The sequence below is a fragment of the Glycine max genome, chromosome 14 (genome assembly GCF_000004515.6).
Source record: "Glycine max cultivar Williams 82 chromosome 14, Glycine_max_v4.0, whole genome shotgun sequence".
Classification (NCBI taxonomy): Eukaryota; Viridiplantae; Streptophyta; class Magnoliopsida; order Fabales; family Fabaceae; genus Glycine; species Glycine max.
The window spans coordinates 48,207,283-48,275,568 of NC_038250.2; the positions used below are offsets into that span (position 1 = coordinate 48,207,283).

The 68,286-nt window shown below is 33.9% G+C and overlaps 9 protein-coding genes across 12 annotated transcripts; 4 read left to right on the forward strand and 5 right to left on the reverse strand.

Moving 5' to 3' along the window:
- The first annotated feature begins 9,765 nt into the window (after nucleotides 1-9,765).
- Nucleotides 9,766-12,867, forward strand: LOC100781584 (2-hydroxyacyl-CoA lyase). The gene is made up of 3 exons (XM_003544901.5): nucleotides 9,766-10,732; nucleotides 10,846-11,443; nucleotides 12,401-12,867. Exons 1-3 carry the CDS (start codon nucleotides 9,945-9,947, stop codon nucleotides 12,713-12,715), a joined length of 1,701 nt encoding a protein of 566 aa, XP_003544949.1. The 5' UTR covers nucleotides 9,766-9,944; the 3' UTR covers nucleotides 12,716-12,867.
- Nucleotides 12,868-14,568: 1,701 nt separating this feature from the next.
- Nucleotides 14,569-15,709, forward strand: LOC100782126 (deoxyuridine 5'-triphosphate nucleotidohydrolase). The gene is made up of 3 exons (XM_003544902.5): nucleotides 14,569-14,959; nucleotides 15,039-15,130; nucleotides 15,246-15,709. Exons 1-3 carry the CDS (start codon nucleotides 14,640-14,642, stop codon nucleotides 15,491-15,493), a joined length of 660 nt encoding a protein of 219 aa, XP_003544950.2. The 5' UTR covers nucleotides 14,569-14,639; the 3' UTR covers nucleotides 15,494-15,709.
- A 1,724-nt stretch (nucleotides 15,710-17,433) lies between these two features.
- LOC100805280 (dentin sialophosphoprotein) lies at nucleotides 17,434-21,173 on the forward strand. 2 transcript variants are annotated; one of them, XM_006596425.4, is made up of 3 exons: nucleotides 17,434-19,170; nucleotides 19,560-20,430; nucleotides 21,027-21,173. In XM_006596425.4, the coding sequence occupies exons 1-3, from the start codon at nucleotides 17,920-17,922 to the stop codon at nucleotides 21,032-21,034; spliced, it is 2,130 nt and encodes a 709-aa protein (XP_006596488.1). In that variant the 5' UTR covers nucleotides 17,434-17,919; the 3' UTR covers nucleotides 21,035-21,173. The 2 variants fall into 2 exon arrangements, with proteins under 2 accessions (XP_006596488.1, XP_025981281.1); XM_026125496.2 differs by lacking the exon at nucleotides 21,027-21,173 and adding an exon at nucleotides 20,536-20,961.
- Nucleotides 21,174-23,012: 1,839 nt separating this feature from the next.
- Nucleotides 23,013-24,039, forward strand: LOC100782663 (NDR1/HIN1-like protein 6). Its single transcript, XM_003544903.5, has one exon. It carries the CDS (start codon nucleotides 23,117-23,119, stop codon nucleotides 23,897-23,899), a length of 783 nt encoding a protein of 260 aa, XP_003544951.1. The 5' UTR covers nucleotides 23,013-23,116; the 3' UTR covers nucleotides 23,900-24,039.
- Nucleotides 24,040-25,533: 1,494 nt separating this feature from the next.
- Nucleotides 25,534-32,589, reverse strand: LOC100783205 (nijmegen breakage syndrome 1 protein). Of its 3 annotated transcripts, none has more exons than XM_006596427.4 (14): nucleotides 32,439-32,589; nucleotides 32,227-32,280; nucleotides 31,407-31,671; nucleotides 31,143-31,225; nucleotides 30,420-30,550; nucleotides 29,663-29,709; nucleotides 29,427-29,535; nucleotides 29,167-29,253; nucleotides 28,086-28,257; nucleotides 26,933-27,384; nucleotides 26,641-26,702; nucleotides 26,437-26,536; nucleotides 26,249-26,319; nucleotides 25,534-25,807 (listed from the first exon to the last, which is right to left on the reverse strand). In XM_006596427.4, the coding sequence occupies exons 1-13, from the start codon at nucleotides 32,473-32,475 to the stop codon at nucleotides 26,251-26,253; spliced, it is 1,668 nt and encodes a 555-aa protein (XP_006596490.1). In that variant the 5' UTR covers nucleotides 32,476-32,589; the 3' UTR covers nucleotides 25,534-25,807; nucleotides 26,249-26,250. The 3 variants fall into 3 exon arrangements, with proteins under 3 accessions (XP_006596490.1, XP_003544952.1, XP_006596489.1); XM_003544904.5 differs by having other exon boundaries at nucleotides 25,534-25,810; XM_006596426.4 differs by having other exon boundaries at nucleotides 25,534-25,832.
- A 3,326-nt stretch (nucleotides 32,590-35,915) lies between these two features.
- LOC100805819 (probable acyl-activating enzyme 6) lies at nucleotides 35,916-37,958 on the reverse strand. The gene has a single exon (XM_003544299.5). It carries the CDS (start codon nucleotides 37,751-37,753, stop codon nucleotides 36,098-36,100), a length of 1,656 nt encoding a protein of 551 aa, XP_003544347.1. The 5' UTR covers nucleotides 37,754-37,958; the 3' UTR covers nucleotides 35,916-36,097.
- A 3,455-nt stretch (nucleotides 37,959-41,413) lies between these two features.
- LOC100783736 (probable acyl-activating enzyme 6) lies at nucleotides 41,414-43,666 on the reverse strand. The gene has a single exon (XM_003544905.5). The coding sequence runs from the start codon at nucleotides 43,308-43,310 to the stop codon at nucleotides 41,646-41,648; it is 1,665 nt and encodes a 554-aa protein (XP_003544953.1). The 5' UTR covers nucleotides 43,311-43,666; the 3' UTR covers nucleotides 41,414-41,645.
- Nucleotides 43,667-48,031: 4,365 nt separating this feature from the next.
- Nucleotides 48,032-51,090, reverse strand: LOC100784269 (protein LEAD-SENSITIVE 1). The gene is made up of 2 exons (XM_003544906.5): nucleotides 50,788-51,090; nucleotides 48,032-48,874 (listed from the first exon to the last, which is right to left on the reverse strand). The coding sequence occupies exons 1-2, from the start codon at nucleotides 50,879-50,881 to the stop codon at nucleotides 48,204-48,206; spliced, it is 765 nt and encodes a 254-aa protein (XP_003544954.1). The 5' UTR covers nucleotides 50,882-51,090; the 3' UTR covers nucleotides 48,032-48,203.
- Nucleotides 51,091-56,740: 5,650 nt separating this feature from the next.
- Nucleotides 56,741-64,964, reverse strand: ARF8B (auxin response factor 8b). The gene is made up of 14 exons (XM_006596428.4): nucleotides 64,201-64,964; nucleotides 63,795-63,910; nucleotides 63,507-63,605; nucleotides 63,350-63,406; nucleotides 63,098-63,253; nucleotides 62,928-63,012; nucleotides 61,228-61,318; nucleotides 60,974-61,138; nucleotides 60,761-60,883; nucleotides 60,121-60,196; nucleotides 59,271-59,418; nucleotides 57,585-58,588; nucleotides 57,311-57,501; nucleotides 56,741-57,155 (listed from the first exon to the last, which is right to left on the reverse strand). The coding sequence occupies exons 1-14, from the start codon at nucleotides 64,241-64,243 to the stop codon at nucleotides 56,978-56,980; spliced, it is 2,532 nt and encodes an 843-aa protein (XP_006596491.1). The 5' UTR covers nucleotides 64,244-64,964; the 3' UTR covers nucleotides 56,741-56,977.
- Nucleotides 64,965-68,286: the final 3,322 nt, after the last annotated feature.

Consider the following 68,286-nt stretch of genomic DNA (forward strand, 5'->3'; position numbering starts at 1 on the left):
ACCCGAAAGGGCGGCTTAGGCAAAAATGAGCGTCTCGGTGGGTCGAAAACCCGAAAGGGCGACCCAGGCAAAAGTTAGAGACATCAAACAGAAAAATAATTAGCCTGATAGGTCGAAAACCCGAAAGGGCGATCTATGCAAAATTTAAGGACCAAAAGACAAAGTAACTGCATCGAGATGGTCTTTGTTCATTTGAGGCACAATGGAATGTCAAGGAGACCCTGAATCTGAAGCATCCAAACAGTGGGATTCAAGGTTGTCAGAGGGAACAACGGTTATTGTGTTCAATGAACCTTCGATTTATATTTACCATTTTCCAAACTTTGTAAGATCAGTGGAGCCATGCCATTGGCAGGTCACCACTCTTTCAAATAAATTTGAGCCTGTTGCCTTTCATTTGGAATTCTCATTTATTCAGCTTATAAAACCTTTCCTTTTTTTTTTTATGGTAGCATTTGAAACAAAATATTTCTCAAAATCATAAATTTTCTTTCATATCTTTTTTTTGAGAAGCACAAACAACAAAACACTTTTTCTTTGAACTCGTGAATAGATGAAGGGTGTGTCAACAGCTATCCTGAGAATGGATAAACCTTGCAGGTTGCACGTGGTCAATTGCTTTTTTTTAAAAAAAAAAAAAAATAAAAAAAATAAAATAATAATAATAATAATAATAATAAGCATGACCACAGAAGCACTAGCTTCTACCATTTTTTTGGATTGGCACGTTCTCCCAAGAAATGTTTATTCCCCATCGGTTGCTGCATACGCCGGGCTTTACTCCGTCACTATTTTGATACACCCTGGTGGCATCATCCCCATTGAAGATTGCCGAGTGTTTGTGATGCGACGTCGGGTCACTTTCCATCTTACCTGTCCAATCTTGTTCCATCAAATTTATCATTCACATAATCATACAAGTTAATCCTCCATACAGTCATACAAGTCGGGTCGTTATTCAGGCATTCATACGTTCATGCGTATACACATTCATGCATGTACAATAAAGACAATATCATGCGTACATGGCTGCATTAACCATCATGAGTCTTGCTTCAATCATCTTTTCATTTCAATCAATCAAATTTGTAATCTTCTATTTCCCCAAGTGTCATCCCCAATGGGTCTGATCCAAGGTGTCACCCTCTCTCCGCCAAGTGGCAATTTCTTTAATGAACAGCTTGTGCATCATTTGCCTCTGTTTCATGTCATCAGTTGATTAGTTCAACAATAACCTGAACAGTTGACATTTATCTTTGCTTCTTGTCAGTTGATTAGTTCAGCAATAACCTGAACAGTTGATATTTATCTTTGTTTTGTCAATTGACTAGTTCGGCAATAACCTGAACAGTTGACATTTATCTTTGCTTCTTGTCAGTTGATTAGTTCAGCAATAACCTGAACAGTTGACATTTATCTTTGTTTTCTTGTCAGTTGATTAGTTCAGCAATAACCTGAACAGTTGACATTTATCTTTGTTTTTTGTCAGTTGACTAGTTCGGCAATAACCTGAACAGTTGACATTTATCTTTGCTTCTTGTCAGTTGATTAGTTCAGCAATAACCTGAACAGTTGATATTTATCTTTGTTTTTGGTCAGATTGACTAGTTCGGCAATAACCTGAACAGTTGACATTTATCTTTGCTTCTTGTCAGTTGATTAGTTCAGCAATAACCTGAACAGTTGACATTTATCTTTGTTTCTTGTCAGTTGATTAGTTCAGCAATAACCTGAACAGTTGACATTTATCTTTGTTTTTTGTCAGTTGACTAGTTCGGCAATAACCTGAACAGTTGACATTTATCTTTGCTTCTTGTCAGTTGATTAGTTCAGCAATAACCTGAACAGTTGACATTTATCTTTGTTTTTTGTCAGTTGACTAGTTCGGCAATAACTTGAACAGTTGATATTTATCTTTGTTTTCGGTCAGATTGACTAGTTCGGCAATAACCCGAACAGTTGACATTTATCTTCAATTCTGGACAGTTGGCTAGTTCGGCAATAACCCGATCATCTGGCATTTATCTTTGTTCCTTTGTCGTCAGTGGCAGTTCGTCGTCAACCCGAACAGCTGACATTTACCCCAGTAAAACCGTGTGAACCCCAGTCGGACCCCTTTTCTTTAACAAAATTGGGTACCATTTGGTTTTGTTATTCCCAGTCGAGCCATTTACCTCGTCTTGCATTCATACTTGCATCGCAAGCATTCGCAACATTACGTGCATAACAGTGCATTCATAGCATTTTGTAGTTGAAATTGGTCAAAAATGGTGTACTCTGTATTTAAATCTCTTCGACCCGTCGCTTTAAAAGTTTCACTTTTAAATCTCCGTAACGAAGAGACTTAAATAGGGGCATCTGTCATACCCCATTTTTGACCCGTTTTTTATTTCTTTTTTCTCGTCTTTTAAGCCGGAAATTTCTATCATTTCAGATGAAATTTCGGCAGGAGGTATTTTAAAATACCTCATTTTTGTTTTGAAGACGCCCCTTTTTTATTATTATTATTTATTTATTTACCTCTTTTTATTGTTTTTTTATTTTTAGTTATTATTTTCTTCTTTTCTTTCCTTTTATTAAGTGTTTTTTTTTATTTCCGTTTTTTTTATTATTAATATCTTTATTAGTATCTTCTTTTCGTTTTTTTTTTTTTTTTTATTATTTTATTTTTTATTTTATTTTATTTTATTTTATATTTTGCTGTTTTATATTTTGCTTTTTTCTTTCTTTTTCTTTCTTTTTCCTTTTCCTTTCCTTTTTTCTTTTTCTTTTCGGTTTTCTCGGTCCAGGCCCAGAGGGGCTCTTCGTTTTTTTTACCCTAATTATGACCTTTAAATGCGGCATTAATTACTGTGCATGTCAGAGAGAGAGGGCAGAGGTGAATACGAACAGTCGGAATACCAACAGCCAAGCCACCACTAACCATCGCCTAGCCACCGCTCAACACCACCCTCCCCCTCCGTGAACCACTAGCCACCACCAGCCACCACTCAGCAACACCCTCCTCCTCCGTGAACCACCAACAAAAACAAAAAAAACCAAAATCATCTTGCTCATAAAATCAAAACATTAGAACAGAAATCCCTGCAAACACAGTAACCCACTCACTCATGCGGCCTAAAGCCTACACCAACCACCACTAGCGGCCAAGCCCACACCAAACACCACCAACCACAAGCACCGCGTCAAACACCCACACCCACACAACCACAAGCACCGCGTCAAACACCCACACCCACACAACCACAAGCACTGCGTCAAACACCCACACCCACAACCCAAGCTGTAACCGTTTTCACTCTGAAGCTTAAACGATAACATAAGGACAAAGGTAGTTCACCTTTTTTTTCTAAGATTCAAGGCTAGATCTAGGCTTTATCAGTGTTGGTTTTCAAAAAATAACGGTGGATTTGAGAACTAGGAGAAAAAAAGGAATTCAAAACATGTAGTTTTTTTTAAAAAAGGAGGAGACTCTGTTTCCGACGCGGCGGCGCCGCCACCCATGGCCGGCCAGCCACTGCGCCGGTAAACAACTTCCGGCGGTGTGTGCTAGAGAGAGAAGAGAGAAAAAGGGAAGAGAGAAAAGAGAAGAGAGAGAAAAGCTTTTTAAAAATGGGAAAAAAACCGGCCCCGAGCCCTTATATAGAGGCCGGACCGGTTCGGTTTTTTTTTTTTCCTTGGACCAAACCGGTCCGGTTCTCCTTTTTTGGCCCGCTGGACTCACCTCTGGCCCATTTTTTTTCTTTTCTCTTTTTCTTCTTTTCCGATTCCTACTCTCACCCCCCTTTTTTCCTTACTGCACCCTTTTCTTTTTCTTTTTTTACGCACCATATTTATTTTATGTCTTGCATTTTTATTTTTACGCATCATATTTAATTTTATGCCTTGCATTTTTATTTTCTTTATTTATTTTCCAGCATCATGTTTAATTGTTTGTCTTGCATTTTATTTTCCAGCCACATATTTATTTTTGTCTTGCACTTATATTTTCTTTATTTTATGTACCCTATTTATTTTTGCCTTGCATTTTATTTTTATGTCTCGCATTCTTTTTAGCATCATATTTATTTTCTGTATTGCATTTTTATTTTCGTTTTATTTTATTTTCAGCATCATACTTATTTTATGTCTTGTTTTTTTTTATTATTTATTTTGTTTATTTTTTATTCTATGCATCATATTTACTTTATGTCTTGCATTTTTTTTATTTTTTTAGCATCATGTTTATTTTATGTCTTGCATTTTTATTTTCTTTTTTTTTATCTATTTCCAGCATTATATTTATTTTTATGTCTTGCATTTCATTTTCTTTATTTATTTTATGCACCATATGTATTTATTGTTTTGTATTTCATGCATTTTATTATTTCTTCCAGCATATTTATTTTAATGCATTTGCAATTTTTATTTATTATTGCCAATTAGAATGTATCTAGGTCCAATGTAAAAAAAAAAAAAATAAAAAAAAAAAATGAGAATCTGCACCGACACTCACATTTATTTTTATGTTTTCCGCCGAGGACGATCATGTGATTTGAACCGTATCCGAGGAAAGGGACCCTCACTTGATCCAACGTCATTTTAAGGGATCCGGCGCGTTTAGACTTATCTCCGCATAATTAAAAAAAAAAAAAAAAAAACTTTCCATAATCAAAATTTCAAAAAAAAGGGTCAATCTTTTCTTTCTTTCTTAATCAAATCTTTAATCAATCAAAACATTTTTTCTAATTTAAAATCAATCGAACTCACTTCTTTATTTCTTCTATGCCTTTTCGGCCTCTTACCTTGCCTAAACTCTTCTTTTTTCGAACTTTAAAATCAATCAAAACCAATCACTTGACTTTCTACTCCAAACTACATGATTTTGATCCCATTCGGGTATGTAGGCAAAAGACTTTGTCTTCCCAAATCAAATAAAAATAAACAAAAACTTTTTTCTTCTCCTTTCTTTTGAACCCACCTCTTTAATCTTTCCACACTTGAGCATTTATTTCCAAACAAATAATTAATTTAGCATAAAGATAAAATAAGCAAGAGGTTCCTATAGAGTACTATAGACGTTTAGGGTGCTAGTACCTTCCCTTTGCGTAACCAACCCCCGGACCTTTGATCTCTCAAAAATAGGGTTTTTCGAGCTTTCTCCCTTTTCTTCGGAAAAATAAAAGATCGGTGGTGATCTTAAAAATGCGAGTCAATGCTAATCAATAGCTTGATATCCAAAAATCACCGCGACAAATAGTAAAAGAAATACTAACTTATAAAAATGTAAAATAAAAAATATGCAATAATACATCAAAGTAAAGGTAAAAGACGCTAAAAATTCTAATTTAAAGGCAAAAAAGCTATTAATGTATACTATTAATTATGTGTTTATCAATGTGCACAACAAAGTGTGTATATATATCACACAAATTTTCTTATCCATTGCCGATTAAGGGTTTCAAACCCTAATAATCCAAAAATATAATGTGTAAAACCTATGCGGAAAAAAAATCCAATTTCAGTGTATAAATAAAATAAAAAGGCGCAGTTATTGTTTTTCAAATAAACTTCTCTATATTTTTTAAGAAAAAACATTTTATCAAAATTTTCATTATCTGTAATAGTTATTTGCGAAGTCTGCTGGTTGTGATTGGGATCATCTGGGCACCTAAACCTGTGAACCTTTTGTCTTTTAGTGGGGAAGGGTAGTCGCCATTGGGTCAGCAAAACGACACTGGCTTCGTTTTCCATATCTCACGGGGATGTTATTCGTCTTCTTTTGCCAATGATTTGAATCACAGGTCGAATCAAAGTTTCAGCAGTTTAACTTCATATAAATTAAAAAATATAAAAAATAACATAATTTAATCATTTAACATTTTAAATTTAAAATAATTATTATTATAAATACCTAATATCTCAAATAATAACCAATATTAATATTAATACAAGTCTTTATTAAGTTCCACATACAAACAAATGCTCAATGTCTTACAAATAATCATGAATTTACAAACTATGAAAATATTTCTCTCTCTTCTTCATTTGTAATCCACATTTTCAAGTTCTATTTGGATCAATCAGGATTTAAATGAGCTAAATTTGCAAGTTGATAAGTGAATAAAGTGGGATTGAAGTATGTAATTCTTCATTTCTGATTAATTTTCTTAGTTATGTGATCTTATTTCAATTTTTTGTTTAGATGCATTTTTAAAAGTGATCGACCTAACTTTTAGGGATTAAATTTTGTAAAACAAGTTCATATCCTCTATCTGAATTGAAATTGTGTAAGAACTTGGTTTTAGAAATGAAATCACATTTTTGCATTGTAGAGATTCATTTTCAAGTTATGAGTTCTAGGTTAAATTACCTAAGGAATTAGGAATTTGATTTAGGAGTCAAGGGTTAATAACCTAAGGAATTAGTATTAATCACTTAAGTTGAATCTTGGTTGCATTGAACTTAGAATTTGTTTAGGATTCGAGTTACATATGTAAAATACTATGGATTTCATCTGGACAATGTTTTCCATCTTTGAATTTATCTTTCGCTCCAAAAATCCTTTCAAAAATCATAAACAACACTTATTGTTTCTTTACTACTATACTAGGTACATTTGTCTAGATTATGAGTCAAAAAGACCCATTCACCCTCAGTGTGTCATCATGCACAACAACTGACAACACCCAATCCAATTCTAGATCAAGAAAAAACTAGATTTGGTGTTGAAACAATTAGATCTGGTGTTGGAACAACTAGTTGTGATGTTATAACAACCAAATTCAAAGCCAAAGCAACTAGATATGGTGGTCAAAGACGAGGGCGTGGTGATTTAGGAAAAGGGTGTCGGGTGCAGGATTATTGAAAGGAAGATTAGAGAGAGTCGCAAGTTGAAGAGAGAGAAGATATAGTTTGAACACGTGTCGAAGTCTAATTGACTAATAGATCAACTTCTGTGCACAACATTAGACACATAGATTTAGAGTCATTCAACTAAATCCGAGCCAAAATATAACAATATAAATTTATAGGGATTAAAAATAGATTTTTTTTGTAGGGACGAAAAATGAACTTTGATATATTTATAAAGACGAAAAATATATTTTAGTTAAATAAAATTTATCAAGTCTCAACAAGCTTATATTTTTAGCTTTGCAAGCTAGTACTCTCACCTTTGTAGCTTTGTATGTTCTAAATTTAGTATTTTCAATTTGTAGAGGTGAGAATGTTGACATGCAAAAGTGATTAGGTTGTAGGGACTTGACAATTTTTTTATTGAGTCTTTGAATTATTTGTCGATGTTAAATAAGTCACTAAACTATTTTTTTTTCAATTAGATCCTTGAACTTATTTTAACTAAGTCTCCATAGAGACTTGATTAAAAAATAAATACAAGTTCTAAATACTCAATGGAAAAAAAATAATTTAGGGACCTAATAAAAAAATTACCAAATAGTTTAAATATCTTCAAATTAATTTGACCGAAATAAAGATAATATTTATCTAATATTTTTAAGACATTAATTAACTTATATGTCTCCTAAAAAGTTAAGTGTTTATTCTTATTTTTTATTGTAAAATCATTTTCAAGATTTTATGAACTTTTTTATGAACAAATAATAAAGTAATACAATATTAGATTAAATGACTCATTTTTTAAAATATAAATTTAAATCAAACTCAATTTTAAAAGTTAATTAGTTAGTACAATGAGGATTTTCTTCACTTATAGGTGAGATTTTAATTTTTTTTTTCAATACACTCATTTATGCCCAACATTATTTGACTTGGTACATAGTAGAAAATCTAATAATGAATTTAAAATAGACTTTTATATCATGTTGAACTTAAATGTGGTTGAAACCAATAGTATTTTAGTATTAGAAGTACCATATTGTCTAAAAACTCTAGACTTGCATACTACTCCCAACTCATATACACTTTTCTTTGTTTTTTCCCATGTGTGTGGATCTTGTTTATTCTCCAACACTTTACTAATTGATGGAAGAGCTTACAAGGGAATGTGCAAGTTCCTACATGTTGATTGTAAAATAACACACTAGATCTGACTTTTCCAAGCTTGGAAACATTTAAATTTAATTAAGAGATATAAGATGATAACTTGAGATCAAGTTCTTCAATAACTCCATCGCAATAGTGATGCTCATGCCCAAGTGCATAATGAGAGTGATCATTTGGAAGTACTGGACGCTCAAGTAAGCTTAATTTAAGCTTAGTAGAGTGGTAAAATTGTTTAGAGGATCAAGCATAAGGTTGGATATCACTTACTGATAAATAGTGATTAGATGAGTGGAGCAAATATAATTGAGTATTGATTTTCTATTCGTCAATCGAAAGACATACTCAATATGTTTATTTGGAGATATGTATAGAAACAATGTAAAGAGTGTGCTAAAAATTAAGGAAGTATGACAAATTTAATTAAATAAAATGTATGAGTTGTTATAAATTCTTTCATACTAATTCCATTTTTGATTCCTATAGATTAAAAAATAGAATGTGTAAGAATTTAGCCGACTTTAAGATTAATCCAAAACACTTACAATATAGTTGACTAGAAGCTAAAATACTTACTTTAATCTTGTAACAAAATAGGTAACTTAAAGTTAAACATATAATTTTTTTTAAAAAAAAATCATCGATCATATGTGTAATAAAAATTTAAAAAGAAGTGTTGTTTGACTATTAGCATTTGATATTCACAGAAGGGAAAATGGTTGACAAAGATGAGTTTTTCTTCTTAAATTACATATATATATATTCTTTATGGAAGTGGAAGAATTTGAGATCTCTAATTATTAAACTAAAGCAATCTTAAATCAATTGATTTATTCAGCTGCTTGATTGGTGACTGACAAAGATGAATTTATCTATTAGTTTAGTTCCCCTAATAATTTTTTTTTTGTGAAAAAGAACAGAAAAAAGAAACACCTTTTAATGTCGTACATAATTTATGAGGCAAAAAGTAAGTAGTTCTACTTCTATCTAGGCCCAGTGGTGGCTGAGGATGACAAGGGTGTAACTGGTGGAGGGCTGGACGCAATATTTTTCTTAAGGCTAAAGAACAACTTTGCTTCTTTTTTAAAGTGTTAATGTGTCATTCAATAAATACAGCATATATTATTAAAATATTAAGTTAATTTTCGAAATGGTAATCTTTTTTCTCACCAAGAAATATACTAGCCGATTTTATTCTTTAAAGTTATAGAAATATTTTAATTCCTAAAACGTTAATTATTCAGATTTTTTTTTTCATAGTTTTGATAAGTAGACCAATTTAATCAAAGATGATAATTTCTTAATATTTCAAATTCTAATATAAATTTAGACTCACAAGCAAATCAAGTTACAATAAGTTGCGTCAATTTTCGCAATCATGCCAAATGATTGTACGCCTTGAATTGTCAAAGAACAATTTTGCTTTTTTTAAGGGCTAGTTTGTCATTCACTCTAAATACAAGGAATGAAATGAAATTATGTTTAATACTTTTTTTTATTATTATTTTAACCTCCCTCAATTTATACAGTACAATTGTACAGACAATTAGGGAGAAACTACGATCTCGTTAGGATATCAATTAAAAACATAATATAGATTTCTTTATTTATATTAAAATAGTAATCAAATTATATTGCAATAAAAAAAACTCCATATTTAATTTTTTTTTTTCTTTCTTACTTACGGACTATCACATCTCATCATACACGTGTGTAAATATTTTGTTTTAAGATTTCAAACTATGCACTTTTCTTCGTCATCAATTTCTAAATTCTGAATCACTTATCCGAGAGTCAAGTCCAGGTTCGCTTCCTCCTACTAAGTCCACTTCCAAACTCATATAAATACAGATCCCAACTCAAAAAACCAAATCACAATTCCACACGATAACACGTCCTATCACTTTCCACGTAAGTCTCCAAAAACAGAACCACTCATTCCAATGGAAATTGACGGCAACGTTCTCGCGGCGAAGTCGCTGGTTCACTTCGGCGTGCAGCACATGTTCGGCGTCGTGGGGATTCCGGTGACCTCGCTGGCCAACCGCGCCGTCTCGCTCGGCGTGAGATTCATCGCCTTCCACAACGAGCAGTCCGCCGGCTATGCCGCCTCCGCCTACGGCTACCTCACGGGGCGCCCCGGCGTCTTCCTCACCGTCTCCGGCCCTGGCTGCGTCCACGGCCTCGCCGGCCTCTCCAACGCCTCCGTCAACACCTGGCCCACCGTCATGATCTCCGGCTCCTGCGACCAAAACGACGTCGGCCGCGGCGATTTTCAAGAACTCAACCAGATCGAAGCCACCAAACCTTTCACCAAACTCTCCGTCAAAGCGTCTCACATAACTGAAATCCCGGCCCGCGTGGCCCAGGTTCTCGATTGGGCCCAATCGGCCCGGCCCGGCGGCTGCTACTTAGATCTCCCCACCGACGTCTTACATCAAAAAATCTCCGAGTCCGAAGCAGAGAAACTCTTAACTGAAGCAGATAAAAACCGTTCCATATCCGAACCTAAAATCGAACGTCCTCTTTCCAATTCAAAGATTGAGGAAGCGGTTTCGCTTCTCAGACACGCGGAGAGGCCGTTGATCGTGTTCGGAAAAGGAGCTGCGTATGCACGTGCAGAGCACGTGCTCACAAAGCTGGTGAATTCCACTGGGATTCCTTTTCTCCCAACTCCGATGGGGAAAGGAATTTTACCTGACACCCACGCACTTGCGGCTACTGCAGCAAGGTTACCTGCGATTTTCTTTTATTTTTAGTGGTTTAGTTTGTTAGTTTTTGTTAGCAGTGAATCGAATCTCCTTTACTTCTTTCTTAACCCCCAGAGCAATCTTATATCTCCAGGTCACTAGCGATTGGGAAGTGTGATGTGGCGCTTGTGGTGGGAGCGAGACTCAACTGGCTTCTACACTTCGGTGAACCACCGAAATGGTCTAAGGACGTGAAATTCATCTTGGTGGATGTGAGCGAAGAGGAGATTGAGCTGAGGAAGCCTCACTTAGGGTTAATTGGTGATGCCAAACACGTGATTGAGGTTTTGAACAAGGAGATTAAGGACGATCCGTTTTGCTTGGGGAGCACGCATCCTTGGGTGGAGGCGATTTCGAACAAGGCAAAGGAGAATGTGGCGAGGATGGAGGTTCAGCTGAAGAAGGACGTTGTGCCGTTTAATTTCTTGACGCCTATGAGGATTATAAGGGATGCCATTGCGGGTTTGGGGAGCCCTGCTCCTGTTGTGGTTTCGGAAGGGGCGAACACCATGGATGTGGGGAGGTCTGTGTTGGTTCAGACCGAGCCCCGAACGAGGTTGGATGCCGGCACCTGGGGGACCATGGGGGTTGGTCTTGGTTATTGTATTGCTGCCGCGGTTGCTTCGCCCGAGCGGCTTGTGGTTGCGGTTGAAGGGGATTCTGGATTTGGGTTTAGTGCTATGGAAGTTGAGGTACATTCTTGCTTGACTCGTGTCTTGTGCATTGTGCATAATAACTACTTAGCTGTTCTTGTGCAATGTGTGTGTGTGACATTTTTTGTTTATATTCCTGTTGCTGTCCTATGCAAACTGAATCTAGTGCAATGTGTGTGTGTGACATTTGCCTTCTGTAGGAATAGATTTTAGGATGATGTTCATGAAGGTGTAAATAGATTTGTTGATCGTGATGAATTTATTTGCCTTCCTGTCCTTGACATTTTAAAAAGTAGTTCAGACTGTCCTATGCAAACTGAATCTAGTCCTGGAATTGACATCACATGTTTGCCTTCTGTTGGAATAGATTTTAGGATGATGTTCATGAAGGTGTAAATAGATTTGTTAATTGTGATGAGTTTATTTGCCTTCCTGTCCTTGACATTTTAAAAAGTAGTTCAGCATGCATTAGACTAAACTATAGAATCCCAGTGCCCATTATCTATGTGGATGAGAGAGTATCTCAATTCTCATCATGCGTTGGGCTTGCTTGACAGTAGAATCTCAGTAGCATGAGATATGTTCATTTTTGGATTCTTATGAGAACTTCTAAACAAGTTTTTACTGTACTTGTCTGTTGTGATTCTGAAGTTTTGCTGTTTTCGGTCTTATCTTTTCCCAAAGACTTGAAATTTTTTTATATCTCTTGTTCTAGCCTGAACTGGGAAAATAAGTTTCTTTGAGTTTGAAATGGCAGTGCTTGTGGATTTTAGTTGATCTAAATGGATTTCTTGTTTAAATAACTTTGAGAAATTCAATTTTGTTAGAACCATTTTTTTTAGTTTATAAAATACTTTTATTACTATATGTGTATGTAAATTCTCTCTCCATTAATATGACCATATGGTTCCATATGTTTTTGCTTTCATTTGTTGCTACTGCTGCAATTAATTTTCTGGTTTCAAGCATGTTTGTGACACTTCATCTTTTATCCAGACGTTGGTTCGGTACCAGCTGCCTGTGGTCGTGATTGTTTTCAACAATGGTGGTGTATATGGTGGTGACCGTAGACGCCCAGAGGAGATAGATGGACCTCACAAAGATGATCCTGCCCCCACAGATTTTGTCCCAAATGCAGGGTACCATGCTTTGATAGAAGCTTTTGGTGGAAAGGGCTATCTTGTTGGGACGCCTGATGAACTCAAGTCTGCCCTTTCAGAATCCTTCTCTGCTAGGAAACCAGCTGTAGTAAATGTTGTGATCGATCCCTATGCTGGTTCAGAGAGTGGGAGGATGCAACATAAGAATTGATTTCCCTTAGTTGCCTAATGCTCTATAGCATCCCTTCACATCATTTTCTTTTTGGTTTAAAATATCACAAAGTGTACTCCTATGACTTTTTTTTTTGCTTGAATTATCCGGTGCAGCATAGCTATCATCAAATATATATTTTTTAACTTCAATATAGTAAATTCTCTTTACCCTAAGGGTTTCAATATCCTTCTTATGTGGATCAATAGTAATTTGACATTTGTACCTTAGCCACCTCATTATTTGGCATGGCTTTTTGTGGTTTTGCTTAAGTTGTTTTTTTAAAGGTTAAGACATTATTAAACAGCCCATGGCTTAATTTCATACTATTCAACAGATTGAGTCTGTAAAATCTTGGAAGAAAGTTGGATTCCAATTGAAACTACAGATTGAACTCTAAAGCTTTGATCGAAACCACACTTTGAGCCCTAAATTTTTTTATTGAAATTACTGATTGAAAACTAAACCCTAAACCACATTCCACTTTTGTTAGCTAGTGGCCGTAAGATGAACCATTACTTATGTATCTTCCCAGACAAATACAGGGACACAGATTAAGGTGCAGATATGATCATAGAGCAAATCATGCCAAAGTGATGTGACGCTGATAACTTGAATTTTTTTTGTCCAAACTTGGCAGGCAAGGAATAGCAAGCAGATATTCTCTCAAATGCTTGTGATGGCCAACGGAATCCACAGTATCTGCCAGCAGGTGAGGGGGGTCTATAAATGTTTGTGGTATCTTTCATAAACTGCCCTGTCTTATGCAAACTACCAGCAGTATACAAATTGCATCAGATGTAGACCCACTTTCTTACTAAATAATAGGGTACATGAAGGACATTGTTTTTGCACTCTAGTCCTATCACATGAGTTTTCCATTCTTGCCCATCTTAAAACAACATTAACTGTTCCCTCCTTTTTGCTTTTAAGGTATGATTTCTATATACAATAGGTACCATTATTGGATTATCTAATTCTGTTTGTCTACCATGAAAATCTTGTTCATGAATTCAAATGATGTCAATCACTTTTCAATCTTGAGTTTTAGTGAGTTATAAAACAGAAAATGAGTAAAGTAAATTAGACATCAACATACAATTCCCTGCTTGAATCGAAGTCCTCTGTCAGTTTGTCATCTTCCTTAAATCGAGTTTTAATGATTTATAGAAGCAGAAAATGAATGAAGTACCTCATATGAATCTACGATTCACTCTCAACTCTCAAGTCAAAGTTCTTTGGCAGCTTGTCATCATCTATTTGAGTAATAATATTATTTGGAGACTGTGAGTAACATTTAACCATGCATTCTTTTTATAAGAGCAAATTAAAGCAACAATCCTTATGCTTTCATGTAATTAAACAAACATTCCATTTTTTTATTCATTATTTTTTCTCTTTGTTATGAGAAGTGTTAGTGTAAGATTTTACCAGATGTGAGTGTAATATTTTAAAACAAGAGAATAGCATTGTAATATTTTCATACTTAAAAAAGAATTAACATAAGAAAATAAAAAGGATGAAGTTATATATAATTACACCAAACCTCATAGATGTTGTTATAATTTGCTAAAAAAGATATATTTTTTACTTTTTTTTTCACTTTCTTTCTTAAATCAAAATGTACCCTTAGTTTATCCACACGGGTCATCTACATCTGTATAACATACATAACCACATAGTCGGCATCTATCTATAAAGAAAATAATTTCATTTAAAAAAAGAAGAAATAAAATTGATGAAAGGATTTAAGCATTAAATAAATGGCAGATAAAATATAAATAAAAATGACCACGCAAAAAAGTACAATTTAGTAGTTATATAAAATGCAAAGGCAATTTAATTGGAGGGATGAACTCTGACACTGTTGTATGGATGGTACATTCTCGTTTTTGATTGACAATTCAAACCCTACGGAAATAAAATGGCGGGAAAATTCAGTGCCATGAGAACATTTCGCGCCATTTCTCTTCCTCTTCCTCTATATAAACCCTACCCTCACCTTCAATTTCCATTTCTCTCGTCAAATTTATCCATTCACCACAGAGTTTCTTCAATGGCCCAGCCTCAACCAGAGTCCCACGCCACCAATGGCTCACACGAGCCATTGCTCAAAATCCCAAAGCTCCACCAAAACGGCGACGTTTCCGCAACCGCTCCCTTTCTCCGCGTCAAGAAGCTCTCCGACAAGGCCGTTTTGCCCTCTAGGGCTTCCCCTCTCTCCGCCGGTTACGATCTCTCTAGGTATAAACCCTTTCTCTCACTCACTACATTTATTTATTAAAAAAAATTTAATAATTAATTTATTAAATTTTCTTTGTAGCGCGGTGGAGACGAAGGTCCCGGCGAGAGGGAAGGCTCTGGTGGCCACTGACATCAGCATCGCGATTCCAGAGGGCACATATGCTCGCGTTGGTAAAAAAATTTTCTCTTCGATTTAGGGTTTTCTGTTTTAAATTGCGGTCGCAACATGAAGGTATTTTTAGTTATTTTGTATTTTTTTTTTAAATTTAGTTTTTGATTTTTGTAGCGCCGCGTTCGGGGTTGGCGTGGAAGCACTCGATCGACGTGGGTGCGGGGGTGATAGATGCGGATTACAGGGGTCCGGTTGGGGTTATACTTTTCAACCATTCGGACACGGATTTTGAGGTGAAGGTTGGGGACAGGGTTGCGCAACTTATCATTGAGAAGATTGTGACACCGAATGTTGTTACAGAGGTCGAGGATTTGGATGAGACTGTTAGAGGTGAAGGTGGGTTTGGATCCACCGGTGTTTGATTTTGTTCTGTTCTCTTGGTAATTTTGTAGAGCAGTTGGTGGGTGTAATCGAATGAAGAACCTGTCTTTATCTTTTGGCTTGTTAGTGTTCTGTGTGTGTCCAAGTTATGATGGTATTGATTTGGTCATCGGGGAATGGCAGTAGGTATTAGGTAAATGCTTTCAAAGCTAGAAAACTTTATTGAACAAGATAATTAATTTTATTATTGTCTTAAACATGTTGTTCAGTAAGATTGTGTATCTTATTATAAGAAAATTGTGTGTGAAATATGTGGTTGTAATACTAATATGCAAGAACGACGAAAACCACATCAAAATCATTAATGTGTTTGATACATTTGTCAAATACGCGTTTAAAGGGCAAAATGTGGCATTTAACGCAACACAGCAAATTGATTTTGGTTGTTGCTTCTACTATGCAAGTTCAAGTTGATGCATGTATAGAATTGTATGGTGTTCTCGGCTCCAACTTCTCAACTCCCAACAAAACTAGTAAGCAACTATTTGTACGAGGAGAAAAATAAGAAAATATAATGTATTCACAAGTTAAAATCAGTATATGATTTGGATAAACTTATCCTTACAGAAGAAAGAAATAAGATATAACAGTTTCTTATAATCAACTGACGAATTTAATTTTTATTTACATTAAATCAATGCTGCTCATAATAAATAACGATAATTTTTACTCATTAACAAAGCAAATAAATATTTAAAATGAAAAGTTAGCATATATTAATCACTAATTTGCATTTTCATTTTTAAAATGAAAGAATCAAAGTTATACATTAAATAAATAAAATATAAGGATGAAAATTAAGAAATCAAGAGTTAAAGACGATCCAAGGGACAAGTGCACCATGAAGTATAAAGTGCATCCACTTTAATACGTTGCCTGCCGTTGCCGTGAAATCTTCTTAGAATTCAATTTTTTTTGTGTCAAAATGAAATGGAAAAAAAAAAGAATTCAATTTGTGTTCAGTTTCAGAAAATATAAAATCAATGAAGTGATATATGATTTCACGACTTCTAACAAACAAATCGTAATCCCTTTCACGATTTCTCCTATTGTTTTTTTTTTTTACTTAAAAAAAAATGGAATCCTATAGCATTAAAAGCAGATACTGTAATTCCCTGTTCTGTCATTCACATGAATGTGTAGGATAAAACAAGACAAACAAAATTGTAAAATTTTTTCTTATAGAACAAAAAAATAATAATCTTTTCAAATTTGAATTTACAGATCGCTCATCAACATATCCAATTATAATACCTGTATCAAAGTTAACCTAACCTCTAAGTACGCAAAACAACTCACAGAATAATAATAAAAAAAAAATAAAGCACACAAAAACAAATACTCTAAAGGAATATTATACAGCATAACATATTTCTTACAACATCAATCTGTTTTGGAGATATCTAATTCTGTCAATATTTTCTCGCATTTTGTTAGTGGGAAACAAAGAGAGCATGCATCCAAGAGATTGAAGTGATCGAAGATAACAATTGAATGAAATAAATATTTGGGCGCAGTAAAGTGGCGTGTTCAAAGAATTAACTAATAACGTGTTTAGATAATCCACAAAAATTAATTTTATTCCAGAAAATTATAATGACACTATAAAAAAATTATTTATTACTTCTATTACCATGAAAATAAATTAATTATTTCTGATCTTGAAGCCAATTCAAATACACTCTATAAGTCCTTCAAACTAAATTGTTATTAAATGTTACATTTTGGATGGGTTAATTTTGAAAAAATGCATACAAGAGCATGCTGGTAAAATTATGTCCATGTGAGTGAGTGTGAACATTCTGGTTCATGGCCCAAACCAAATACCAAGAAGAATCCAAAAGCATATAGCTTTTGCTTATTTTTTTTTAACTGTATAATAATACAAAACACTGGCAACTTTCAAGGTTTACTGTTTGTTTATCCAAACGAATTTAGCCGTTATTTTATACAAAATTTGAATCCTGAGAGAGAAGGACAAACAGAAAATGTTACGTTGGAGATACCCATCTGGTATCTGCAGTCAAGATCCAAATTGTTTTGCACATAATTTAAAAAAGTTATGAAATTGAAGGCAGTGACTAAGTGGGGTCATCTGGGTCAGACAACAACACCACACCACACTGCATAACTCTCCAACCTTGCATATGCTTCTAGTTCTTCGTCAAAATTTGAATTTCTCTCTCTCTCTCTCTCTCTTCTCTCTCCCATTCTCCCCCTCTCATTAAATTTAATATATTTTTTTTAAAATGCTTCTTGGACAACGTTCCCTTTTGCACAAATCACAACCTTTTTCTTCTGCTCTCTCTTTATCTAATCTAATTGAAATTCAAATATCTCCTTAAACTCCTTCCATTTCTTCAACTATTTCTCTCTTTGTCATTTACCACCCATTCTCTAGCTCCTTATGGGTACTTGTTTGAGCAAGAAGAATGGGTCCTCTACCTCACCCAACAAGTCAGATTCTCAGCATAGGAATTCTGAGAACAGTGTCACTGTCACCTTGTCCAAACCCACTGAGCCAGAAGTGAGCCTCAAGAACAAGACACTGCAAGAGAAACAACAAGGCTCAGAATCAGCACCACAAGATGAAGGTGAAGTGAAGAAAGAGATACTCATCATCAAACACAGGAAGAGCCATGATGAAAGGGAAAAAACAGCAACCTCCAAGACCCCATCACCTTGCATTGCTCCACAACAAGGTGATGGGGTTTTCACCAATGAAGAAACAATGGTTGTTAATAAGATTATTGCACCATCCACACCAAGCATTGGTGTTGTGGGAGTGAGGACTTCAAGCTGCACAAAAGATGAGGTGGATGAAATTCTGATCCAGTGTGGGAGGCTCAGCAGAAGCTCTTCTCGGAGAAAGTACTCAGGCTCCAAGAGAAGTTTTGATTTTGACCACTGTGACAATGACACTACTTCTGCTGAGGATGACCAAAGAAAGTCCAAGGGCAATGGCAATGGCAGGGAGGAGAATGATGTGGCGGCGGCTGCTTCAGAGAGCGGCCGCCACCACCAATCCCCGAGGCGGTCTCAGGGAAGGAGAAGGACTCCAAGTAGGGAAAGAGACCAATCCAGTGGCAGAGAAAGGAGAGTGAGTAGATCTCCTGGTAGAAGATCATCTGACACCAACACTACAAATGCAAGCAACAACAACACAAGTTCTAGGCCTGGGAAAATGGTGTCTGTTCCAGCCACTGTTTCATCTTTGGTTATGGATAAGAGTAACAATTGTGGTGGAGAATCTGGCGCCAAGAGGATCACTGTTAAGAGGAATGTTGGTGATGCTGGTTCAAGGGGTACTGCATCACCACGTGCTCAATCTCCTGCTAGAGTTAATGGGAATGTGGGAAGGGATAAAGTGTTAAATGAGAATCAGCAGCACCAACAACAACCTTCTCTTAGTCGTAATAACTCTTCAAGGAAAGCAGAACAATCTCCTTACAGAAGAATCCCTCAGAGTGAGGTGGATCATAAATCTTCAAGGAAAGCTGAACAATCTCCTTACAGAAGAAACCCTCAGAGTGAGGTGGATCATAACTCTTCAAGGAAAGCTGAACAATCTCCTTACAGAAGAAACCCTCTCAGTGAGGTTGATACTAATAGAAAGGTGCAACAGAACAAGCCAAAGATTGAAGGAGAAGCCATTCAGGTATGCACTTAGTAGCTGGAAAGAATTTTGTTCTTGATGTGATTAAGCAATGAGCATTGATGTCATTGTGTTATTATTGAGGAATATTGATTTGTTATCATTGTTTGTTGTAATCATTAGCTGACCTATTTATTTAATGTAATTAGGAAAGCGTAAATTATTGGCATAAGGGTAATTAAGAAAGTTTAAATCATTGTTGGCATAATGATTAAATGAAATTAGCCTATTTATTTAATGCAATTATAAGGAAAGCATAAATCATTGGCCTAAGGGTAATTATGAAAGCCTAAAAATCATTGTCCTAATTACATTAACTAATATTAGATAGGGAAAAAATATCATTAGTTAATGATGTTATTAAAGATGATCTTTTCCCTTTCCCACTGCAGAAACCAAATGGCAGAGTTGCATTGGAGAAGGGAATGAGTGTGGATTGCAAGACAAAGGAGCAACATGAGGAAGAGTCTTCATTGCCTGTTGGTGCTGTTGTGAAGACAACAGTGGTGTCATCAGGGGTTGACAACCTTAAACCTCAAGGCTTAACAAGAAGCAGATCTTCTAGAAGATCTAGAGACTTAGACATCAGCAATCCTGAAGCTGTGGTGAATCCTACAAACTCCTATGCCTCCCTACTACTTGAGGACATCCAAAACTTCCATCAAAAGAACACACAACAACAGCAATCTTCTATTTCTCTCCCAGCTTGTCTCAACAAGGCATGCTCCATCCTTGAAGCTGTTGCTGATCTCAACTCCACCACCAGTTCAAATTTCACTGAGGACAAGAGAAGTCCATCCACTCAGCAATCCATTAGGGATGAGTACTATGGGAAGAAAGTGGCAAGTTCCAACAAGGACCCTTTTGTGGAATCTGAAGTAGCTGTCAGTGATGATGTGATGGAACCAAGCTTGCACAAGTATGTAACAGTGAAAAGAGGTGGTGGGGTAGTAGACATGATGGAGGACCAAGAGTCTTCAGGAAGCAACAGCTTCACTGTGAGTAGCAGTGGCCAACAGCATCATTGGGGGAACAACATTTCCTGTTCTTCATGGGAACCAAATTCTGCTGACTCCACAGATTGCTGGACTTCTTCAAGATTGAGCTTCAGAGAGGAGGAGGAGGATCAGAAAACCCCCTTAGAATTGGGATGTAGTTTGTCATCTGAAGCCAAGAAGAAGAAGGGCTTGAACAGCAAAAGGAGAGAGTGTGATCATGAGCACAGCAGTGGCATTGGACGTGGCAGGCTTGGTTCTAACAAAGGTATGTGTGTGTGTGATGATGAAAATTGAAACATGAATTTCACCATTTGTGTTGTATGTTAGATATTCAATGAGGTGTTGACATTTCTTCTGTTTGGAGTTGCAGACTTGCAACTGTTTCTTGTTTCATCAAGGCAAATTCAACTCATCTTTACCATGTTACTTGTTCTGTTTATGAACAATTTTTGTCATTCTTCCCAAACTTGTGTTGTGTGCGGTGACATTATGTTTATACTCTAATTTTTTTGGAATAGGCAATTTGGAAGATTACAAACTCAATTTGTGTATCAACTTAATTAAACCAATGTTTAAAAGATTTTTTGAACTTCGTTGAACCAATTATGATTAAACACATTATATTTAACACATAAAAGGTTGCTCCGCAAGGAAAAAGCAGTGATTGCTCAAACTCTATTAAATTAACATCCATGATACTACAGAACCTAAAGTTTTTGCTGAATGATTTCATAAGTCAAAACACTATTAAATTAAAATTATAGAATTGATAGGTGCATCCTTCTATTGTTTATAGAATTTACACATTATAGAATTATAGTTGTTTCGTTAAAACTTGTATTGATAGTTTATGGCTTTCAGGGCTTTGACGGTCTTTTGAACATACGCGTATCTAGGGCGAAACAACTATTATATGTGTAAATTACGCAAGAAACCGTCTAAACTTAACCTCTTTATGTGAAAGGAAACGTTTTACTTGTAAGCAAAAGGTGATACTTATGTTGTTGAGACTTCAGACTTTGGAGGGACAATTCAGCTTTTCGTTCAAGTCAAGGAAAAAAAAAAAGAAGAATAATGTCAAATATTTAGACTATAAACTAATTGTACGATGTTATTTTGTAAATGATTTATATGATGCTGTAACAATTATGTATTGTGATATATATATATATATATATATATATATATATATATTGGGTTTGCTAACCTACTCACCAAATTATTGGTGAGTATTACACGATGGTGACTAAATTTTTAGATAATATTTTAACAGAAGGAGAACGCAAAATATTGGTGAATGGAATTTGAGATTAATTTATCAAACATTTTATGATGTTCCGTTTCAAACTGTAAAACAATATGCATACGGCTACTTCTTTTTATTCAACAATGGCATATAAACTCCATAAAAAAGAAAAAAACAATGGCTTATAAACTAAGGAATTTTTTCATCTTCATAATAACCTATTTTTCAGACGAGTCATTGACTACTACTGCCTTCAATTTAAAGTTTAAAATCCTTCTTTTATCTGGAATAAAAAAATTATAAACCCTATTAATCAATCATCATGATAATTTTTTAATTACTAATTAAATAAAATATTATTATTTATATTTGAAAGATAATAAATATATTTATGTTTTATTCAATAGTAGAAAAGATACTTTAAGGATATGTAACAAAACGTTAAAACATAATACTGTAACATACGAAATATATAGATGCCAATGTAATAAAAAAAATAGAAGAATACATTTTGAAGAAACAAGAACTTAGTTATCAAACTTTTTATTATAATAATTTCTCATGTTTATCGTGTTTATTAATACTCAGATAATCGAGTGACTTCTCATTTCATTTAACAAATATTCTCAAATCTAGCTGAAATTTATTCAAATTTTTTTAGTACAATTCTAAATAATAAGAATATAATAACTAGCCACCTTATTTGAGTTCCAAATTTTTTTTATTATGTGCCTGATTTAACACGCTATTTGTTCTTTTAAATGGTTATTTCTTTAACATAATAACTATAAAAGAGTAATTGGTACTTCCATTATAATAAATTTTTAAATAAAATTATTTCATACATTTGTATATACCTCTCCTCGCACATTTTTCCTTTGTTAAAAAGAGAAAAATTATGTTTCCTTCTTTTTATAAAGAAAAAAGTGTAAGAAAAGGGTATTTAAATTAAATAAAAGACGTGTGAATAATCAATTACTACTTTTTTTAACAACCTAATCTCACTCAATAAATTAGCCACATTTTTTATTATTTTTAAAACAATAAAGTATATATATCATTACATTACGTACGAGATACATGACACTGCTGTGAGAGAAAACAACATCGTCCATAGATTTTGTATAATCATTATCATATTTTTACTTTTTCTCTTCTTTTATGTTTCTTCTCATCTCTCTTTTTCCTCCTACGTATCTAGTATCTACCCCAATTTTGCGTATACGGTGTGAACTTTTTCCTTAGATTTGTATATGTAACCGAGTAATTGACTATACAATAAAAAAAATGTCTAGAAAGTATAAATAACATATTTACGTCATGCACACAGAACCCTAATGGAAAACCAAGAAATTAAAAAAAGAACCTTCGGCGGCATTGTTTTAGTATTTATAAAAGACACAAACATTGAAATTCACCCTACATGCATGACATGTGAATGAGAACATCAATACTCACCCTAAAGATAGTTACACTTTTGGCCATTCAAGTCAACAATGGGAAGCTTCAAGGCTTCAACCATTATTAATTACTTCAAGACTTGCTCCAACCAAAACGTGTTCATGTCAACCTTCTATATATATATATATATATATATATATATATATTAACACCACACAAAAGGGAAAATAGAAATCAACCAAAACAAAACTTCAAACGTAACAGCTTCTTTGTGAGATTAATTGTCCTAAACCAAATTGATATTATGGCAGACCCTCAGAAAATTCACCCTGTGCACCATGATGTTGAGGCACAAAACCACCCTTCAGCACCATTGGTGCCAAGGAGCATGTCAAAATCTGATGCTGGTGATCCACAAAGAGTAGTAGTAGTACAACAACAACAACAACAGCAGCAGCAACACATTCCTGTGAAGCACACCAAGCCACCAACAAAGAAAAGAAGAAGCTGCTGCTGCAGGTTCTTCTGTTGGCTAATTAGCATATTGCTGATTCTGATTGTGGCAATTGGCATCACTATTGGAATACTATACCTTGTCTTCAGACCAAAGCTTCCAAAGTACTCAGTGGATGAACTTAAAGTCACAAACTTTGATCTTGCAGACAACAACAGTTTATCAGTGACATTCAACTTGACAATCACTGCCAGAAACCCCAACAAGAAGATTGGAATAGACTATAGGGGTGGCAGCCACATAAGTGCTTGGTACATGGACACAAAATTATGTGAAGGGTCTTTGCCAAAATTCTATCAAGGTCACCGCAACACAACGATTCTTAGTATCCCTCTTACGGGGAAAACGCAGGATGCTACCGGCTTGCAAAATACCCTTCAGAATCAGCTGCAAGAGACTGGGAATGTGCCTCTTAATTTGAGGGTGAAGCAGCCTGTGAGGATCAAGCTTGGGAAGTTGAAGCTGTTCAAAATCAAGTTCAGGGTTAGGTGCAGGATTGTGGTGGATAGCCTTAGTGCTAATAGTTCTATTAGAATTCAGAGTAGTAGTTGTAAATTCAGGTTTAGGCTGTGATTTTTTATTTTTATTTTGTATCATTATATAGCATATTCATTATAGGAGGATATGCTAATTGCTTTGTTACTATTTAATTTTTTTATTTCTTTCATTGTCTCTCATTGAGATTTCTTTTTAGATGGATATTTCTTTATTTACATCACCACTTTGAGATACTGTTCTTGTACTTTTGATTCTGGTTTTTCAGTCAGTTTTCTTACATATTATATATAGCATATATTGATATTCTGCAAGTTTAATGCTGAATATTGTTAAACTTTTATAGACTAGATCTGGAATCACATGAAATAGCTAACAATTTTTTGGATATTTTTTCGTATGTTTATGTCAAAGATAAAATGTAAATTTGTAGTGTTGATTTCACGACTTTAAATGGTTTTCGCCTCCTTGGCATGAAGAGAATTTTTTTTAACAAAGGTTTAACATTAATACGATTTTGCACTCTTTGTTTTAACTGTTCTAACTCAATGTCCAAGAAATAAGAGAAGCCGCGTACTTGTTTTCATTCTTTTATTTTGTTTTACACTTTTAAATTGATTTCTCTAATCAGAGATAATTAATTCTAACAACTGAATTTGATGTTAGGTAACTTAAAGTATACAACTAGATATATCAACAAGATACTGTAGTAGATATCACCTCGTTTCGTACACTGATTCGGACTACCCTTTATTTAATCCAAAAGCCTGACGAACACAATAAAAATATGAATAGCTTAAGGCTGCTAATCTTAGTCAAAAGTGAATTAAATTAATTAATGAAAAGACACTTGTATCACTTGTATATCTATTCTATTATTTCATCTTATTAGTATCAGATTGTGTTAATATTCGATTTATAATTTTTATCAAGGTAATTGTTGATATATTGGTTAAGATGTGTTACCTATCTTCATTACCCGGCTTAAAATCTTAGTTCAGCAAATAGAAACATTCTCTTAAAGATACGATGCAAACGTAAGAATTAGGATACTCACACAAGATCAATTTCTTCAGGAAAAAAAAGAAGCTACGCTGCCACAAAAACTAGTCCATTTTCAATTTATTGGCATGGTTAATGGATCATCAACCGGTAAACTATGACAAAACTTACGCAACGTTAATTAACAAGTTTGATTTTGATATTTTATTAATTTTTTTTACATTATCAACCAATTAAAAAATACCTTATACATGACTGATAACGACAAAAATGAATAATTTTTAATTTAAATGATAATTTAGGATTGAATAATAATGTAAAAAGCTTGCACTATAAATAATATATTTCAATTAAATCCATAAATATAATTATCCAGGCTAGGCTACAAATTCCCGTTGACTTAGCATTCACTTTTAAACTCGAGGCAAACTATTGAACGAGGTAAAAAGGTGTCCTTTTTTTATGGTAAAAAAACGTGTCCTTTGAATCTTGATGTGTTAATAATTTTTCAATAGAATTACTAGCCTCACTTTTTTTACGTTTAACTAGGGTGTAGTTCTTCTCATCACTCTTCTCTTGTAGTCTTGTACACGCGCACCAAAAGAATAGGAAAGGTGCAGTAACATGCTATCTGACATTGCAAGAGGAGAATAAATATGATTTACACATTTTTTAGGGTTACCATATAAATTAAATTGGTAAAAATGTGATTTATATCAACACATCACATTATATGGTATTTCACAGTCCAAGAGAAAGACATGGTCATCTCACTCATCTGAAATATGAGCTCTTTGTTAACTTCATATGCTAACAAGAGAAACTAGATAGATCCTTCAAAAATAACAAAGAGTGTCACCATATATGGCCAATAACCTCTCTTCATTCTCGATCAAAACAGAGACAAGTGAACGATTTAGCCTTCAATTGGAACACACATCAAATGTGCAGCATCTTCAAAGCCATATCTTTGGAGAAAGCTCTCTACTATAGCATAGAACCATGCCCACTTCAGAGGAAAAAATGCACAATAAAGCACAAAATATTATTATTATTATTTAATATTTGTCATACCCTAATTCCGTTTGTGAGTGAAAGATAATGCTAATAAAAATAAAATATATAAAAAACAATTAAAAAAAGAGCCCAAAAGGGACCTAATGGGCTCTCAGAGCCCATTCAGTCAAGCAGGAGCACTAAAATGGATAAATGGCCTTGCAAAATAGTACAACCAATCTTTCTTTTAGGTTCTAACTCGGTATTTTTAAAAAACTTAGATCCCTTTTCATTCCTCTGCGTGATGACAAATGGTTATAGTTTCCCGCATTTATCACATCAGACCATTGTCATATTACTGATTAAAACATTATTTTGATAACTTGAAAGCACAAAAAGATTTGCACTAATTTAAAGTTTCATCATTACCTTCATGAAGTAAGAATGCCACGAAGAGAACCAACAGTGCCTCGTGAACCAGCTGTGCCTCGTTTTCTTGCCTGCAGTGGGATATTTAAAACGTAAACATAGATACTCAATAAGTCAAGATTAAATATGGACCTTATCTCTCTCTCTCTGTTTTTTTGGGGGTGGTATGGGAAGAGTATTAGACTCACCTCATTATTAAACATGTCATCTGCCATAGCTTCCATTTTCTTTCGCCTTTTCTCCTCCTTCACAAGCTCAGTCACGTCCTCATTCCCACAGTCAGAATCCCTGGGGAAGAAAACAAATGAAATATAACATAACCTATCACTAGGAGAACAAGAGTGAAGCTAGATTTTTGTTCGAAATAACATTAGATTAAATATTATTCTTACTTGTATGGATATTTTCCAAATGGAACAAGATTCTCAAAGCTATTACCAGATTGAGTTTGTGCCTGCAATTCCATTTAAAAGAAAACTGGACAGGTTAGGTACATGTTTCATGAACTGTGACACTAATCATATATGTTAAAATTTAATAATTGACATTGCAGAAAGCAATAAGGTTTGTTGGAATTTAGATGCCAGGCAAAATTCAATTAGAAAACCAAAACATGTCTAGTTTCAATTTTCTATGATAATAGATAAGCTCCCTGTAAGCAAGAGATATGATACCACAACATACCTTTCTGAAGCGTTTAAAATTTGGAACACTGCTGTTTGGTGCAGTACTTATGCTAGTACGAATGTTTGTATCTCGAACAATTAAATATTGGCTATAAACTATATCTGAATTTCCACTTTCATCATCATTAACTTTGTCTTTCTTTACTTTGATATCATCATTATCATTCCTGAAGCTGGTAGAATGTGATCTGACAGAAGCACCATCCAAGGATGTTTCAGTTTTTGCACGTTTAGTGTCATGCAAAACATCATCAGAGGATGCCTCTATTCTCTCATGTTTTCTCTTATCCAAAGGGTCAGAATCAACATATAATTCTTTTGTTTTTTCATATTTTACATTATTGTCATTGCTGAATGCATCATTTGAGCGGACTGATGTGGCTGTTTCAACTTCAATATCTGAATCTGCAACAATTGTCTCATCTGTCGAGCATGATGATGAAACTAGTACTGCAATAGCACATAGAGCTTGTTAACTCACTGAAGTTCAAATTTTGCCACTGAGCATGGAGTTTAAATTTATGCTTTTCAACTGAAAAATAAGTTTGAGGAAACGTTTTTAAAAACTACATGTCGCCCCTTTCAACAATAGATTCGTAACAAACTGTTTCATTATTTGAAAAATGTATTGCATTAATCATGCCAATCTTTACATTAGCCCTTTCTATCAGCCTTCCGTCCACTACATAACAAAAGGAATATGTGCCACTGTCTACATAACATGCTGATTTATTTGAGATAATATGCTGATTTAATCCCTACAACAAGGGATTGTATTATAGAATCTCTGTATTTAGTTAGTTGATTTATTACCTGTAATTAGATATTTATTTTCTGATTGCGTCATGTTTCATTAGTAAAATGTAATTATATGCAAGTGCATTCGTTAATAAAATGTAATTATATGCATGTGTGTATTCAGCGCTGAGGTGATCAAGCAATTCAGAAATCTAGACTGATTTTAAGTTTCAAAGTGCTCATCTCATTCCTACAATGTATAAATTTTTGCTACTTGGTTTAATGAAAGGAGATCTTGATTAAGAAAGTAAACTTTTGAAATATTTACTGAATTAGGTTCTTCATTTATAGGGAATAAAACAAAAGTTTTGGACAGTGCAAATACATTATGTGAGATTAAGAAGAATACTTACCGCATGGTGATTTCAAAATAGACAGATCTAACTGTCCACTGAAAGCAGCACATATTACATCCATCTCATTCACTCTAAGCAAGGAACTTAGTTTATTGAAGAGATTAGACTTGCATGCTGGTCCTCCTGGGATGACACAAACCACATGATTATCCTCTCCATAATCAGAACCCTACAAGAAATAAATGAGAATTACCATACTGAAGTACATAACTTTCAAGTAAAGATAATCTGCCTGAGAATATGTCTAATGTCTAAAACATAGAAATCAGTGTTGTCGAGATGAAGTCAACTAGATGGGATCGAACGTCGCCATTGAACTTGGTTAAAAATCAAATTCTCAGGGATATAGATCATCATGAAATCCATTTTAATAGTTTTCTACAATGTCCTTTTTGGTTTCCTTCCACCTCTACTCACAGGGTTAAAATCATACAAACTGCTCTCTTCAGTCCTCATTAGTGCCAACAATGGCCTTTTTTGCATGTCTAACCACCTTAACCAATTTTCTATAATTACTTCCATAGGTGCCACACAAATATCAATATACAACCATTCTGTATCCTGTCTTTTCTTGTGTAGCCATACATTCATCTTACTCATTTCTATTACTCCCACTTGTTTTCTTTAATTGTCCCTCTAAAGCCCAACATTCACTACCATAGAATATAGCTTGTCATAATAATACCATAAAACTTCCCTTTGAACTTGATAGGCAATTTGCAGTCACAAATAAGCCTTGATGCATTTCTCCGTTTTAACCGCCTAGCTTATCTCCTATGTGTGACATCTAAATTTCCCCATCATTTTATGATATTAAACTGATATACTTAAACATAGAATTGTGTAATGTGACGTCTTCAATTTTTACCTCTAAGTCAATTTCCTCTTGTTCCTGACCAAAATTGCAATGCATTAGGCATATACTCTATCTTATTTGTACTCAAGCAAAAACCCTTTGATTTCAACATGTCTCTAAAGCTCAATTTTATATCCTCCCTTAATTTCTTGATCAAAACTATATCATTCACAAAGTACAGAAAGAATTCATAACTGGAAAAGAAAGAAATGAAATACAAACTTGGCTATTTGAAGAAAAATCTTCAGAGGAAACAACTTTTGCACCAGCCACTTCCAATAAAGGTTTTAGCTGATCCCCAAATTTATACTGCAAGCAGGAAAAAGAATTATTTTCAAGATGAGCTATGCTCCAAGAGTATCAGCATGTTTCCATTTTATAGTTGCTCCAAGAATGAAGTACAGAAAATGTACCAGCTAATAGTACTATAATACTTAAGTTGGGTTTTAGAGAAAGTAAAAAAGACTTTGGGTAACAAATACCAAATGCTCAGATTCCAACAAAAAAGTGTATCCTTTCAAGCAATCTTCACGCATTCTGGGGTCAGCAATTTTAATAGACTCTCCTTCTGCTGACACTGTTGGAATATATCTGCTTGACAAGGAAGAGGGGACAGAGAAGAAAAAGAAGACAAAGAAAGCTTCTTTAGTTAACTGGTGTCAAGGTCATGGAATATAAAGCTAGCAGAACCAAACTCCAAAGTCAAAGCAATACTTACGAATGACAGCTAGGAATTTCCGTGCTAATGTTCTTTTCAGCAAAAAACTATGCAGGGAAGGGAACAAACAGTCACAATTTAGACTTTGAACATGAGAAAAAGTTCTCTACCGGTTGCAGACTTCTATCAAACATAACACTTCTAGACTATAAATTAGATAATGTGTTTACGCTTGATTATTTGTTATGATAAATGACTTTTACCACTATTATCATTCGTAAGGATTCAGAATACAAATTCTGTTGTACAATTCAAGGTCTATGCAGTTAGCAAACACAAAATAACTAGCGAACATGTAAAATGTTGTAGGCTCATAGTGCATTACTCTAATCTTTAAAAGATAAGATCATAAGACTCTCATGTAAAGAACATGATCCACAAGCTAAATGAAAAATTATGATTATGGTTGTAACTTAACTCTGAATTGATTATTAGCAAATTATTCCTACAATTTGGGAAGGTAGCAGAGGTCTAAATATATTATTTCTGTGTAAACTGTAAATGAATCTTCTAGCATTGTATCCATTTACATCAACTCTCTTTTTACATAACCTATTCTATTGTAGAAAAATGTTATGTCGATCTTAAAAAGATTTTATTTCAGATGTTAAAAAATAATAAAACAATCAAGTAAAAAATACAAATATGACAAGCATGTAAGCAACTAACAAACTATGAATAAGAGTATCACTTGACAGTAACAAATTAATAGCATAATGAATTAAGAACCAATACATAAAACTAAATGCTTCTATACCTCAAGCCAATTTTTGAGAACACAAGATTTTTTGGCCACAACAGCATCAACAAGATCCTTCTTCAATGGCATGAGTTGATCCACCAAAACATGTGTGCACCCTTCACCTAAGGTATGAGTAATACTAGCACCTACATTGAAAGTATAAGTTGGTCAATATTCAGCATTCACACGAAGACAAGAATCTAATTCTTCAAGCAAAATTACTTTTCCTGTTTAAAGAGAAAAGCACAGTAAATTTGTAACTCATGTTACAACATGGCATAAGATTTTTCTGAATATATTGGGTCTATACAGCCAATGTAGCAAAATGAAGATTTTTCAGAACATCTTATAATTTCCATTTACATAATTAATTACCAAGTCACTATCAAAGATATGCAAACTCTACTTCCTTACTAATATATTTATCAGTTTCTCGCAATAATTACTAATGTTTGTTGAAAGTTGAAACAACAAAATTTAAGCATTTCATAATATTAAAACTACACAACTAGCATGGGATAAAAGGCACATTCATAATGGCCTTTCAAAACCAATGATCTATGGTCACACTATAAATACTGCTTCTGGCACAAATTTCCATCAGCTAAGTGTTGTTTTCTTTACTAATTTTAAATGTGATATCATGTGCAAGTAACTACATATATTATAGAAATTACACTACATGTATTCATGAATTATAAGAACTGAAGAAACTTCACAAGTTTTTTCCCCACTGACCAATTGATGAAATTTTCTCTTCAAGGGATTGATCCACTTTATTTGACGAACAGATGAAAAAAACGAGGGGTACATGGCAAAACCTGTCAAATTAAATTTGAAAGCATTTAAGCAGACATAAGTAGAAAACAGACAAATGTAATGAGATTGCCGTCCCTATACAAACCCAAATCTAGAAAAGTACCGCAAGAGCATTTTCTAAAAATTAAAAGTGAATGACACAAAATATGGAATAGAAGCACACTAAAGAGATATTTAACATACTTGTAGGTAGCAGTACCAGTGCCAAAAGAAACAAGGTCACCATTCTCTAATGCTGTTTCTTTGTTTGGTAGCTCATGAACTTTTTTCTTGGCCCCCCCATTCTTGTTAATAAATGTCCCATACTTGGAGCAATCTCTAATATGTATACTGCTTGACAAATGAGAGCATTTATTTGGTAAAGGATTTACCGGGTTCACTGTATTAACAACTATTTCTGCGTGAACCCGAGACACTCCTTTATCTTTAGTGATTATTACATCACAACCTGTAAGAAGTTAGTAGCAAGTTTATACAAAGCATCATCATGATATCCAAAAATCAATAAAAAGTAATTACTATAACAGGAAAAAACTTAAAAAATGAGAACAAAAAAAAAAGGAAAAAAAACAGAAAATTGTCATAACCATCCATTCCTAAAATTCTCAATAACTGATTTTTAACAAAAAGCAAGTGTATCATAAAAAATAATCCAAAAGAAACATGCAGATATCCACCCATCAAGCCTTAAGGGTTGTTGTGCGAATTAGAGGTAAAATTCATTCATGGGATTTAAGTTAAACAGATTAATCCCTTCTGCCAAATCATTCTTTGACAAAAGGACTCATACGGTCATACCCAAATTCTACATTTTCACTCTATCAAAGGTAAGGCAATGAGCAATACCAAAAAGGAGTCTCATGTGAATTCTCTTTTCACCATTAGCAATGAAAACCAAGCAAACACTTCAGCCACAGTGTCTAGATAAATGTTTAATCATCAAATAACTTACACCAAGCATTCAGTTTTGAAAAGTAATTAGAAGGAACCATAATTACAGTACCTTTTCGGCCAACTTTGTAAAGTCCAGTCTTGAAAATGTAGTACTTATCTTCACCTGTCATACAAATTTTAGAAAAAACTAAAAATAAAGTACAATTTTTTGATAAATGTTAACAGACGTAGTCACCAGACCTATAATCATACAAAAAAGAATAGAAAGTTAAGAACAGCTTCTTCTAAGAGGCTTATTCTTTCATTGATCAATATGGGCACCTGAAAGAGGATCGACGGGGAAGAGTCCCCACACCATGATTCTTCTTCTTCTCTCTGAAGTCAAAACTCAGCACTAGACGGAGAAGGGGGCAAAAGAAAGAATTGAAAAAGAGGAATTTGATGCCGCTATGCAACGACATGTCGTTTACTTGCCATCCAAAACGGCATAAGGTCTACCAAGTTTACTAGTAAAACGACATGTTTCTGTATTGTATTGTATTTTATCCATTCAACCCGGCCAAGTCAACCACTTATAGACTCGTGTTCTCTTATATTGCAGTTTTTAACTTTTATTTTTCGCAAGTAAAATACCGCAAACAATTAGACGTACCCTATTAGTGATATTAAGGTTGATGCATTGCTATAGGTGTAACATCTTATTGCATATATATATATATATATATATCAGAATAATTTATTTAACGAAAAAGTGTTTATTCAATTTATTTTTTTTGTATGGCATAACCTATTGAATAGAGTTGGGCATTTGAGTTTAGATCCATGGGCTTTCCGCGAAACTCCTAACCCGCACGGTATATAGATCTTAATACTTTGAGCATGTTTGAATTGGGGATTTTTTAGCTCAGTCCGCTTAACCCACCAGTGTTAGTGGGCTTTTATGTTTAATATAAAAAAATTAATACTAATAAATATGGGTGAAAATGAGTAAAAATAATATATATATATATATATATATATATATATATATATATATATATATAATTTAAGTATTTTTATATGATTCAATGATTGATGAATGATGATACAATATTTTAATTTAGATGGAATTATAGATTAAGTAAACATAATGTAAAAAAATATTTTTTAGGTGGCTTAAGATGCAAATTATGTTAACATTTTGGATAAATAGTTTTTTTATTGGACAATTCGTAGTTAGTTTTTAAAATGATCTAAAATGGATCAAATTTTATATTTTAAGTTTTATTTTTTTAAAATTGTATTTTGTCAAATGCGGGTCATTCCACTAAACCCGTGGGCTATGTGGGGCGGCTATGGACTTGTTAAAATTGAGCATGTGTTGGCATGCAGACTTTGCATATTGCGAGCTTAGGTCCATGCACAATTCTATTATTGAATTGAGTGTTCACTTAAACTTTGAAAAATTATAAATAATCTGAGGAAAATTTATACTTGGTATGGAAATTTGTGCTAAGGATATTTCATCCCTTATTTCTATTTTTTTTTCCAAAATCACAAGTATCTTTTATGGAGGAAATCTTATTAGAGTCGAATATGATTATTATGGAAAATAACAATTTTTTTTCCAAATATTTAACATAACTTCATATCTAGGATTTAAATTTAAAACTTCTACTTAAGTTGAAATAATTTCACACCAAGTTGATCCAGATGGTTGATGATCCTTATCATCTATTTCTTTGAAACGAGCCTTTAATAAAATATTTTTATTTATCAAATAGGTTTCTTGTAATTTTTGTTTTCTATTTGACTCTTTTAAATATTGTAGATTTTTCTCTTAATTATTCTAAATTGTTTTACATCTAGTTTTTCAAAACATCACAATTTTTTCATTTGATTCCCATTTTCAGAGATCAAATAAAATTTTGATATTTAAAAAACTAAATAAAAAATAATTAAGGGTAAAGGTTGGTTGATAACAAAAGCAAATATTTTATGAGGAACTCATTTTAAAAAAACTAATTATGTTAATTTTATTTTTATATTGTTTCTTCAAATCCTTTAATTAATATGAATATTTTCTCTACAAAGCATGAAGTTCACTCACTATAAGAAAATACATTTGGATCATATATATCTTAAGAATGGCTAGACTTTAGAGAAAAAAGAATTCTTTATTTTTATTTTTAAAATGTATTGTTTATACTTTTACTTTATTTCTTATTTCCAAATATGTATATAAGGAGGAATTAAGCTTTGGCAAAAAGAATATTCGGTTTTTCAATCTTTTGGTGGTGGGATTTTTGGTGTTTCTCATCTCACCATTGAGGAAGTTTTTGCTTTGTAAAATGGAGGAAAGCTGGGAGGTCACCAGATTGGCAGAATTTTGTGGTGGGAATTTGCTCTGTTTAGCAACTTGTTGATCGATCTCCCTTGTGGTTTTTTCTTTCATGGTCATTGGCTTGTGTCACTTTAGTATTGATGTCATTTTCTGTTTCTGACTATAGTATTAGATAGGAATTGAGATACAAATAAATTTTTCGAAAAATTTGTTGAAATGTTAAATGTAGAAAAGGTTATGTGTTTCTTCTTCCAAAGTCTTTCAAAAAGTTCAACACAATACCCTCCCCCAAAAAATCTCTTAAATGCAAAAGTTCTTATAAATAACTTTACCCTAAGAAAAAGCTAGAGCGACAATTTTACATACATATATAATAGTAGTTCTTGTCGAGAGTACTGTCCTAAACTCCTAATATGGGGACACCCTGCTTTCTATTGCAAAGACAGAACTAATGGCACATGCCCCCTTAACATGCAAGAGAGCTAGACTAACTAAATGTCAACTACTTTCAGACCAACCCTATCTAAATAATCAATTTCCCTGTCATCCGTAAATTGGTAAATACCCAATGTTTCAAAGTGAAATTTACAAAGGGTCTTGAATTGTGTTTTCTTTAGCCAATGGGAAAAGATGTATTTACATACAAGAGATCAAATTATATATATTAGTACAAATTATATCAATCCTTACATTATTAATAACTTAAAATATAATTCACTATATCATTACGTACATGAAATATAATGTATGTATTACCTTAAATCTCAAATTAAAACTGATAAAAAAAAATTGAAATATGTAACTAAAAGTGAGTGAAAATGACTAAAGGATCGGAGTTGAAACTTGAGAGAGGCCAATTAGTGCTTATATATTTTATCTTTAGAAAATTCATTCTTATATAGGTTGCACCTCTAAATATAATTAATGTAACTATTCAGATAAAGTTTTTTTTTTTAAAAAAAAAAAAAGCAAATCTCTTCTTTCCTCTAATCCTCTCCATTTTCCTTCAACCAAATAGAATATGACAATTCAATTAAAAAAAGAATGTTGATTGAGTTAATCAACTTCATTATAAAAGAAAGTGATGAAAACGTACTAAATCGTTTTAAGTCTAAAAAGTTTTTTCATTATGGTCAATAATAATTTATTTTCCCCTAAACTTCTTAGATTGCATTATTACAACTTTTTTTGAGTTAAAAGAGTTGAAGTTAGAAGCAAAAACTTTGGAGTAGGAGTATATTAATTTGGATAGGAGCCAATCAAACTATTTTATATATTATCATTTTCTACTTTCACGAAACCTTGAAATGGAGACAGTATTTTTATAGAGTGATGATAAATGTATAATTTTTCTTTTAATAGATTTTCCGGTCGTCATAGAACACACTTCTCAATGCCCCACCACATATGCACATCACTATTTATTCTTCATGATATCTTCATAATAATTGAAATTCATTCATTAAAAACACACACACGTACACAAACAAAACCAAATCTGCTGAATCATGACAAATAATTAATTCCACGTTTCCTAACACATGTAAATTTAATCAAAATCTTGACTCATCAACCTTAATTCATTCAAACAACGTACCAAACCAAAAACCCGACAATATATTGCACTCTTTTTGTACGAAGTGACAACAACTTCACTCTACATGCGACTAGGTATAGCCGGTGGTGGAGCCACCAAGGACCCCATAGCCTTCGCATTCATCCTCAGCACGTGTTTCTGAATCTTCCCCGTCGACGTCTTCGGCAACGCCTCCTTAAACACCACAGTCTTGGGCACCATGAAGTGCGGCAACCTCTCTCTGCAAAACTCCACCAACTCCTTCTCCGACGGCGGCGCCACCAGCCCCTCCTTCAACATCACAAACGCGCACGGCGTCTCTCCCCAGAACTCGTCCGGCCGCGCCACCACCGCCACCTCGTTCACCGCTGGGTGACCGTACAACACCGACTCCACCTCCACGCTACTCAAATTCTCACCACCACTTATTATCACATCCTTTGACCTATCTTTTATCTCCAAATACCCATCCCCATGCATAACTCCAACATCTCCGGTGTATAACCAATTATTTCTAATACACCTTTTTGTTCCTTCTATATCCTTCAAATAACCTAACATCACGCACGAGCCGCGAAAAACTATCTCCCCCGGTGTTACACCATCGCGCTTCACACTAATGCCGGTGGTTGGATCCACCACGTCCACCTCCGTCATCGCCACCGTCCTCACCCCTTGCCTCGCCTTAAACCTCGCCCGCTCCGTCGACGGAAACTTATCCCACTCCTTCTTCCATGCACACGACACGACCACTCCCAGCGTCTCCGTCATGCCGTACCCGTGGCTAACCCTAAACCCCAACTCCTCCGCGCGCGTGAGGATCGCCGCCGGAGGCGGCGATCCACCGGTGAGGACGTGAACCGGATTCTTCACCGGTTCGGTTCTAGTTAAGAGCATGTTGAGAACCACCGGCGCGGCGCACATGTGTGTAACATTGTGTGATTCGATCAAACGGTAGATCGTTGGCGCGTCGATTTTACGGGCGCAGATGTTGGTGCCGCCTGCGGCGGCGATCCCCCACGGGAAGGTCCACCCGTTAGAGTGGAACATTGGTAGTGTCCATAAATATACTGGTTGTTTCGGTACGCACCAATCGATGAGAGAATCTAGGGTCATTATGAAGGTTGCGCGGTGGGATTGTACTACTCCTTTGGGAGACGACGTCGTGCCGGAAGTGTAATTTAGGGTTATTGGGTCCCACTCGGAGTTGGGCTGGACCCACTTAAAGTTCGGGTTACCCTTTCTTATAAGGTCCTCGTATGTGTCTATGACGGGAGAGCGTGTTATTGCATCTGCATCGTCTGTGATAAGGACGAGGGAAGGGCGTGGTGTGGTTATAGGGAAGTTGGAGAGGGCGAGGAGGATTAGTGAGAGAGAGTGAGAATGGACGAAGACGAGTTTTGATTCGCTGTGTCGAAGGAGCACGGAGAGTGTGTGAGGATTCAGACGTAGGTTAAGGTTGTTGAGAATGGCACCACACATGGGTATAGCAAAATGGAGTTCGTACATTGAGGTAGTGTTCGGGGAGAGAACAGAGATGACGTGGCCGCGCCCTAGACCAAGGGATGTGAGGGAGGAAGCGAGTTGAAGGCATCTACGGTGAGTTTGGGACCAGGTGAAGGAAGTGCGGTCATAGAGGATGGAGTGGGAGTCGCCGTAGACGATTGCTGCTCTTTCCAAGAAGGTGAGTGGAGTGAGGGGTGGTGAGTTTGCAGGGTTTGGGGTTAGGTCTTCCATGAATCGTTGTTTGCAATGTAGTGATGGAGAAGAGAATATTGAAGGTGTAGTGGTGATGTTAGGTGATGTGGTTCTTAAATAGTAAGGGATGGTGCAGTTTTAGTACACTCAAGATTCATATATACATTGTGTGCACTGAGTGATAGATATGTGATTCAATAAATTGTGTTGGCACAGGGTATGGTCCAAGGTGAACTTAATGAAGTTCAGCATGGGTAGTTGTTGTCCATAATGTAATGTAATACTATCAACCAACCAGTGGTCTTTAGGGGCTGTTCATTTCTGGTGTTTTTACACGATCTTTCATTTTTATTGATCTTCCTATTATTTCAGCCCATGTGTTTCTCTTCTTTTGCTATTGAATAAGGAAAATGCTGATTTGGTTTCTTTTTACTTTTGATTTAATAATGGTATAAATAAAAGGTTTCTTTTTCCGGCAATATGTTATTAATATTAAGTAGAAGAAGTTTAAAAATATGGAATGTGAGGACAAATATAAATCTACGAACGTGGAGGATTTGAATTGGTTTTTTTAATTCTTTTATGAATGAGATGAAATATACAACAGGACATTTTCTATATAACACCCCCCACATATTTTAATTAGGGTAAAAGAGTTGGTATAAAATTTTTAAAAAAATATTAATATGATTTTCATAAAACTTTTTGTAATAGAAAGTAGAGTGACCTCAAGCTGACCCATTTGCCATCGTGCTTAACCTGAAGTTGATCACCACAATTCCATTATGTGCGATCAGGGTCAAGAAGCAATGATCAGAGTGTGGAAGCATCCCAAGAGTAAGGTGTATGTACATGCTTAATCATCTATTGGGGAATTAACCACTCACACACCCTCTCTATAGAAGAAGATAGATGAGAAATCACAAATGTAATTTATTATTGATTTTCCAAGTGCGCACACACAATACACAACTACATACCCACCCTTTTATATAACACACACATGATGCACTCGGTTTACATATCTAACTAACTAATTGATAAAATAACATAAAACTATCATTTGAATTGACTAATAACACTCCTCTTTAATTTGAATGACTAATAGACACAACTCCTCTTTAATAACACTCATATCTAACTAGCTAGCATATCTCTTAAATGTCTTAACCTATCTCTTTCATGGCCTTTGTAAAAATGTCTGCAACTTATAATTATGTTTTGCAGTGCTCCAAAATTAATTGTCCTTTATTCACTTGTTCTCTAAGAAAGTGAAATCTAGTTTCTATATGTTTGCTCCTTCCATATGCAACTGGGTGTTTAGTTAAGTCTATTACAGATTTGTTGTCTACAAATAACTTGACTTCTCCTGAGTTCTTCACTTTAATCTCTTGTATTAATGTATCAAGAAATGTAGCTTGACAAAAACTCATTGAAGCTATAATGTACTCAGCTTCACATGAGGATAAAGCCATCACAAATTTCTTTTTCAAGCACCAAGAAATTCGTGCTCCTTCACACATAAAAATATAGCCAATAGTACTCTTGCTATCAGATTTATCACCACTTCAATCTGAATCCAAATACCCTAGCAATCCAAATACCAAGAAATTCGTGCTCCTTTCACGTAGCCCATTATTCTCTTGGCTGCTAGCAAGTGAAGCATCAAATTACACTTTGACCCATATCCACTGTGTTGTGATTGATTCTTGTAAAATAAAACCTTCAGTTAATCATCTTCTAGTTCTCTGGATTCAAAGTACGATTGTTTCGACAATTCATTTACCGAGTAATTTAAACACGCATTTTTCAAACATACCTATGAAATCTGACCTGATCATATGAAAATCCTGAAATATCCTTCTTTAATTAACTTTCTCTTGCCACCACCTATTATTGCATTTTTGCTTGGTGGAAAATTGAAGAGCTTTAGTATGAAAATTCTTCAAAATCTGGCCTCAATTTGTATTTAGTAGGATTAAATGTTTTAGAAGTTCAGGCTTCATTCTCTTGATCTCCTCTAGCCATCTTCTGTATCAAGTCCTAAATGTTGGTCCTTTATTCAGACAAGCACCACTACAATAAATATACCAAGCAGAAAGTACCAGCAGCATTATACCTAGTGTTGAATATTCTGTTCTCCAACCAAACAGAAGTTTGTAGATTAATTATAACCACACCCCTTCATGGCATTACTACAGCCATTCCATCACCTAATGCGTCGTCAAAGTACATTTACTTGGTTAGCACTTTGATGGGTGGGACGTGCATGTGTTCTTTTGGTCCATTCATGGCTTAGTTTCGGAATGATAGTTAAGTGCTATTTGTTGTCCTTTATGATATTAATAGTTGTTAACCACTGGGGTCACCCACGTGTATGTGTAAAGTTGTGCATCTGGTACCTCTTATATTAATAAAACAATTATTTACTAACCAAAAAAAAAAATGTTGTACTTTAATGTCCAGCCATTTTACATATAATTTTAAAAACCAAATTTGATAATCGATCAAGTCAAGACTTTGAATCATTAGATTAATACTCAAATTAGTGGATGGCTAATTAAATCATGACCCACTTTCTTTTATAAAATTTGAAAATTTTATACCCTATCTAAACATAAATATATATTTTTACATAATTATATATAGCTAGTGTGCATAGTATATATATCATATATAAAATTTGTTAATGATTAGTGCATTAGATAATTGTCTTAAGCTTTAACAGATTTAGTATATGATACATTGTATTTATACTAAAGACAATTATGCTGGTTTAATGAAAAAGAGTGCTCGTAGCATTTCCAGTCTGCTATTCGAAAAATATATAGTACTCTTAGAATATATTTCAAATTTGTCATTAATTATATATGATTCTACATGTTTTCTTTCAATGTCATGTATAACTTAGCATTTTGTTCCTCTACTTACTTTGTTGTTCCATACGTAAACTCCTTCGATCTCTTCATTTCTTTCCTTTACTATTGTAATAAAAGGGTTTTCACTAGAATGATCTTCAAAATTCGTAGCACTTTTCAAGGTATCACCATCTCGTCACAAATTCATCTTTATAAACAAAAGAATAAAGTGCCAAAAAGAGGTTTACGAGACTCACACCTGGTGCCAAAGGAAGACCCTTAGATGATATATAGCCTGAAGATCGATTGTGCTAGCTTGATCCATTCGAAAGTATGTCTTGTCTTTTCTCTAGTAAAATTGAAAGTTAAAATTCAACAGAAGGGACTTTGAAAATTGCCAAACTTATTATCCAATAATCGAGCATGATAATTGATATTCAAAATTAACTCTGTCCACCCAAGACTTAATAGTTATACTTATAAATTTTATTTTAAATATACTGAAGGTATTATTTTATTAAATTTTACTTATGATATTTTTTAATTTTATATATCTAATTGAAAGATAATTATGCACGGATTCTTAGAAATGTCGAATTTAAGAGATCAGGAGAACAAATATCAACATCCAAGTGTCACTATCATTATTCACCTTTCATTGTTTGTTTTTTTTTCTAAAACAATTAAAATAAGCATCATCCATCTTAAATTTTTTATTCCACGTAAAGATAAGAGTTGAATTTCGGGTCGTGACACCCTAAATATAACTTTTTAAAATAACCACAAAAAATAATCTACAATTTTCCACTACACAACATTCATTGTATAATCAAAATACACCTTTAATGTAAACTCTTATTTTATTCAAAACAAAACTTATAGATAAACTTTACTTAGTGATAATGGTATACAATAAGGAAGTTGATGATGCAGAGCATGGCTATTCATCAACTAAATGCCAAAAACACGTTGCAGAAGGAGACAACATGAATAGGAACAACCAATTAAGAAAAGCTTGTTGATTTTGACATGCCTCATTTAATTTATAGGGACCACAACTATTTCAGAGTAACTCAGATTCGACTTTGCGTGAAGGAACCCATCTCCTTGGCGATTTGTCTCAGCACAAACTTCTGTATCTTCCCCGTAGAAGTCTTAGGAAGCTCATCTTTGAAAATCACCGTTCTGGGAACCATATAATGCGGCATGTTATCCCTGCAATACTCAATTATCTCCTTCTCAGTGGGTTTCTCTTTCTCTTTTATCTCTCTCTTCAAGCTCACGAACGCGCACGGCGTCTCTCCCCAATACTCATGCGGCCGCGCCACCACCGCCGCCTCGTTCACCGCCGGGTGTCCGTACAGAACCGACTCCACCTCGACGCTGCTCAAATTCTCGCCGCCGCTGATTATAACATCCTTTGACCTATCTTTGATCTCCAAGTACCCATCTTCGTGCATCACGCCAACATCCCCGGTGTAGAACCAACCGTTCTTGAAACAACTCGCGGTTCCTGAAGGGTCTTTCAGGTAACCTAACATCACACACCCACCTCTCATCACAACTTCTCCGATGCTAACCCCGTCGCGCTTCACGCTCTCCCCGGTGGGACCCACCACGTCCACCTCCGCCATCCCCGCCGTTCTTACCCCCTGCCGCGCCTTCAGCCTTGCCCTCTCCGTCGCCGGCAGCTTGTTCCACTCCCCCTTCCACGCGCACGACACCACCAACCCTCCGGTCTCAGTCAAGCCATATCCATGACTCACGACAAACCCCAACGCCTCTGTTCTGAAGAGCACCGCCGCAGGCGGCGGTGCTCCGGCGGTGAGGATCTGAACCGGTTTCTCCAACGGCTTATTATCAGGGGAGTTGGTTAGCATGTTGAGCACCACCGGCGCGCCGCACATGTGAGTCACGTGATGGCGTTTTATGAGAGAGTAAACAATCTCAGCGTCGAACTTGCGGACACAGATATTAGTTCCGCCCACAGCAGCGATCCCGTACGGGAAGCTCCACCCGTTAGCATGGAACATCGGAAGAGTCCAGAGATAAACCGGGTTCTTCGGAACAGCCCAATCAATAAGAGTGTCCACTGAAATAATAAACGTTCCACGGTGGCAGTGGACAACGCCTTTGGGAGACGACGTCGTTCCAGAAGTGTAGTTAAGTACCATCGGGTCCCACTCGGAGTTGGGTAGGACCCACTTGAATCCCGGATCACCCTTGCTTACAAGCCCCTCGTAGGTGTCGAGGAAATTATCAACGGCGGGTGCGGCTTTCTCTTTCTCCACGGTTTCGTCTGTGATGAGAATTAGGGTTGGGCGTTGATTTTGGTTTTCAGGGAAGAGAGATAGGGCTTCGAGGACGAGGTCGCGTGAGGCGCAGTCGACGAAGACCAGCCTGGAGTTCGCGTGGCGGAGGATGACGGAGACGGTGCGGGCGTCGAGGCGGGTGTTGATGTTGTTGAGAATTGCGCCGGCGAAAGGGACGGCGAAGTGGAGCTCGTACATGGCGGGGACGTTCGGGGCGAGGACGGAGACGACGCTGCCGCGGCGGATGCCGAGGGAGGAGAGGGAGGAGGCGAGCTGGAGGCATCGGCGGCGCGTGAGGGACCAGGTGAAGGTGGTGTGGTTGTAGACTAGGGAAGGGACGTGGGCGTAGACGGTGGCTGCTCTGTCCAAGAAGGCGAGTGGAGTGAGAGGGGATGAGTTAGGAGCGCTTGGCTTCAGCTGTTCCATTAGGAGAAAGATTCTCTGAAGCAAAACACACACCCACGCTGCTTCTGAATGAATGAACAGAACGTATATACACAGCGTCTTGCTCGTGTAGTGATGAGGGAGAAATATATGTTAAATCATTCATTTCCTCTAATATTTAAGAATGATTTAGTTAGATCTTTTCGTCCATATTTGCACGTGACTCTCTTACACTTTCTGATAATTCAGTAAATCTCATTAGATAAAGTGATGATTAAAAATTGTCTCCTTGTTCAATAAATCTCATTAGATAAAGTGATGATTAAAAATTGTCTCCTTGTTGTTGTGTTATTATTATTATTGTCTTATAAATTAAAAAAAGAGTTGAATTATTATAAAACAAAAAGCTCGAATCCCTAATCTCTTTTTTCATGTTCTTTAAACCATAAAAAATCCCATGTGGCTTTAATGAGATTTAGTGTTCCCATGCATGGGATTGACAGCATTGAAGTGTCGCATGTCCACTGTGATAATGTTTTGTGGCTCTGTAGAGTATAGATCTGAGAGTGGCCAGAAATAGAGGAGAACATGACGGTGGTTGAGATCAAATATTAGGGTTTTCAGATTGTTGCTCTTGTTCCTCTTTCCTTTTTATTTTTTTTTTAAATCTCCGTTATTACTTGCATTTGAGATTTGATTTGAGATTTTAATTTGAATTTGAGATTTTAATTTGGATTTGATTTTTTTTTATCTCGATTGTGACTTGCATTTGAGATTTGATTTGATTTGGAATTTTAATTTGGATTTGAGATTTGAGTTGGGAATTATTTTATAGAACTACTGTGTAATTTTGCTTTTAAAAATAATTAGTGGTCGTTTTGAATATTTTAATATGTGAAAACTAGTAATTAATCGTTTTTAACTTTCATAAAATATAAAAGTGATATGTATCACTAATTCATTAACACCGTTAACTTTAATTTAGACGAAATGAGCTAATTGAGTTATTTTTAAAAATTAGAAGATGAAATTAAATAATTTAATAATTAGAATAACAAATCAAATTTTAAAAATAAATGAGAGGAAAAACAGTAATTCAAGCATTTCGATTCCCTAATTTCTAAAAAATGTGTAGAGGTCTCGAATGTAACGAATCTAATCATCTAACGTGACGTACGAAAAGGAAAAAAAAAGGCTATGGTTAATGATATGAAATGATGCAGCGAATAAAGAGGTACAGAAAAGTGTATATGATATAATGTGAATATAAATTTTTTTTTTGCTGAATATGAAATAGATAGAATAAATAGAAAGTGTAAAGTGAATATAAATTTTAAGAGTAAAGAAAATAAAATTAGTAGTTTTAGAATAAAAATGTTTTTAAAAAATAAATAGTAATTAAAAGTAAAGATTAAAATTTAATTTTAGAATTTCTTAAATGTATTTAATCATTAATATTTTTATAGCCATATTTTTTATTTATTATGTATTTAGTTATTATTTTTTCATAAATAGTTTAATAACTGATTATTGGTTCGGTTGGATGCACTGTTACACAATTAACTACCGAGCATGATTTCTTTTCTTTTTTTTGGGTGGCATCATTACAGAGTACAGACATTGGGACCTTTTTAATTTTTATCATTATTTTTCACATAACTCCCAAAACAAATTAATATCGCACTCGTTTCCCTCGAGATTAATTCCACCTAATGTCACTTTTTTTGACATCGACTTCTCAATGAGTTTTTGTTATTTTTTTTATATGTTTTGTCATGTTGAGAAGTTGGGTTGGGAAATCTAATTCTCAACCTATTTGTATGTTTTTTTTTTATCATAAATGCAAGATAATAGTAAAATTTAATATAAAATATTTTTTAAGGAAATATAAAATATTTTATTTAACATAAAAATTATCTAATTTTTTTATTTAGAGTTAATTATGAACTAGAATTAATTTTAAAATGTAAAATTAAATATATAAAAATATACCTTTTTTTCTAGAAGAATGAATTTTAATTATTTGTATGTTAAACTCAACGCTAATAACAATTTATGAAATTTATTAATATATTAAATTTTTTATGATAAAAGTATTTTAAATTTTTATTTATTTTAAACCAAACATATATTTTAAAAGTCTTACGGAAAAAATGATATATATTGTATAAATTTTTTATATATAATACTATAAAATACTCTGAAATTTAAGTGATATACACAAAAAAAAAATACATAAAACGTTAAAGCAATATAAATATTAGGATAAGCGTTGTGATTTGATTCCGTTCCAACAACACAAATCACAAATCGATGAATTTAAGAAAAAAAAAATCATTCAAATAAGTCTAAAGGAAAATCGACTTGATTCATTTTTCAATTTTTATTGCTTTGAATTTGAACACTTCTAATACTAACTTCTTCCTGAATACAAGTACCCTAGCAATATTTCTTAGAAAATAACATATAAAGTTGAATGCTATAATATGTAAACCACGACACCCGCTATTCTTTGCAATAGTTATTTTATTGAGCGTCATTCTCTTTGGTCTTTCGGCTGCTGCTGGTATCAGCATGCATTTTTTTTTTGTTTATAAAAAATTGTAGTAAAAATACATTAACTGTGCCGTAATGGCTTTTTTCTAGAAGAATGATTCTTAATTGTTAGTATACTCTAGATAGCATTCTTAGGATCTGAATCTAATTGATTGTTGATTTGCTTGATTTCGTAGACTTCTAAACTCCGACTTGTAGTGACGTGACATATTGAAGTTCTACATCAAATAAAAAAAATTTTAAATATACTATATAATTAAAAAATAATCCTTATTTTATAAACTAATTTTGTAGGATTGAATCAATCTCATAAAAAATCTACTTTCTAACATTGAAGAACTGGTTACATCTATTTGAAAGTTACTTAATTATATTTTTTTTCAACCAAAAATAGAATATTATTAAAAGAAGCAAAGGGTATAAAAGACATACCCATATCAAAATTACAAGATTAAGGCCTACCATCCAGAAAGATGTAATATATGTCATATAGCCGAAGTGTGTTCCCTTCATAACTAACAGTAACCCTTCCCGGCTTCCCCCAAACGCAGCATTCCCTCCCCACGTTCTTACTGTTTTGAAACCAGGGAATATTATTACAAACAATTCAGACAGTTTTTCACGTTGATATACATAGAAACTTCAAAATATCTCTTTCTGGGATGTCTCCAATACTAAAATTTGCTTTAGAAATATATATGTAGTTATGTCCTTCGAGATTTGGTTCTTTATATGTCATGGATATGTTGTATTTTGAAGGATATTTCAAAACATAAAGACTCACAATATTGCCTAGAATAACTTTGCCTCATTAACAAAAAGTTGGTCCAGTTGGTCCAATTCGAAGGAATATACTAATCACAAATGAGTTTGATTCTCATTACCGATGTGATAATCTTGTTGGAAGATAATTTGTAACTCTTTAAATACCTTTGTAATCTTATTTTATAGGCTTAAATATGTTTTTGGTTTCTCCAAGTTCGTGCTTTTTTATTTTTTATTCTTATAAGTTCATCTTTCTAATTTTAGTTCTTATAAGTTTAAATATTTTTAATTTTAGTTTATGTAAGCACAAGTTTATAGGAATTACAAATGAAAAATTAAAATATCAAAGGGACTAAAATTGAAAAAACACACTTACAAGAACTATAAATGAGGCTCGTTGAATACGAAGCAAGACTCACTATTTAAATGGCAATTGTCTATGGTAATTATCTTTATGACACTGGACTGAATTTGAGTCCGGTGCATGGTTGGATTCACATAAATTTCATTAAGTAGAATATGGTAGAAAGTATATTATTAGCATTTATCTTGCAGCTATTGTCTGCTAAACTGGGGTTAGAGGTTCAAGGATACCTTTCTGCTCTCAAATTTCAGACGTGATTTATTGTTGACAGTTGAGTAGGTAGGTCATTGGTGTTCTATAATGCTGACTACAGCCTACAGTAATTAATCAGTTTTGCATAAGGAAAAACATTTCTTCTGAAAAAAGGAAAAGCAAAGTTGCAATCCCTTTATGTTGACATAAGTATGACCGCAAGAAATGTTTGTTTGTTTATCAAGTGGACTAAGCAACACTTGGTTTGGGAAAGACTTTGACAGTATCAGAACCTGAAACGCCTGTTTTTCAACGCGTTAATTCTCTTTTACGAAGAGGAGTAATCTCTGAAATTTTTTCTTGGAAGGGTGGTACCGGAATAGATTTTGACTACAATGCTCGGAAAAGCTGATATCACCACAAACCAACCAAAACCGTGCGAGCACAAAATATATATATATATATATATATATATATATATATATATATATATATATATAAAAGAGGAACACTAAGAACACACTCTCTAAATGTTTCTCTAAATATCTCATGAATCATCTTTGGCACATTTTTCTTACACTCACATCCTTTTATACACGATTAAATTTATTGATGAACCTAAAAAGACTTGCATCACATTTTTCTGTATATATCCATCCATCCATATACTCATCTTATCATGCACTGAAAAAAAAAACATAAATCTGCGAAAGGCAAAGACCCTTTCAATCTTTCATTTTACACATCATAGAAAGGTGCATGCACTTTAACAAGCAAGAACACCTCAGTGCTGAGTTGCTCTAATCAACTTAGAATAGGATGGTTAAGGTAATGAAAAGTCAAGTTATTTTGATAGCAGAAGTCAAGGTATAGGGCCGATTCAATGTTTCACAAATAAAATAATATCCAAATAAAATAATGGTTTGTACAGAACATGTCACACAAATAAAAACAGCAGATATTGGAGGGAGTTCAATGTAACTTCACTTGTATATAGGTAACCATTAACAACATCAAACAAGCTTTAACATTACGTATAAGAGTTTCCCCAACCAACTCTAATCTTCCTTGGCCATCTCAGTTGTATTCTCTGGTACATCTAAACCAGGTGAAGCTATAAGCCTTTCCACTGGAACTTTAGACACATCACGGCGTACTCCAATATCAGACATCAATCTGCCAACACAGTAAAAGCTAACACCAACCAATGCCAAACCACTAAAACTGGTGGTCATAAAACGAAGCGGTGTAGAAACTAAAGTACTAGCAGCAGCTAAGTAAGATGCTGCTTGCCCACTGCGACCAACACTGACACTTGTGGATACAAGAAGACCTGTTTTGCAGTAAATAGCAAAGTCTTCACAGTTATTCTTGAAAATGTTGTAGACACCAAACCCATTTTCAAGAAGAAATGAAGAACGATGAAGGACATCTTCAGTTGGATCAGAAGGAGCAAGAGTGCAGGTGCCTCCTCGAGCTTTGGCTAGAAAAAATGCAGGTGAAACCCCATATTCAAAGATGTATAGATTACCACCATAAAGGAAACAATCCAAACAGGAAGAGATGACACCATCAGTCCTAGTTTGATCACCGCATCTTGGGCACGGAGTGTCGGAAGAATGAGAGGGAGATGAACTGAAAAGGAGATTGTCCAACACAGTTCCTGTTCCAATTTCTTGACCTGCTCCTCTGGTAAAGTGGATCACCATTCCATCACCGACATATATTCCTGGTATTTTGCATGAAATCAATTGGCAAAACCAAGATGACAATTTCAATACCATACATTAATAAACAGAAAAATGCAGGTTCTTAGCTCAATTCAAGTTGAAGTTTCTAAATTTCAAATATAGAAAAGGACTAAACCATGCAACAGGATCAATGGCATTGACATCTTATTAATTTGACCAAAATGCTTATTAATCCTAGAGTTCTTGTTGATGGTATCTTTTCTGTCCTCAAGTTGTCTTTATACAGATAGAGCCTAAGCTTCGTTTAAGTCTCCCACCAAAAAGAGTAGCACATTCACACAGCCTATGTCTCATCCCCACCTACCATTCCTTTTACAAAAAATTAACCAGTCTAGCAAAGCATTCAACCTCCACATTATACGTGTCCACATTGACGTCCAATATATCCCTTAAAATCAATAGGTTACATAATTCATGCAGTTAGAAATGTTCGTTTCCAAATTAATCAAATATCAGATTCGACATTGGCTTACATAAATAGCTAAACAAAGTTTAATTTTAAACTTATTTCATATGTTTGTCCAGTTGTAGAAGTTACATATTTCCATTGTATTTAAGGAACAACACAGTAAAACTACAAAGATAGAAGATTGACCCACAACTGATCACACAAATGAATAATTAACACAGTTCAGCAAAATAACAAGAATTGTAAAATTGATTATAAAAAACTATTAGTTATAACTTTTAGAAGAAAATGAAGACATTCAACAATTCATTTCTTAAGACATAACTTTCTAAACCTTGAGACATAACCGGTATTAAAGGGACTTCTTTAAATAGATAATGGTCCACATACTGGAAAAAGTAACAAATAAACACTATGCAAAAATCAGAGTTAGTGGGTTTTTGCATTAGCTTCTTCTTATGGTTAAAGCAGAAACTATCTTTCCAGCTCCATAGATGCTCTTGGTATAATGATAAGTGCTATCAACGACATGCAATTCCATAAACAAATCTACAAAACATTCCTTAGTCATTAGAAAATATCAATCCCATTAATGAGCTTTTTATACAGAATGATTTGAACTTTGAATGTCAACACTGTAGGGCTTAAATCATAGGCTCCCAAATCCTACTCATTAATGAATAATTGAACACAAAAGATTGCTAGTAATTTGAACAGTTGGGCAATTGAGATTGAATAAAGACCCAAACTTATCATTTTTTTATCTCCTTTATCCCAGATACCAGACACAAGCCAAGAGTTACAGCACAACCACATTACATCACCCACCCACCAACAACCCCCACCAGAAAGCAAGAACCAACTCTCCCACTAGAATTGGGGGAAATTTACAGGTTCAAAGACACAATCCTTATTGTTGTCCCTTTATATCTCTCTCGATTAAATTTATGGTAAATTTTGTTTGATTCAGGAACATCATTTGTGAATAGTAAAGCAACTAAGCTTGATCCAACAATAACTAAGGTGCTAGAGCCCTTCAGCATGCAGAAATTTAAATTTGGCCGAAAATTGCAGTTCCTATATTATATTGCAAACCCAACACGTGAAACTTCTGTATCTACAATTCACATTCTAAACTGAATAAATGTCAACCCTAGTTACCCCACATCCATTTGAGAGTTTCCAATGCAACAACAGAACAACGAAAACAAACAAAATATAAACAGCTCCAAGTTCTAACCAACACTAACAAGAAAAAAAAAAAAAATTGGGCCTCAAAATTGATGACGGCAAGGAAGCGAAAACATTATCCAAACCTAATTTAAAACAACTACCAAAAGGGGAAATACAAAAAAATCTCAAAATCTATCGAGTTGAAGCAAATTCAAGTGCAATCGATGAACACCCAGAAAGCAAAATCCGAAAAAGATGACGAATGTAGAAATAAAATAAAAAAAAAACGAAATGGATTAAGAAAGAGACCGTGGTGTGCATAGATGTACGCTTGCCTCCAAGAGTAAATGTGATCACCGGGCTTCAGTTGTTCCCGATCGATCATATTGGACAGCACTCCCATTTCCTCTTCCTCTCTTTCTCTCTCTATGAAAACTGAAGCCCAACGAAAATGGTATGAATAAAGAATTTCAGATTACATCCTCATCCCTGATTTCTGTTATGGTGACACTCTCTTACAACTTACGCTTCGCTTTAATTGGTTTTAACTGCTTATTTTGTTGCGTCACTTTCCAAATTGTTAACAGTAATGTCAATTTTTAGACGAATATTTGGCTGGAAAGTGTGATTACTAATTTGTTCCTTAAATTATTTAGTTTAAATGTCACCCTTGAAAACAAAACTTTCAAGCACATAAAAAATTAAAATAAAATTATTTTTTATGTGTATTACAGTAAGTATAAATAAATTGAACTATATACAAAAGACAAAAATTTACAAATATTGTATACATAAAAGTCAAAGTAAAAATGCATGTGGATCCATATATTTATTATGTTATTATATTTTATTTTTAGTTAATTGTAAAACAAATATATCAATGAAATAAAAATAATAAACTTAATAATTTTAAATGTTTGTCTTGGAAAGATTTTCTCAATTGATTAATCAACAAATTTTTAATGTTTTTTCTTTTTAAATTTGAGAATCTCAATTGAAATAAGTTAATACTATTTTTCATATTAATTTGATGTAACTTCAACTCAAATATGTTTCTTTTTAATTTTATCGTATAATTCTTTGTGACATTATAGTCGCTGGGTTAATACCATAATTCTATATGATGCAACAATTTATATATAATGCTCTCTTTCAATCATCCTTTCAATGGGTACAAAAAAAAAAATCGAATAAAAGCTTGAATGGACTCAGTGCAGCCCAAGTTCTAATATTTTAGAAAAAAGTGATGCTAGGTGCATCGAGCATTATTGTTGATGCACCTAACATTTTAAGTGATTGAACAAAAATGTCTTTCACTCAAGTTGATTCATATGAGTCAATCTGTATGAGTCATACGAATCATGTTGATCCATATGAGTCATATTGATGAACTTAATTCATATGATTCATACGGATCAACTTGATCCGTATGCTTAAATTATACTTACGAATCAAGTTTATTTGTACAAATTATATTGATCAACCACAAACTTGCGTATCTTCGGTATAGGATAATTTTGGAATTAACGAAAAATATTGGGTGCACAAGCAATAGAGCTAATGCACCTAGCATCGCCTTTTAGAAAATTTCGTAAAGGCCCATTTAGTATTTGGCTAGCCCACAGCTAAACAAACAATTAGGCTGATGCTAAGAGCATCCAGCATTATTACTGGTGCACTCAGCACTTAAGGGGAAAAGACTAAAATACCCTTGATTCGTAAGTCTTTTAAGTTGATCCGTAAAAGACATACGGATCAACTTGATCCGTATGCTTAATATCAACATACGGATCAACTTGATCCATATCAACCTTACAGATTAACTTGATCTGTATGAGGATGGTCTGTAAATTTATTATTCATGTACTCATAATAAATTTATTATTCATGTGCTGGAGATTAATTTGATTATATGATTTTGCATGTACAATTTTTATTGATAATTATGCATATGATAAATAATTTAGCACATATAAGTGTATTTTAACGTGTTTAAAATTATTTTCTTATTTAATTTAATTGTATGTTTAAATTTGATATTTATTTAAGCATGTAATATTAAGTTAAATAATTTATGCACGTTAAAATTAATGATTAAAGAGTTTGTGCGGTTTCTTTTATTGAATAATGATATGCATATTGATAGTTTTATCATAAGTTTGAATCTAATTGAATTGGTCTTTAACCCACAAACTAGTTTTATGTCACTACGTTCATAAACTAATACAAGTTTTACATTGGTAAAACATAATATTTTATTTAGTCTCAAATTATGAATAATGAGAATGTATGTTTAAACTTTGCAGTTAATCAATCTGCGAGCATTTCTACTATTAAGTGTGATGTTCCCGAATTAAAATGGGACAATTATAAGTTTTGGAGGGAGAGAATTGTTCTTCATTTAGATTGGATGGATATTGACTATGTCATTAGGAAAAATGAATCACCAGGTATTACTGAAACTAGCACTCTAAACGTTGTTGATCTTTATGAAAAAGGAGAGAGATCTAATTGTCTTTCTGTGATGTTCATAAAAATCAATATATTTGCTAGTATTTGTAGTTCTATCGATCAACATGAAAAGATCAACAATCTTTTAAAGGTCATTGATGATCAATTTATTACATCTGATAAGGCCTTTGCTAGCACCCTTATAATGCATTTTTCATCCTTAAAGCTCTATAGGATAAGAGGAGTGTGTGATCACATCATGTGCATGAGGGATATAATGGCTCAGCTGAAAGCTTTAGAAGTTACCATGTTAGATTTTTTCCTAATACACTACATTTTATGTACTTTGCCTATGCAGTATGTCCCTTTCAAAATCTCTCATAACACACATAAGGATTAATGGTCAATTAATGAGATATTGACTATGTGTGTTCAAGAAAAGGAAATGTTGATAATGGAAGAGGGTGAAAAGGTATATTTGATTGCTCAAGGAAAGAAGAAAGGGGATCAAGCCAAGAATAAGGGCAAGATTTCTACTCATTCAGTTATAAAGAAAGAGTCGAAGTGTTTCTTTTGTAAGAAGAAAGGGCACATGAAAAAAGACTGCTCAAAATTTAAGAGTTGGCTCAACAAGAAAGGTATTCCATTTACTTTTAATTGTTATGAATCTAATGTGATTAATGTTAATCATAACACATGGTGGATTGGTTCTAGTTCTACAATCCATGTTTCTAATATCTTGCAAGGTATGGAAAACCTAAGGAAGCTAGTGGGAAGTGAGTAGTACATCTATTCAGGAGGCAAGATGAGCTCACATGTGGAAGCCATTAGGACATGCAATTAATTTTTAAGCAACGATTTTATTTTGTGTTTAGAAAAAACATTTTACGTTCCAAGTTTTTCTAAGAATTTGATTTCTATATCAAGACTTGCACCATTGGGTTTTTCCTTTAATTTTTCAGATTCTGGTTTTTCTTTGATTAATAAATCTTGAATTATTAGTTCTGGTGCATTATTTGATGGGCTTTACTTTATTGAATTGCAAAATGATGTTGCCTATAATTATATGCATGTTACTGTTGGGTTAAAACTTAAAACGATGTGTTGTGAATGAAGAATCCTCTATGTTGTGGCACCGAATATTATGACACATCTTTATCGAGAGAATTAAGAGTTTGGTAAATGAAAGGGTACTTAGTGCTTTGGATTTTGCTGATTTTGAAACTTTTATAGATTGCATTAAGGGTAAACAAACTAACAAGTCTAATAAGGGTGCAAAGAAGAGCTTAAACCTATTAGAAATCATACACATTGATATTTGTTGTCTAGACATGACTCAAGTGTCTCGAAATACTTTATCACTTTCATAGACGATTATTCATGATATATGTATCTCTGCATACTTCATTCTAAAGATGAAGCTTTAGATGCCTTTAAAGTTTTTAAGGCCAAAATGGAGAAACAATGTGGAAATAAAATTAAGATCTTGATATCCGATAGAGATGGAAAGTACTATGGTAGATGCACGGAGAATGGACAAACATTTGGTCTATTTGCGAAATTTCTTCAAGAACATAGGATTGTTGCTTAGTACACTATGTCTAGTTCTTCATATCAGAATTGTGTGTTAGAAAGAAGAAACCAAACTTTAATGGACATGGTAAAAAGTATGAGGAGTAATAGAAAACTTCCTCAATTCTCGTGAATTGAAGCACTAAAGACGGTTGTGTATGTATTAAATCGAGTACCAACCAAAGTTGTCTTAAAGACACCATTTGAGTTATTCAAAGGTTGAAAATCGAGTTTGCGACATATACGCGTTTGGGGATGTCCATCTGAAGTGAGAATTTATAACCCACAAGAAAAGAAACTAGACCTAAGGACTATCAATGGGTATTTCATTGGATATGCAAAAAGTCCAAAGGGTATATATTCCATTGTCCATCACATAGCATTAGGATTGTGGAATTAAGAAATGCAAAATTTCTTGAGAATAACTTGATTAGTGGGAGTGGTCAATTTTAGGAAATTGCTTCTGAAAAGGATCACTATGAAGCTTAACCCTCTGGCTCAAGTGTTAAATTGATTGTTATTCACACCCCTCAAGTACAAATGAGTGTTACACAACCAGTGATTGAAATTCCACAAACTGTTGAAAATGATCTTGTAGATGAAGTTGCTGTCGAGGAACTACAAGTTCCTTAAGAAGATCGCGAAGTAGCATTAAGAAGGTCTACTAGAGTCAAAAGGTCAACAATTCTTAGTGATTATGTGGTGTATCTGCAAGAATCAGACTACAACATTGGAGTCACTAATGATCCTGAATCGTTTTCACATGTCATGAGTTCTAAGGAATCAAACTTGTGGTACAATGCTATGGAAGATGAAATGAATTTTATGGCATCTAACCAAGTCTAGGATCTCGTTGAGTTGCCTAATGGTGTAAAAGTCATTAGATGTAGATGTGTATTTAAAACAAAGAAAGACTCACAAAAGTTTTCACTAAAGATATTGGATTCAAATCTTATATTGAAAAAAAATATATAATTAGGATAAAAGATTCTACTATAAGTGAATAGTTAATTTTTTTGACAAAAACTAATTAATAGGATGACCATTGAATATTTTGCATTATTTATAACGTAACAAAAAAGTTAATAGATGTTTAATAAGTTTATGATTTTTCATCATTTCATGAGTGTGTGAATATTAAAAACATATTATTAAATAAAAAGCAACTATAATATAATTTAATGGATATATATATATATATATATATATATATATATATATTAAAGTATACATTCAAACATTTATTCATTTTCTTATTTTTTTAAAAACTAGTTTGAAAAATTAAAATAAAAAATTAAAAATAAAAATATATATTAATATGCCGCAAAGTAATTAATGTCTACTTAAATATCTACCTTTATTGTTTTAGAAAATTTTACTATATCTTTAAAATATATTATTTTTAATTATTATTATTGTAAAATAGTTCAATTAAAGTTCATATTAATATAACATTAAGTGGGTAAAAATCACTTGACACAATTTTTTTCAGCTTCACGAATGTCCCAAGTTTGAATCGTTTGTTACAATTGAGAAGTCTAATAAATATTTTGTATTAATAACACGATAAAAATAATTAATAGATGTTTGTCGGTTGTATGACTTTTTAATGAGAGCTTTTTTTATGATCTTCATTTTATTTGTTTATTGTTTTATACTTCAATAAAATAGTACTAGATGACTTTTTACACGTTAAAAAATTATAGACTAAAATACATTGATGTTTTAGTTTATGTTGAATTTAATACTTTATGCTTTCTAAGCTTCATTTTAGTTCCTAACCGTTTCCTAATTGTTTCAAATTAGTCATTGTCGTTAATTGTTAAAAGTGACAAAACATAAACATATACACATGTTTTATATAAAGATCATTCCCGTCCTTAGTTTTTTAAATAGATTAAATTTAATCCCTTATTGTAAACAAAATTTAAAATATGAAGGACCAAATTCAACCTTTCTGGAAAAAACATTAAGGAAGAAAAAGATCCTTTTAAAAAATTATTTTAGTATTCTCAAAGGTAGCAACAAACTTAATTAAAAATGGTAAAGTTAGTCCTACAATGAGGTGATGTTTTGACCACTCAGCAGGGAAGCAAAGCCATCAAAAAAGATGAAAATATGGGCATTATGAGCCTTCTCTAGATTTTTTTTCTACTGTACAAGACGTGCAAGGGGGTTAATCAGATGCTACAATAGTAGTAACACTATGTCAACACAAGGTTACAAATTAACACAAAAGTTTGACCTAAGTTTCTCATCATATATATAATATAGTTTTTTTGTCCTGAAAATCTCAACAATCCTCTACGAAATAATAAAACGATGGTTTTTAAAGTGAAACAGACAGTAGTACAGTATAAATTGATTCAGATATGCAAGGTTGAAAAGTAGTGTTCAAACAGAAGTACTAAACATGTGATATGTAAAAGTCTTCTTTAACCGTGGGACCTGAGAGAAAATACACGTTAAAATTCTCTCAGTATTCAAGGGAGCCAATTGATGGAAGTCCAGAAACAATTTCGTGAGAATCTGCACCAGTGCTATTCAGCCTATGTCCTGAACTTGGACCAAGGGATTCCACGGCTTGTTCTCCCATTTTATGGATATCTTCAGGTGAAAGTATTTTGATATACCATACATTATTGACAAATGATCTACAAAAGGTTATGCAGGAAATCCACACACCAAAAAGAAAAAACAAGTGTCAGCAAAACTTAGCCAAGTAAAATGAACAAGTATAGCATGTCAATATTTATTAGATCACAAGTTGATTTAGTAAGACTCTAATGAAAGTTGAAGTTGAGCTTACTCCCACGGATCGTCTCCAAGGAGAAGAACATCGTTCTCCCTGTCAACGAATACAAGCTGCCAGCCTGATCTAAGAGGGTCTTCTAATTTCCCCTCAATACCAAACATCTGTGCCAACTCCTCCCGCAGCTCATGATAACTGCTGAACCGGGAGATGTCAAGTGAGCGCCCTACTGACCCTGATTTGTAAACCTGTTAAAAGACAAAATTAAACAACGATAATCAAGTAAAAGAAGGGCTGCACTTTGCAAAGACTTAATATTTATCACTCAAACCTTGACGAATGTTCGTGTCTGGTTTTGAGGGTCGACTTGCCCTGCACTTTGCACCAACTCTGATGAATCTTGCACGCAAGGATATAGAGGAGACTGGAATCCAGACTCTCCTATTGGCATTGCTGATGCATCAATTTCAGCTGATGCAGTAGTATAACGAGGAACAGTCGTAGGAAGCAGAAGGCCAGATGAATCAATGTTGACCCCAAATAGAATAGGATTTTGGGAGTCTGGGTTACAATGTGGTGGCACCATTGCAGTATCTTTTCCAGAATACTGCACATGTTGCATTGAGTTGCCAAAAGCATTAATCTGCAATGGTGTGAACTTTGGGGCCCATGATTGTTGAGGTAACTGTTCAGTCAACATGGACTGACTACTTCTGGATAAATTCAAGAGATTGCCACTCCCTTCGGGACAAAGTGAACCAAGCATGTTTTGTCCTGGCGAAACTGAAGCAGGGAACTTCATGCTTGAATCTAAGAAATCCGGTTTTGAATATGACGGTGAAGGTAAACCAGAGTGTTGCCTCTGATGGAGCTGATCACTTTGAAGTAAAACCGTATCTTGATAAGTGTGCTGCTGCTGCTGTGTTTGGTCTTCTCGATTGTTGTGTGATTTCTGGAGGTGCTGAGACAAGTTCTCTGCCAACACTTGGGCTTGTGGCTGTAGGATATTATTAGAAGATACAGATTGCTGAACTGCTTGCGGTTGCTGAAGCTGCAAAGGAAGATTGGGGTTTCCTGATTGTTGAAGATAATTGAAAGGCTGTTGAAAATTCATCATTTGTTGTCTCATTAAATCTCCACTCCCTAAGTTCTGCAAACCAGATGCAAACATGGCTTGGTATTGCTGATTATGATCATTTCCAAGTAATGTTGGATCCATTCTCTGCTGCATCCATGGCAACAAACCAGAACCTTGAAAATTCAGGGAATTGAGAGCTTGGTCTCCAGGTCCACCCCTTAGCCACATAAGCCCATTAGTTGCTTCATCTCTGCCATCTGTAACAAGATCATTTGTAAAGAAAGGAGACAAAAGTGCCCTCAAAACCACCATGGCAACTTATTATAAGGAGGGAGTAGGAGACACTAGGGAAAATAAATGTAGATGAACACAAGAAAAACAAATCCCTATTATTTTGTACATGAGAAATGGATGAAATAGGAATCATGAGTAGTAGAAATCTTATGTGGCTAACTAGATTTACATTTATAAGCCTTTACTATCCAATTTTAATAATTTCATAAAAACTAAATGCCCTTGCCAAAGGACCCTGTTTAAAGAGTATTGCATATACCTTATTAAATGCTTACAATTACTTTAAAAAATGTAATAGATGATTTTTGTGTTTTCAATATAATAAATATGTTATTTTCTGATAAAACCTTCTTTACTTCTGTTTCCTTAACCATTGTCCCTATGTTAGCATTTGCCTAAAATTAATTACATTATTGGATTGTGAGAGATAAAATTGGGGGGAGGGAGAAATGTGAACAAAAATATAATTGCAAAATGTTCTCGAACTATGCCTTCACTTTAAATTTTAAAAATAATAAATTCTTCTTTCATGGGTTTCATCATCCAATCAAAGCATTAGAGTTGTCACAATATTGATTCTATGATGTATGTCACATATAGAAGGAAGATAAGTAGTGAAAAAAATGGTAAGAGACAGGCATGTACCATGAAAAGAAGAGGTGCCAGGATGCCATGGCCGTTTCAATCTGAGGGGAAATAGAGATGGATACATTGGAAATGTTGTTAAAGGCTCAATTTCCCATAATGATACCCGAGGCTGTCTCTCTCCTGCTGTCGATTCATCCCAACCAACCTATCCATAACAGATGCAAAAACAAGGTAAAGACAAGAAAAAACTCTAACAGATGCCAGGTTAAGAGCTGCTTTTAATAATAAATATGTGGCAAAAATCAAAATGCTGCAGCACATTGTAGGGGTGAGAGCTTTTTTTGGCATGGGAACCAAGCTGATATAGGCTGATATCAAATTAGAAATTATAAATATGATAAGGTCTCCTGTATTACATGTTACATCAACAAAAATTAACTAGTTGATCAAGAAGGCAAAGTAAGACCACAGAAAAGTAGGTAGCACTCCAGACATGTAGCAACAAACTATATGGCTAATGAAGCAAGAGGAATACAAATTAGTCTAGAAAAGGTTATTTATAAAACATGGTTACAACTGAGAAGATCTTCCTCCTTATGCACAATCCACAAAACAGGTATGTAATAGCAAGGAAAAAATAAAAGGCAGCCACGTACATTAGACTGTCACGCATGTTTTTTATAGATTTATAGCCATTAGGGAGTGTTAAATGCATGCATTTTTACCATGCTCAGAAAGCTAGAGAGGTTATTTCACAACTAGACCCCATGCTCACATGACAGCAACCTTACCGTTGTACTAAGGTTCACCCTCTTAATAGTCCTATGTAAGTATGTTTATGATTGGAAAGGACCATTTTCATATAAACTGCTATCCAATCACATGTATTAGATTGTGATGAGTTTACCTTAACAGACCGCCAATGAGAATTCGGCCAACGAACAGGATCAAGGTCACTTATGCCAGTTATTGTACCCATGTACCTGCAAAACAAAGGTGACTTGTGCATAAGTAAAGGAAAAATAGTATGGCACCACACTCAGAATAATATTTTGCCCTCAATTTCCACTGCTAGATTGAAACCTTAAAAACTGTGTTGGGGGAGGGGGGAAGGGGCACATTACAATAAAAGCATCTAAGCAGAGGCAAAAGTACACCAGACAACCACAGAATAGCACTTAGCAGTTGGTTCCATTGCCATCAGATTGCAGCTGCTAACTGTTTTCTTTTAAACCCCAAAATTCAAAGCTGTTTAAAAAATCTAAACAACTGACTATTTTCAAATCACTCTGGAGCCTTATAGATCTATTTTATAACCATAAATCCAGTTATCAGTAAACTTGCCTCCTTACACATTAGATGCAGATGCCATATCAACCTAGTCATAGGTAAGCTATTTTAATAGGCTCATCTGTCATACACATTTATAACTATGCTTACCCCTTGCAAAATACAATTATCTGATCTAAGAGTTTCAAGAAAAATGTCCACAATTTTTAGGCAAAAAAAACATATCTTTAAGAAAAAAAAATTATGGTTACAAGTACCTGCGGACACTTGATTCTTCAGTCTCAAAAAGCATCCTGAAACGCATACCAACAGAAACGCGTGTATGGTACACAGCTTTGATATATTTTGAAAGCGGAATGACAAACTCAGATGGACTAGCCCTGCCCGTGATGTAGGTGTTAAAACAAGCATTATAATTTCTAATAAATAAGTATCAATTCAGAAATGGAAATGTAGATAATAAATACAACCTTGGGTTATAGAACACTGTAAAGCAGCTATTAGTTGCTGCGGCATGAGCAGCAGCTGCAAGAAGCCCAATGTGCATACTATCACTAGATAGAACTGACGATGGCATGACAGTTTGTGGTCGATTGGCACGACGTATTCCCAAAAGAAGCTGATTCTTTTCATTCCTAAAAATGATGTAAAAACAATAAACAAGCAGTTTGCAGCATCCAAGAGGAAGAAGAGGTAGCATAGAAGATAAAACAAAAATAAACACCATATGAAAAGCACAGAATCTCCAGCCACTAGTCTTTTGGCACTAACAAATACACTCCAGCCTGTTGTAAGAAGGTGTCGTTTTGGCTGTCCTGAAATGATAAACAAGCAATAGACCTATCATATTGTGCAGAAGATACAAATAGACTAACAATATTTAGCCAAATATAAGTGTGTAATGGAACTTAGCTTATTTTTTTAATTCAAAACAGCTTATACTTGGTCTAAGAGAACTTTTGATAAGAAAAAGGGTTTACCCAGAAATAATAATAATAATACTAATACTAATAATAATAATAAATGATATAAGTAGTATGATTAACAATGATTCTTGCACACAAACTCTAGCTTATAAAAGATGCACCAACTGTTTGATTTGTTTCTGTTTTAATGGAAACACTGCCTTTGAACCCAGAAAAACTAACTATAGTGAATTAAAACAAATGTAGGAAACCAAAAAGAAAGTCAGTAGTTATTACATCAGACAGATTCATCTATGTTTCTAAAGCATAACAAATCACAAGCTACCAAATATTGTCTGAGCATTGATTGAAATATGTTACCCTAACAAAGTAAAAATAATCTACATACATCACTGGCAATGAGGCACAGTGGAAGACTAAAGAACTCATTTTTTGGAACTTCCTTTGAAGAAGCTGATGCTCATTGTCAAAAGGTAATGCACTAACATTGTGGACCATTGGGCGGCAAAAGTTACATTTGATTTCAAACTTGCTAACTCACTTTTGGACTCAAAAGTTAAAGCAAGTTTACATGAGTTTAAAGAGTTTATCCAAGTTTGACAGCAAATTAAATCGTTCTCTCTACCTAGAACCCAAAACTCACAAGAATCTACTAGTGAACTCAAGAGTTAGACAACCTTGCATACCAATTCTTCAAACTTACCTAAAGATCTTGTCACGTGAGAGCATGATCTAGACAATAAATGAATTGCTACATCAGTTTTTCAGTAACCAGGGTTTCTTTGAGAGGGATTAAGAGTTAAGTCCCAAACAGAAGAAAAAGTTAATTTTCCACCAAAGGTGTCTGTTGATTCAAGTGCATCACCTTCTTCCCCAATTGTTTACAAGATCATTAATAGATAGCTAGATATTTTTCGAATAGTAAATTTTAGTTTCAAAAGTTTTCATTGGAGTGTATTAATAGGTCAGTCAAAAGATTCCTAGAGCATCTATCGTATTAAGGATCCCTACAAGTATGTAAAAAGGAATATTTAAAAGCTTTAAAAATAATGGGAATATACTAAAAGTATGTAAAATATTGCTTTCTTGATTTTCTGAAGTGACTGATGTTTTGAGTCGAACTAAAACTCCTAAAGTGATGGATAATATGATAAGGATGGATTAATTAAAAAGAAACATAAGGAGACAGGGCAAAGAACCATCATACCACAAAATTTAGCTAACCTAATGCAGTAATGCCATAAATACATTTCATTCCTGTTCACCACTACTTTAGCATACAGCAAAGATTTCATTTTTTGTACAATGATAAAATTTTTTTTGTAAAGCGAAGTACCAAGGGAGGGTCTACATATGGTGGAAGTATAAAATAGCAAGTCATTTGATTTACACTCAATAGAGCAAATAATCCTATTATAATCCTTTTTAACTTAGTGGAACTCACCCTATAAAATGACAAGATAATAAGAATGGAATCAACAAAAAAATAAAAACTTACCTCGAAAAATATGTCGAAACTTCCACTCAACGTCATGGAGATCCCTAGCAATTAGTTCTTGCGCAGGTGGTTGCTGTGAGAAATCCTGTCCAGCCCAAACATAAGAGAAATGCATCTAAGTCTATCATTCTAACCAGAATCGAAACACAATGGGAAACTATGAACACTACCAATGGAGGGAAAACTTTCTCAGCAGCACGACGAGGAACAGAGAACCCTCCATGTGTGCTGGTGTCACTTGCCGTTAACGTCTTGCAAAAATAATTTGAGGGCTGCTTACTTGGAACGCCCAACTCCATGGGAAGAAATGTATCCTTCTGCTCTTGCTACACACACAATTACAAACAGCACAATTTTCAACTCCTTAAACAAGAAATGAGCCTATCACGGATAAACAAGCTGTCTAAAGAGCAACAAGATACCGGAGTCAATGGCTGCAACGTCATTTGAGCATACACTTCATCTGTTTCAACATCTGCCTGAAAATCAAGACAGCCTCTAGTTGACTGAATCTACTCTAGTGGGAGGTAGAACTAATTCAACTATCAAAGCAAGCAACATGGAAGGTATAATACCCACATGCATTGTAACATTGTGAAGTTGGCAAACCAACTGTGGCGGCAAACTCGGGTAATTGGGTATGTGACCATCAACTTCTCTGTTGGTTGTGGCAGCAACCTAAAACCAATTGTTAAGCACATGATCAGTCCAATCTCCATTCAACAAAATCCACCACAATTAGATTGAATTGCTTCCATTCGAAATTAGCAAGAAAAGTTATGCATCCTCCATTGCATGCAAAGTAGACAAAAATTGAAACGACCAGGAGTAGAGTAGAGTAGAGTAGGGACTAGAGTAAAAAAGCACCTGCTCGCTATGACCCTGAGGGAAATAAACCACACGAGTCCCTGCAGTTGGTAGGGACACCAAGGGACCCGCGCATGCATGCCATAGCTCAGAATTCAAACACTTCTTCTCCCCTCCTACCATCATTCCAAACATCAAATTATCTCCCAAAAAAAATCAAAAATCAAAAGGAACAAAAAAAAAAAAAGGAAAGAACACTCACAAGTCACAAGCCAATGTTGAAGCAAACACAAAAGGGTTTTTGAAAGGGAAATACTACATATTACTACACAATATGTTAATTCTAATACTAATACTAATTATTTACATTTGAAGTCCACTCTAACCAAGAGCTCAGAATAGGGTGCTAAATGATTTTATTTTTTCCAAAATTAAAAAGGAAAAAAAAATAGAGTGAATGGATTACCTTCATGTCCCTGCTGACCCAACCCTGATGTTGAAAGCTTCATATCAAGCTTTCCCCTTTTTCCTCCTTTTGAAGACACAGTATTCAGCAATCACAAACACACATGGAACCCTAGCTCAGAGCCACCATCCTCAATTTCCCCAAACCCATTATTATTATTATTGTAATTATCATTATTGCATTCCCCCATGTTCCACTCCTCCCACTTGCCAATGCACTCCATGCCCACACACACACACAACAAAAAAAAAAACCCAACTTCCCAAAAATCAAACCCACCCCAAAACCCCTTCAAAGGGATCCATGAAGCACCACATGCTCTCTACAAACCTCAGAACCCCACCAAAACAAAGAAAGTAAGAAAACCCAGAAAAGGAAAACATCAAGCAAACCCAAAAACCACAAGTGGAACCCAATTGGAACAAAACAACAGCTTCAAGGGTAGCACGTTCTCCGAGATCGCCATGAAGGAAACTGAACAAAACGAAGAAGAAGAAATATCAAAAAATATGAACGAAGGAGCCACAAACAAGTGAAAGTGTGTAAGGAAGTAAAGGCCCTCTTTTGTGGCCTATCGCTTTCGGATTGAGACCCAAGTGAGGATTTTTGGGTTTGAAAGGCACAGTAAAGAAAGAGAGAGAGAGAGAGAGAGAGAGAGAGAGAGAGAGAAGCGCGTAAACGAAGAGTCTTTGCCATATATAAGGAGGTCCCGACCAAGCTGGACATGGTTGCAGAGGAGGAGAGAGAAAGTGAGAGGGGAGAGAGAGAGTGTTTCGACAAAGAGAATCGGAACCGTTCGATCTTCCGTACAATTGAATCCTGGCCGTTGGTTCCAACCTGATATGACAGCATGCATGTGCCACCATCCTTCAGTGGTCGTTGTCAGAGTACGGAGTATAGAGAAGGAAAATATATTGCCATAAATATAATAATAGTGATAATAGCAATAAATTGTTTTTTTTTCTATTATTATTATTATTATTATGGTTTAGGGTAAAATAATGGGTCCTTTTAATAAATATTTTGGGGTATTGCTTAATAAATTTAAAAAATATATTTATTGTAAAAATTATAGAATAATATAAAAAAATATACATAATATAATTCTGTGTATTTTAATAAAAAAATATTTTAATTTTTTAACCAATAAATGAAAGAGAGGGTGGTGAGAGAATGAGAAAGAGAAAGCATGCTACGCAAATGGATGGGCAGAAGAGAAGAAACTGTGTGTGAGGCGTAATAAGTAGCAAGAAAAAGTTAAAAGCAAAGAGATAGATAGATAGATAGTCATTGATGATGGTTGTGTATTCCTACTCTTTCTTTTTCTTCTTACTTTCTCTCTCTCCTCCCATTTCCATCCATATCAGATAGCAATGAATAATAAGGAGTTCAATTCAATGAAATCTGAAATTCCTTTTGTAATAATATTGCATTAACTATGTACTACTACTCTACCAAAAGATGGTTTATTTAAATATTTCTTATTTCTTAAAATTTAATTAAAGCCTTGAGTTACTACTATTATCATTAGTTATTAACACCATAGATCTTATTATGCCAGTGTGGAGTGAGAAGTAGTGACCCAAAACTAAAGTGAAGGTAGAAGAAGATATGAAAGAGAAAGAGACTCAAAATTGTCTCACAATTATTAACTATTTAATTATTGATGTGGTGTGTTAGTGTGAGTCAGTCTCTCAACATGGTAAATGATTTTCTGTTTTCTAAATTGACTGGGATTTTTGGAGGAGATTCAAAAATAAAATGGTAATGGTGTGGCGGTAGAGAGGTCGTCCAATATTTCTGTTTCTGTCTCCATTTTTTGTTTTGCTGTATTTTTTTAATACTCTTTTCTTGTGTAATTTTGTCTTCATTTTATTTCTTAATACCCATTTTTCAATTTCTTGTGGATTTTAATATAGTTTCTCAAATAGTAAAGATATATAACAAAAATCCTTAAATTTAAAATCTTTAAAGACCATTTCCTATGGAAAATTTAGCAACACTTTTAAGTTGAAGTATTGTGTGTTTGGATTGCAGGTGGCAAAATCCAAACCTTCGTTTTGAGAAATAACATCACTCATGCTTCTCCAATGAAGCAGTCTTAGACTTCAAATTGTCACAAGTACATAGAAGAAACAAACACGCATGTGATAGTGTTTATTTAAGATCCCGGTTCGAGACTGCAACAATTGACTTTTATATAAGTCATTAGTTCTTATGATAAAAAATAAAACATCTTGTAATATGTTTATAGACTTGTTTTAGATTCTTAAGTGTTTCTTTATTAAAATAAAAGTTGTTAAAAACAATTAAATCTAATGTGATATATATAACAAAGCCTCCTAAAAATAAGTTAAGAGTATATTCTCCTTAGGTGCACCATTTGAAATGTTCTAAATGGGATAGTCTCTACAAAGATTATAATATGACAATATTTTAAAGAGAATTTTATAAGATATTAATGTATGTTACTTGGATATGTATATATTTATCAATTAATAGTATATGAAAAATATGTTGTTTTCCTTAAAGAATATTACTAGTCATTTTTCTTTTCTTGTGGGTTAAATTACTTTTTTTCTTAATTTATTTATAGTTTCAATTTAGTTCTTTTATTTTTAAAAGTTTCAATTAGTTTTTCGTATTTTTAAAATAGATTTCATTTATTTCCCTTATTTTTTTAAGTTTCAATTAGTTTTTTTTAAAATATGTTCAATTTAATCCCATTTTAAATAAAATTTAGACTCACTGTTTTTAAATGTTCGAAGCTAACATAAGAAAAATAGAATCAAAATAAATATTTTAAAAAATAAAGAGATCAAATTAAATCTTTTAAAATAAAAGAATCAAATTGAAGTTACTAAATAAATTAAGAGAAAAAAATATAATTAATATTTCTTATGCGAGCGAACTACTTCTTTCAATTATAATAAAAAAAAAAGTAGCATAGTTCTTTTTTTTTGTGTGTGTGAATAGTAGCATACCATGCAAGGCATGAGATTTCTTGGTAATTATTTTTAAAAAATAATAGAGGGAAATAACAGTACTTGCACTACTGAGAAAACTTTTTTTGCGCGTAAATTAATTTTTAACTTTAATTTTTGCTATTTCTTCTTCAACATTAGTTAAAAAAAAGGCTAAAATATACTTTAATTCTTTATGTTTTCAAATTATATATCATTTGATCTCATATATATTTAAAGTGAATAAAAAAGATACTTCTCATTATTTATTTTGAAACATAATTTTAAACTTTTTTTTTAAACTTATTCAAAACATAGACTAGGAATGGATCTAGAGGCCGGACAAATCCCCTTCCTTGAAACTTCTTGTGTATATATATACATATATATTTTTAAGTTAGTGTAAAATTGTATAAACTAAGTGTGTTATATAGTTTATTATAATAATGATTAAGGTTAACTTGTATGAAATTGTGTAAACCTAGTTGTGTTTATTCTTATTACTGCAATGATTAAGATTATAGGTAGTATAAAATTTGTAAACTAGTTGTGTTTTTGTCATTATTAAGATATAAAGGTAAATTGTTATTATCATTTAAAATAAATATTAGTTTCAATTTTATGTATAAAAAAGTAAATATCTATTAGAACTTAGACATTTAAAGAATTTTGAATTACAAAGGAAGAAAAAAATTCACACCCTTAATAGATTTCTAGATTCACCCATGCGTGAAATTTATCGACGCATTAAATTCCTGTACATAAAAATTATAAAACTCAGTTGATGTTGAGAAAAAAGGACATAAACATAATTGAAATTGTGTGGAAAATAAATCCAACAATAAATAATAAATAAAAAAATTAATATCCTATTCTCTTTTATTTGCTCATGATACTCATTTCTCATACTTAAAAATAATACTCATTTCTCACGTGATTTTTATCATGATAAATTTATACAACTATATGATAGTTTTTTTATTTAATTTTTTTAAAAATAATCAATTATTCAATAGTAAAATTACAAAAAGAATAAGAAATTATTTTTTATACTGATTTTGTATTAAATCTATCAATTGTTAAAAATAATATATCATTTAGAGCGATCGCTTATAGACGGAAG

What these genes read in the sequence shown, in the direction of transcription:
- LOC100805819 (XM_003544299.5), bottom strand. Translation starts at nt 37,753, where the DNA reads ATGGAAGACCTAACCCCAAACCCTGCAAACTCACCACCCCTCACTCCA.
- LOC100782126 (XM_003544902.5), top strand. Translation starts at nt 14,640, where the DNA reads ATGGCGGGAAAATTCAGTGCCATGAGAACATTTCGCGCCATTTCTCTT. An exon ending in GCCGGTTACGATCTCTCTAG is followed by an intron (nt 14,960 to 15,038) that starts GTATAAACCCTT and finishes TTTTCTTTGTAG; the next exon opens with CGCGGTGGAGACGAAGGTCC. An exon ending in GGGCACATATGCTCGCGTTG is followed by an intron (nt 15,131 to 15,245) that starts GTAAAAAAATTT and finishes TGATTTTTGTAG; the next exon opens with CGCCGCGTTCGGGGTTGGCG.
- ARF8B (XM_006596428.4), bottom strand. Translation starts at nt 64,243, where the DNA reads ATGAAGCTTTCAACATCAGGGTTGGGTCAGCAGGGACATGAAG. An exon ending in CGTTGCAGCCATTGACTCCG is followed by an intron (nt 63,254 to 63,349) that starts GTATCTTGTTGC and finishes TTGTGTGTGTAG; the next exon opens with CAAGAGCAGAAGGATACATT. An exon ending in TGGCACCTCTTCTTTTCATG is followed by an intron (nt 58,589 to 59,270) that starts GTACATGCCTGT and finishes ATCTTGTTACAG; the next exon opens with ATGGCAGAGATGAAGCAACT.
- LOC100784269 (XM_003544906.5), bottom strand. Translation starts at nt 50,881, where the DNA reads ATGGGAGTGCTGTCCAATATGATCGATCGGGAACAACTGAAGCCCGGT. An exon ending in GTACATCTATGCACACCACG is followed by an intron (nt 48,875 to 50,787) that starts GTCTCTTTCTTA and finishes GCAAAATACCAG; the next exon opens with GAATATATGTCGGTGATGGA.
- LOC100781584 (XM_003544901.5), top strand. Translation starts at nt 9,945, where the DNA reads ATGGAAATTGACGGCAACGTTCTCGCGGCGAAGTCGCTGGTTCACTTC. An exon ending in CTTGCGGCTACTGCAGCAAG is followed by an intron (nt 10,733 to 10,845) that starts GTTACCTGCGAT and finishes TTATATCTCCAG; the next exon opens with GTCACTAGCGATTGGGAAGT. An exon ending in TTAGTGCTATGGAAGTTGAG is followed by an intron (nt 11,444 to 12,400) that starts GTACATTCTTGC and finishes TCTTTTATCCAG; the next exon opens with ACGTTGGTTCGGTACCAGCT.
- LOC100805280 (XM_026125496.2), top strand. Translation starts at nt 17,920, where the DNA reads ATGGGTACTTGTTTGAGCAAGAAGAATGGGTCCTCTACCTCACCCAAC. An exon ending in TTGAAGGAGAAGCCATTCAG is followed by an intron (nt 19,171 to 19,559) that starts GTATGCACTTAG and finishes TTCCCACTGCAG; the next exon opens with AAACCAAATGGCAGAGTTGC. An exon ending in CAGGCTTGGTTCTAACAAAG is followed by an intron (nt 20,431 to 20,535) that starts GTATGTGTGTGT and finishes TTGGAGTTGCAG; the next exon opens with ACTTGCAACTGTTTCTTGTT.
- LOC100783205 (XM_006596427.4), bottom strand. Translation starts at nt 32,475, where the DNA reads ATGGTGTGGGGACTCTTCCCCGTCGATCCTCTTTCAG. An exon ending in GAAATTCCTAGCTGTCATTC is followed by an intron (nt 29,536 to 29,662) that starts GTAAGTATTGCT and finishes CTTGTCAAGCAG; the next exon opens with ATATATTCCAACAGTGTCAG. An exon ending in ATTTTTCTTCAAATAGCCAA is followed by an intron (nt 28,258 to 29,166) that starts GTTTGTATTTCA and finishes TATTTCTTGTAG; the next exon opens with GGTTCTGATTATGGAGAGGA.
- LOC100783736 (XM_003544905.5), bottom strand. Translation starts at nt 43,310, where the DNA reads ATGGAACAGCTGAAGCCAAGCGCTCCTAACTCATCCCCTCTCACTCCA.
- LOC100782663 (XM_003544903.5), top strand. Translation starts at nt 23,117, where the DNA reads ATGGCAGACCCTCAGAAAATTCACCCTGTGCACCATGATGTTGAGGCA.